Source organism: Tiliqua scincoides, chromosome 2, assembly GCF_035046505.1.
Source record: "Tiliqua scincoides isolate rTilSci1 chromosome 2, rTilSci1.hap2, whole genome shotgun sequence".
Taxonomy (NCBI): domain Eukaryota; kingdom Metazoa; phylum Chordata; class Lepidosauria; order Squamata; family Scincidae; genus Tiliqua; species Tiliqua scincoides.
Genome location: NC_089822.1, coordinates 134,751,836 through 134,823,725, shown reverse-complemented (window position 1 = coordinate 134,823,725; position 71,890 = coordinate 134,751,836). Strand labels below are relative to the sequence as shown.

The window sequence follows — 71,890 nt, the reverse complement described above, 5'->3', positions numbered from 1 at the left end:
GTATGACAAAACTAACTAAAAGCTACAAGAGGGGGCTACATTATAAAAATGGGACCTATAAGAGCATAAAGGTGAAAAAAAAAAATTATATATGCAGTATTATCTTCATTTTAGATGTCAAAAGGGTTTTGTGGCTCCTGAGGTTTTTTTTCCTCCGGAAAACGGGTCCAAATGGCTCTTTGAGTGTTTAAGGTTGCCCCTGCCCTAGTGTATTGTCCTTCAGGCTGGCTTTCCAACATTAGAAAGCTGATGGGTGAGTGTGGAACCTCAATGGGTAAATCAGTGTTTTTAATGGAAAGATATCCAGAATAAGAATACAGTAGTTTGGAGTTGACTGTGTGAATGAACTAGATGGGAACTGCTGGAGATCTTTCTGAAGTAATTTGCATAAGAACCGTAAAGCCATATACCATACATTTGCGATTAAATGAATGCAATATCACCGATCATAAAAACAATTCCAGGTTCTGTTTCAGCTCTTTGATTTACTCAGGCTGATCTGTAAACAAACAAAGCCACTTTCTGTACAATAGCCTTGTATAGAACATAAGAAGAGCCCTGCTGGATCAGGCCCAGAGTTCATCTAGTCCAACTTCCCACTGCAGCCCACCAGATGCCTCAAGGAGTACGCAAGACCACAACATACTTGCATCTCGCTGCCATTCCCCTGCATCTGGCATTCTATTTACCCTCACTACACCTCACTGTTTACTCTCACTGTTAGTTAGCAGTGAACAGTTTGGTGCTGTTTTAGTGAACAATTTGCTGCTGTTTTGGTGAACTATTTTGGTGAACTGACGAGTGAACCTTTCATAAAAGTAAACTGTCACATACTGTTGGAAATCAGAAATTCAGTTTTTGGGGACAGAGTCTTTCTTCCCTGCTCTCTCCACTCCTCCACATGGTTACAACATGAATTGGTTATGTATCCCGATAGGACCGTCAAGCAAAAAGCATACTCAGAAGGCAACGTTGTCCTGCTTACTATTTCATCACCATGCTGTTTTCTTCCCTATCTAGCTTCTCCCAGCACAGCTCGCAGAAGGGATGGGGGCGTGCAGCACACGGATGCGGGAAATATCGGCTCTGTACACACTGTCCTAGTTTGTCTTCAGCGTCTGGTGGGGAAGGAGATGGGGGAAGCTGAGGATGGGAACTACTGAGGAAATTCTAGAAATCCTTGTTGTAGAACCAAACAAAACATGATGGTGGCAGACACACATTTCTTTCCATGCACAGGGATGGTAACTCAAGTCAGGTGATTCGAGTGGAGTCACAAAGGCCCAAATCCTAACCAACTTTCCAGCTCAGGCATAGTTCTGCCAATGGGGTGTGTGCTGCACCCTGAAGTTGGGGGGCAGTCATGGAGGCCTCCTGAAGATAAGGGAATGTTTGTTGCATTCAGTTGCATTGCCCTTAGGTCAGTGCTGGAAAGTTGGTTAGGATTGCGCCCAAAAACACATGTTTTTTGTTGTACACCCAAGTCAGTTTATTTATTTATTTATTTTATTATATTTGTATTCCACCTTTCTCCCCGAAGGGCACCCAAGGTGGCTAACAATCAAGTTAAAATACAAGGAAGCAAGGAAATAGATACATTAAAAATACAAAACACTTAAAAACAATTAAAACAAGATAAAATACATAGCAGCAGATTAAAAGCACGCAGTAAAAGACAAAATTTAAAAATTTATAAAAACAGCCCTTATAGTGCCTCGAAGACTTTCCTGAATAAAAAAGTCTTCAGGCCCCACTGGAACGTTAATAATGAGGAAGCTGCTCTCAATTCAAAAGGAAGGGAATTCCATAGTGCAGGTGCCACCACTGAAAAGGCCCTGTTTCTGACTGCCATTCCCTTCACCACTCTCAATGACGGCACAACCAACAGGACCCCTTCTGATGACCTTAGAGAATGGACCAGATTATATGGAAGACGGTCTCCCAAATACGCTGGTCCCAAGCTGTTTAGGGCTTTAAAGGTCATAACCAGCACCTTGAATTCAGCCCAGAAACGAATGGACAGCCAGTGCAGCTGCTGGAGTAGCGGCGTGACAGAGTCAAACCACCGACCCCCAGCAACTACCCGAGCCGCCGCATTCTGCACTAGTTGTAGCTTCCGGGCCGTCTTCAGGGGCAGCCCCACGCAGAGCGTGTTACAATAATCTAATCTTGATGTCACTATGGCATGGACCACCGTGGCCAGATCAGCCCGAGACAGGTATGGCCACAGCTGGCGTACCAGCCGAAGCTGGGCAAAGGCACCGCTGGCCACAGTCGACACCTGGGCATCCAGGAGGAGCTGCGAGTCCAGGAGAACCCCCAAACTGCGAACCTGCTCTTTCAGGGGGAGTGCAACCCCATTCAGAGCAGGGCAATAGTCCAGCACCTGCATCGTGGATTACTGCACCAGGAGGACCTCTGCCTTGTCCGGATTTAATCTCAGCTTGTTCGCCCTCATCCAGATCCCAACTGCCTCCAGGCAACGCTCCAGGACAGAGACAGCCACCCTGAAGTCAGGTGGAAAGGCGAGATAGAGCTGAGTGTCATCAGCATACTGATGGCACCCAACTCCAAATACCTGGATGACCTCTCCCAGCAGTTTCATGGATGTTAAACATGGGGGAAAATATAGAACCCTGTGGCACCCCATACTTCAAGGGCCAGAGTGCCGAACAGGAGTCCCCCAATACCACCATCTGGGACCTGTTGGCCAAGAAGGACCGGAACCACTGCAAAACAGTGCCCCCGATCCCCACCTCAGCCAACCGTCCCAGAAGGACACCATGGTCAATGGTGTCAAAAGCTGCTGAGAGGTCCAAAAGGACTAGCAAGGATGCACGCCCTCCATCCGGCCCTCAGCGTAGGTCATCCACCAAGGTGACCAAGTCCATCTCCGTCCCGAAGCCAGGCCTGAAGCCAGATTGAAAGGGATCCAGATAATCTGCTTCATCCAGGATCCTCTGGAGCTGAGACGCCACCACCCACTTGATCACTTTGCCCAGAAATGGGAGGTTTGAGACTGGCCGATAATTATCCAACATAGAGGGGTCAAGAGAGGGCTTTTTCAGGAGGGGGTGAACCACTGCTTGCTTTAATACCAGAGGCATCACCCCCTCCCTCAAAGATGAATTTACTACCCTCTCTGTCCACCCGGCCAGTGTGGACACAATAGTGGCAGAGAAGAAGAAGCGCTTCGCTGCCATTATCGCCACAGAGTAGGCCCTGTAGTGGGCCCTAGCCTGTGTCCAGTCGGATCTGTCACGAGTCTTCCTCCACCGTCGCTCAAGATGCCTACCCTGCTGCTTCATCATTCGAAGCTCCTCGGTAAACCAAGGAGCCACTTTGACTCTGCTGGCTGGGAGGCGCCGCTCAGGAGCAATCTCATCCACAGCCCTGGCCATCTCTGTGTTCCAGAGATCAACCAGAACCTCAGATGAGTCACTGGCCTTAGCAGCAGGAAAATCCCCCAGAGCCCTCAGGAAACCATTTGGATCCATCAGTCTACGGGGGTGAACCATACAATAAGGTCCTCCGCCTCTGTGGAGACAGGAGGCCGCAACAAGTCTAAACCTTACCAGGAAGTGATCTGTCCATGACAATGGAGTGATGTTGATCTCCTCCACATCCAGATCACCATCCCTTTGCCCAGACAAAAACACCAGGTCTAGCATGCGTCCAGTCTCATGGGTTGGGGTAGAGATCTTTTGTGACAGGCCCATGGTTGCCATGGCGGCCATGAAATCCTGAGCTGCGCCTACCTCGGGCCTCGGCGTGCACATTTAAGTCCCCCAACACCAATAAGCGGGGGGCCTCCAATGCAACGTCCAAGATCAACTCAGTCAGCTCAGGCAGGAAGGCTGTTGGGCAGCAAGACGACAGTACACCAACAGAATCCCAATCCTGTCCCACCCTTCCAATGAGACATATAGACACTCCAAGACACTGACACACTGACAGTTGTGTCAGTGGACTCCGGCACCTACTCAAGTCTGGGGCCACTGATTAGAAAACAAGTCCCCACGTGTGCAGACTCAAATCCATCTGTGTCTGGGTAAGCTGGCTTACTTTTTCACAGCATGAAAGACCTCATGGGGCCATAATTCAGACTGGGAGAGCAGCAGGGAAGTTCCAGCCAGGAGGCACAGAAGGGATAATGTTTTGGTTTTGCATCCAGCAGTGGGAGGAGGCAGGAGCAGACTTTCTTGTCCATCTCTGAAGGAACCGATGATCATTGGATGAAGGCTTTTTCCCTGAATAAGTGGGAGAGAAGGAGGGGGAAGGCAGTTCCTAGCCATCAAAGAGAAACTCATGGCTCCAGCAAGCTCACTGAATAACTGGCTGAAATGGGACTACTTCTGAGTACAACTGCAAAGGATTGGGTCATGCTGGTAAGCTTCCCAGCTGCTGCGTGCAACCCTCCTCCCGCTTGCCACTTCTGACCCCGCTCTCACACAGTCTGTCCCACCCCTTTCCACCTTGCCAAGCTCAGGTGCCTCCCAGTCTCTGCTACTCCATGCCCCTGCATGCCTGCCATGCCTTCTGAGAGCATGATGTGAATGGGGGGGGGGAGGTGTTTCATGGCTGGGGTTCATCAGGAACCAAACAGTGCTTTCTGCACTTTGTTTACAGGTGGGATGGGGACATCAGGGGAGTGTTAAACGAGAACTCCGACACACACACAACCTGCCAGGAGCTCGGTTTTTTCCGTGGAGCCACACCTGAAATGTGTATCAAAAAGTCTCTGATTCAAGTCAAACTGAGTCCTGAAAAGGCTCTGGATGAGTCCCCATGGCCACCAATTATTACTCGTGCATGAGTTGAGTCAAAGGGGTGGGGACTCGGGACTTGACTCAAGACTAGCTGAGGTGGATTTGCACATCCCTGTCCATGTGTCTGCCCTATTCACATATGAAGGAGAACCAAAGACTCTCACAGCCCAACCCAACCAGGCTGCCGGAGCCATGGAACAGTGGTGCCCAAACAGCTGCTGCCGTACCCTGTGGGGCCCAGGAGACATCTGGAGGTCTCCTCAGGATAAGAGAACATCAGCCTCTATGGAAATAGTTGGATGTGCACCAGCTCCAGAGCTGGTGCAGATTTGAGTAGCCCATGGAGGGCTTTCAAGCACAGGAGAGAGGACTGGATTCGGTGGCAGCTTCTGCTGCTGTCCCTGCCCCCTCCCAAGGCTGAACTGCCCCTGGGCCAACCTCTCCCCAACCAGTTTCACCCCCTCCCCACCTTTGCCCCGCCCTCACCCTGCCCAAGAATGCCTCCCCACCACTTGGCAGGGAACTTACCATTGGCAGATGCCACTGGCTACCTTGTTGGTGTGGACGTCCAGTGTCAACTGACAGTGGCCTTTCCACCAGTGCCTTTTGACTCCCAGCCAGGAAATGCACTTTTGTGATGGCCATTGCCTGGACAAGAGAGAGTGGTGCTGTCCAAGCATAGGATTGGACTCTGAAGAGGCATGAAACAGAGGAATACTGAGGCTGCAATCCTAACCACACTTTCCTGAGAGTAAGCCCCATTGAACAAAATAGGACTTACTTCTGAGTAGACCTAGTTAGGATTGTGCTTGAAATCTTCTGCCTCAGATTGGCTTGAGGGGGAGGGGTTCCAGCACCCTTGTCCTCCTCCCTAGCAGAGCTCCAAACCTGGCTTAGGAGCTGTTCACCTCACAGCTCCCTCCTTCACACTGACCACCTCTCATCCCTGGCTTCCCTGTTTTATGGAGCTAGCCCACCCACCCACCCCCTTTGGCCCCTCCCCTTCCCCCAGGTGGGGCAGAAAAGGCTTTTCCTATTCCTGGCTTGTTTCCTTCAGTGTTACCTGTTTGCCTTGCCAGCCTCCCCTGCCTGGTTGGCATGAGCCAACCTTCTTTGCCCTCCTCAAGGGCAGGGAAGCCTCCCCACCCTGGACATTGGGTCCCTGCTCCCAGGTAAGTTGGGGGTCAGAGCATCTGGGGGGGGCCGACATCCTCCTTGACCGTCCTTTTTTGATGTGGAGCAATTCACCATTTATAGGCTGTTCTACTTCCCTGAAGTCCTTCCATTAAACCAAACCATGCTGTCTCCTTTTGTCTTTTTAATCCCTGTTCCTAAGACCAGAAACTACTTGCAGGGTGCAATCCTAACCCACTTTCCAACACTGGCATAGCTGTGCCAGTGGGGCATGTGCTGCATCCCGCAGTTGGGGGGCGGTCACGGGGGCCTCCTCAAGGTAAGGCAATGTTTGTTACCTTAACCCAGAGATGCATTGCCCTTACCTTGGTGCTGGAAAGTGGGTTAGGATTGCACCCTAAAGGCCCAACCATATCCAATTTTCCAACACCAATGCAATGACAATGCAGCCCTGAATTAAAGGAACAAATACTCCCTTACCTTGAGAGGCCTCTGTGACTGTCCTCCACCACCTAAGGATGCAGTGCACACCCCTTTGACACAGCTGCGTTGGGGCTGGAAAGTGGGGTAGGATTGGGCCCTTTGTTCCTAAGAGTAACAGCTTCCTTCTAGAGTCTCTTGGGAATGCTGAATCAGTAGCTAAGTTGTTCCTTGATTGTGGAAGGTTTGCTGTGCCAAAACTTCACTATTCCACCCCAAACAAGACGAGGGGGCTATAGTTTGGATCACAGCAGGCTAGATGTCAAACATTTGGATTCAAAAATCTGTCTGACATCCAAATATTAGCCCTTCAGAAAATGTCAGATAATTCCCTCCCCCTCTTCCTTGAAATCCTTTTGTAATGTCTGACTGACATTGTGTTTCTCCTCAAGAGCTTGCGTGTAGGAGTTGGTTCGGCTGCAGCATTTTGGCTGCTGAACGAGAAATGCTTGAATCTGGCATGAATAATCCCCAATTGGCACTGCACTTTTCTCACTGTCTTCACAAGTAGGGTAGCCAAGGCCAGATGGGGCCTTTGTTTCTTCCAGTGTGGCCTAGAAGAGATATCACCACCAACTGCGACTTTACATAGGAGGCTGCCTTATACTGAGTTTGCCGTTTGGTCTGTCTAGGACAGGGGTGCTCAATAGGTGGATCGCGATCTACCGGTAGATCGCGAGGCAAAATGAGTAGATTGCGGAGTGCCGACCCCCCCCTTAAGGTGCCTCTGGGAGGAAACGCTGGGAGTAAGGCCCATTGTACTCAATGGGGCTTACTCCCAGGTAAGTGTGGCTAGGATTGCAGCCTCACAGCCTAATCCTAGGCATGTCTACTCAGGAGTAAGTCCTGTTATACTCAGTGGGGCTCAAGGTACACCATTGTACACATAAATGTTATATGTTATGATGGCATGAACATTATAAAAAAAAACTCTGGTAGATCTCCGGGCCTTGCTGGGTTTCAAAGTAGCTCTCGAGCCAAAAAAGTGTGAGCACCCCTGGTCTAGGACAATATCACCAACTCTGACAGTCAGCAGCAGTTCCAGAGCCTCAGTCAGCAGACACCATTCCTGTTACCTGTTACTTAATCCTTTTAACTGGAAGTACCAGGGATCTAATCCAAGACCTTCCTTATTCAAAGCATGTGCTCTGAGCTGTCCCTTCCCCTGTCACTGAAGTCCTGCAATGGGACGCATCATGCAGAGACACTCTCACTTCTAACTTTCAAGGCACTGGAGTTCACTCTGGAGCTGCCCTTGGCCGCTAAACCTGTGCTGCAGCAGACCACCTCTTCAGAAGGCAATGCACACTTGAGAGTTGTTTCAAACATTTCACCTATTAAGTGTACACCCAAGGTTTTTCAAGTATACACCCAATATGCAAGATGTGAATGCAGAAAATGCATGTTTGTAAACCTGTACCTTAATGTCATAGTATTGAAGTTGAACACACACGCAAGTATTTGGTTTGTGAAACTCTTTGCCACAAGAAGTAGTTATGGCATCTTGCCTGGATGCCTCTAAGAGAGGATTGGACAAATTTCTGGAGAAGTTCATTACAGGTTACTAGTCATAGTAGGTATGTGCAAGCTCTTGGTTTTAGAGGCAGGCTGCCTCTGATTGCCAGATGCAGGGGAGGGCACCAGGATGCAGGTTGTGTCTTGTTGTCTTGTGTGCTCCCTGGGGCACTTGGTGGGCCACTGTGAGATGCAGGAAGCTGGACTAGATGGGCTTTGGCCTGATCCAGCGGGGCTCTTCTTATGTTCTTAAGTATGCATGCATATATTTGCATCAAGCACAGCTTTTTACTATCACAGATAGTGTATGTATTGACTGGAGAAAGTAGCAGCTCCTGCTGTTTTCTATTCTCTGCTATCATTTGGACAGAGAAAAAACAACATGCTTCAAAATCCTGCCCTAAGAGTGTTGGACCAGAAACAATAGTAGAACAGTTACTCTGTCTCACCACCTCAAAGACACAGGAAGGGCCTAGAGTCAGCGGCGTCGCTAGAGTGGTGTGGGGAGGGTGGGCCACATAGGGTGACGCGCACAGGGTAACACCACTAGTGGCCAAAATTTTTTAAATCTTGGTGTTTTTGAATAATACCATCATGGTAAATATCATCCTATGCGTAATTTCATGCACAATGCAAGGAAACAAACTGCATTGAAATATCTCTGTTCTATCACAAGTTACAGCCAAAAAACCAGTGGGGCAGGGCAATGGTGTATCAGCATGCCCACTGCCCGGGGCACTGCCTCGCCCACTGCATGCGAGGAGGTTCATCATGGGACATGCTGGCCTCCCACACCGGGTGACACAAACCCTTGTGACACCACTGCCTAGTGGCAACACCAACTGGTCAAATACTTTAGAAAAACTAAAGCCAAAATCACACAAACCCCTAAGGGCTCTGAATGTGAGGGAACTAAATGGTCCAATGAACTGTTCCCATATGCTTTGAGAAGGCTTTGAGAAGGCTGCAGGACTAGCAAGTATTCGTATTTAACCAAAGATCTATTACCTTTATTAATTATTAGTTCCTCGTCATGATTTCCCATATGTGTGCTCCACCTTGTATTCTGCCTGCCCCACCCAGGCAGAATCTTCAAGACATCTAAATACTAATTACCCCTGCTAATTGGGTAAGAGGCACTTTTTCAAGTGGGTGCTCCTTTTTTTTTTTTTTTAGCAGGGGGAGAGTAACTGGCCCACCTCACCCCAGCACTGTCTGTTCTAGTGGCTGTCTGCTGGTATTCATTTGCATATTTTTAGATTGTGAGCCCTTTTGGGACAGGGAGCCATTTAGTTATTTGATTTTTCTCTGTAAACCGCTTTGTGAACTTTTAGTTGAAAAGCGGTATATAAATACTGTTAATAAATAAATAATAATACTAACTGTCTTTAGAGGCCGTTTTCTGGCAGTGCTCCCATACCTTAAACAGCCACATGATAGGTATAAATGTAAAGTTTTTCACTTACTGAACCGAAATGCTTCTCCCAAAATTCCCGTTTCCTGTGATGATTTCCTGCCTGTTGTGTTCCTAACGCAGGCACAGGGATGGGGGGAAATGGTGCCAATCCTGTTTGTTGGGTGAATTTGGAGCTCTGTGGGTTGCAGCTGAGTTACACAAAAAAAGGAAAAAGAACGTCATCCTGCACAATACATGACTCTCGACCAGTGCCCAAAGAAAAACTACGGATGTCACGAGTTCTCACTGAAAAACACACTTCCACTGTCAAATGAGGCAGTGATGACAGATCAGCTTAGAAATAGATGGGGGCAACTGACTCCATGATGGGTGAGTGGACAGCAGAGATTTCTAAGGAGGAAGAAAGATGGCTAATGTGATTAGAGAGAAAGGTATTCCAAGTCACATTTCCTGCAAGGAGGAGACTTCCTTTTCCCGCCTGCATGGCAACAGACCTGCTTTTATCAGATCAAAATTGTTTATTTCCAATCTGAGCGATGCAGACTCAACAAAAGTTCTTTTCTTTCCCATCCAAGGCTCTGAAATCATCCATTGGCTAAGATGACAAGCGGCCCAGATGATATGTAATGACCCACAGATCTGGGAAAGTAAGACAGCTCAGACAGCAACGGAGTCTGAAATAACTTGGCAATGACTGGAAATAGGCTGGCTCCACATCTTTTCACAGCAGGATGTATCAGAGGAGAAATTTCATTTTGGAAACTATTTTCTTCCACCCACCCACATGATATCATTGACAGTTTGAGTATATCAAGTATTTCTCCTTCTTGCTGCCGTGAATCAAAATGTGGTATGTGTGTCCCTTAGGACACCTCCTTTTTAAGTGTCAAGTTGCACTGATTCAATATAAAGATCACATCTTTTGAAATAACTTCTAACAGCCCAATCCTACTGCCAGGCAGTGCTGGTCTCCCACATGCTGTCCTGGCAACGGCCGTTGCAAACATGCCATAAGGCACATTGTGGTGACCGGGAGAGGAAAGGTGCTAGTGGCAAGGCCAACGCTAGTTGACACTGGACCTCCTCACTGGTTGGACGATTGCGGGGGCCTGTGAATGGTAAGTTCTCTGTCAAGTGGTAGAGAGGTGTTCTGGGGCGTGGGGATGGTGGCAGAGTGGCAGGGAGAAGATGTTTCTGGGCAGGAGGTGGACCAGGGATGGTTCAGGTCTGGGAGGAGGACAGGGACAGCAACTGAGGCTTCTGCCACATCCTCCCAGGCCTTTGAGTTCTACGTGGGTCTACTTGGTTCTGCGCCAGCTAAACAGCTTACACAGGTCCAAGTAGACACATAAGGGCCGCCAGGGCCTGACACGGGGTAAGGGAACTAATGTTCCCTCACCTCAGGGAGACCTCTGGTTGCCTCCCAGGCTGTATGGGATACATTGGCAGCTGTTTTGGTGCCACTATACTGCAGGGCAGCAGCCAGCATAGGACTGGGCTGAAAAATTTGATTGCATGAACAAGCCTTTTGGGTACCCTGTGGTTATGTTTAGGCAGAACATTGAGAGAGTCGTTGTGAGGAACTGACTAGCATGTCCTGAGGAACTAACAGGAGGAAAACAGCGATTCACAGGATGCTACAGCAAAGGTTTTTGGCCGGGCTACTGTAAAATGGGTAGAAGTGCTTCCTCTTCATGCTGGGGAAAAGCCAAACCTTGTGACTTCAAGTTCAGATCTGGCTTTTTCCAGCACTGTAAGGAAGTTAAGGGGGGGGGGGGTTGTGATGTGATTTATGGCAGGGGTGTCACTCATTTCATATTGTGGGTTGAAGTTAGCAATCATTGTGCCTGCTGAAGGGATGTCATTAAGTAGGAAGTGATGTCATTAAGCAGGAAATGACCAGAAATAAGCACTTTCTTCTCACCTAGGTATTCATTAGCTGCAAATGACAGAAGCAAAAACAAGTAAATCATATTTTCATATTTTCCCTGATCATATTTTCAAGATATGGGAGAGTCCAATTTTCATACAGGTTACCCTTTCAGCAACAAAGGTTCTGCTGAGTTCCTTCTAATATTTTCCCTGCCGTGTGGAGCAGTTAATGACCAGAGCAGTACATAATCACTGTCATCTTAAAATGGGCAATGGCCAATCTGCTCTAGTCTAGGCAACAATGAAGTACAGGTTGAGCCTACTTATCCACAAATTTTGGATCTGCTGATTTGGCTCAATGGGGGTCCCCCAGACTCCCACTGATTTGGCCAAACCTGAAGCCTCTGGAGGCAACCGAAGCTATGCTCTAGTTGCCTCCGCAAGCTCTTCTGAGGCCATGGAGGCTGCACACAGCCTCCATGAGCCTCAGAATGACCTATGGAAGTCCTAGAAGGGCACCCCCAGTTTTCAGTCAAAAACCATAAGTGCCCTTCTAAGACTTCCGGAGACTTTTCTGACCCCCCTGGAGGCTGCACGAGGCCTCCACGGGCCTCGGAAAGACCCTCTGAAAGCATCCAAAGGCCCCTGAAAGCACTGGAAGGCGAAACTGGGCCAGAAGACACTTCTTTTTACATTCATCTTCTGGGTTTAGGGCTTTTAATATGGGGATTTTATGCTATTTAGTGGGCTGCTTTTTTCATCATTTTATCATTTGCTGTTGGTTTTTAATCCTATTCTAGGTTTTTATGTGTGTGTGTTTTTTTGATAATTTTTTGAGTGTCCACTTTGAGTGCCCAGCAGGGAGAGAAAGAGGGATAAAAATCTTGTAAGTAAGTAAACAAACAAGTAAATAAATAAAATGATAACAGACCCTCTAAAAAAACACAGATTTACATCACAAGCCTATGCATGTCTACTCAAAAGTAAGTCCCATTGTGTTTCATGAAACACGCACCTATAAAATTGTGTATTGGATTGCAGCTGTAGACTCTAAATCAGGGTCTGATGCCAGAAATTTCTGCTGTACCTCGGTATGCCAAGAATTGAAGTTTTTAAACTTCCTTAAGATGCTGTCTCTTTTTGGGTGGAACTAGAAAAGCTATTACGATATATTGTGACTTTTTGAAGTTCTCTTTTTCTGCTTCCCAATCCAAACCATGTCCAATTTCATACACCTTCTCCCTGCCCCCTTTACCCCAAGCTAAAAAGCCACTGTTCATTTTGGTAGCCCTCCTTTGCACCTCTGTACAAGGTTCTTTGTACTTTTTCTCACAATATTCTTTGGAGACGGGGCAAACAGAAGAACACTTCTAGCTGCATAGCACACAGGCCAGCATCACTCCTATCAGTGATCTGCACTCAGGTCTGGCTACCAAACATCACTTCTATCAGCGATCTGTACACATCGCCTGGCTTAGAGAACAATAGAAAGGGATAAGAGCAGATAAGAATTTGTATTACAGCTTTGCAGCTCATCAGCTGAGAGCAGATAATGACCCAATAATTGAGAAAGCCCAATTATCACACCCACAGGCAGGATAAGGAGCTAATGTGGGCCTGATCAGACCTTCGGGCCCTGATTTATGGCATTTCTGCTTGTAACAAGAACCCAAAACTGGCAGTCTCAACTCAAGTTTGAGAATTCTGGTTGTACTACTGCTTTTTGTACTCTGTATTTGGACTATACTTGGTCCTTGGTCTATTGATCTATTTTCAGATACAGGTGGGACAGATCCGTTCCCAAACCCGCTGCAGATACTGAAAATCACGGATAATCAATTCTTCTATTTTCTTCCCACCTGGGCTCTGAATTTGACCAGAACCTTGCTCCAGTTGTGTCCGGAGCCCTTCTGAGTCTCGGAGAGGACACGCTCCACCTTGCATGACCTCTCCAAGGTTCAGAATGCTGACCGGAGCCTTTAGAATGCGACTTCTGGTTTTTGCTGAAAACCAGAAATTGCTTTCTAAAGGCTCTGGGCAGCATTCTGAGTCTTGGAGAGGCCATGCACCGTGGTGTGCAGCCTCTCCAAGGTTCAGAAAATCTCCCAGATGTGGCCAGAAGGAGGTTCCGGTTGAGTCTGGGAGATCTACAAGGGGGCTATCGGGGAGGGGAGTCCAAATACTAGATCTGCAGATAAATAGGCCCCACCTGTCTTCTGGAAAACAGAATGTTAAGGCAGTGGTAACAAGTGAGAAATGCTTCCCCATGGCACGGAACTACATTCCTGTCTCTTTCCAAATGTCACATCTGCTTTTAAAATGAATGAGCAGAAATTTTGCCTGAGCACACAATTTACTAGAGATTATGAATGAAATCTACATAGCAAAGCAAAGGGCCTAAGAGATGAATATAACCAATAGGTTGTTATACATTAATTGCAAATATTTAGAAGATACTTTCCCAATTTCAATAAAGACTTAAAGGAAAAATAATTAACAGCCCAATCCTATTCTCTGCTGCTGCCCCCACTGATGTAGCAACACCAAAATCGCTACCACTGTGTCCTATGGGGAGGACAGATGCAGAGGTCATTGAGGACCCAATCCTATCCAACTTTCCAGCCTCGGTGCAGCTGCAGTGCAGCCCCTAGGCGAGGAAACAAATGGTCTCTCACCTTGTAGAGGCCTCTATAACTATCTTCTCACCATAGGATGCAGCACAAACCCCATTGGCATGGCTACACCAGGGCTGGAATTTGGATAGGATTTGGCCCTCATTCTCAAAGCCTGTGCAGCGCAGAAAGGTCTACTTGAACCTGTGCTAGCGTGGACCCACACTGCGGGATTGAGTCCAAGAAGGAGGCTAGGATTTGGTGGCCATTGCTGCTGCCAAACCTGTCCCCTTCCAGACCTGACCCCCCCAGCTCTCTGTTCTGCTCTCCCCCTGCCCCTTTTGCCACCTCATTCAGCCCTTTCTTGTCCCTGTTCCATCCCCCCTTCCCTGTCCCATCTCCCCCGCCAACTTATCTACCCTGGCAGGTCCAGGGGAGTCAACCAGCACGTATGGGAAGGTTCCAGCCTCCACACAGTGCCAAAGTGACATTTTCACCTGCCATTCTGTCAGCACGGCAGCGCTGCCCATAACTCTTTGCATTTCTAATTTCATTGACATGCAATGTGATCCTAAACATCCGTACATTAAAAAAATATATATGCTGAGTACAATGGGAACTCTGTGAGTTCCGAACCAGCACTGTAGTCTTGAAAATGAGTGATGAGAGATCACCATTAAATAATTCAGATGAGTTCAAAACATATCTCAGCAGTTGCAATATGTGTCGTAGCAAGCTGTGCATGACATGGTGTGCCTTAGTGCTCGTGCGTATGCTCTGGGGACAAGAGAGTTCACAAATTCCAGTACAGGGATCAGTGAGGAGGGCTGAGTGAATGACAGTCCTAAATATTCACATTAACTAGATTTGAATGAGGCACCCCTAAAAGGCAAAAATAAAAATGATATAGGGTTCGTGATTTATCAGGGACCAGAAAATAGGAACTTGGCCCTAATAAATAGGATTGGTTGGACGCATGAATCTAGTATAATGGCAATAGGGGTTGTTTAGCTGTTTCTGTGTTACAAGGAACAGGAGATCACAAAGAACAATTGCGCAGGGCCCCACTGTGTTTTGGAGGAAGACAGCTTGTGTGTGCATGTGTAGATCTGTGCTCCGCAATAGGAAATGCTTTATTAGCTGGGAGTGGTGGAGAAAAGCCAGGCAGGAAGAGGCAGTAATAAGAAACATTTTTAACTTCTCCCACATCCAGAGCCTGCCAAACCACTGCTTTCGAGTGAGAGGGAAGAGTGGGGGGGCAGCTAGAAAGAGGATCCTGTGTGTCCCTTTGCCTTCAACACACTGGCTGCCCTAAATAGGATGAAGCTCAGCTCTAGCGAAACCTGAATCAGGGACGCTGTTCCCTTTCAGTTGGAAAATCCAGGAAGACTTGTACCGTCGTCAGGAAGACCTATGAATCCATCGCAGGCCAGACTTCTGAATACAGTGAGGAGCTGCCCAGGGTAATCTCAGGAACATCTCTCTCCCAAAAATATTTCAGACTTCGGTCCTGAAGGAAATCTTACATCTGGGGAGGTGTGAGCCCAGGCCTGCTGAAAGCAGGAAGGCAGCAGGATACGGGACTGGGCCAAGCTGGACTCCATTCCACATACAAAGACACTGGGTAGGTTTTTTCTTTCCTTTGACATTTCAAATTTTTACTTGCATGAAATAAAGGGGGGGGAAGCTCCCAGGCAAAGCAGGAAAAATATTTCATTTTCCTAGGATGAAATCTTCAGGCACAAGGCCCTTCACAGGATGAAGATGATGTTTAAATCTCCGAGCATCAAATTCTTATCAGAACAGGCAACCTAGGATTTTTCCAGTCAGGCTCTCCAGTAATCAATAGGAGATTACCCCAGATGGTTGCTTTATGCTGAGCCAGAACATCTGGGTTAGGGCTGTCTGTAGTGATGTGACAAGCAGTGGCTGTCTAAGGTTTAAGAACCAAATCCTATCAATTTTTCCAGCATCAGTGCAGCTGCCATGCAGCCCCAAGGTAAGGGAACAAACGTTTGTTCCCTTACATTAAGGAGGCCTCTGTGACTGCCACCCCCCACCTCAGGATACAGCACACACCCCACTGGCACAGCTGCATCAGTGCTGGAAAGTTGGATAGGATTGGGCCCCTAAGAATTATTAACCCTACCTGGGATGCCAGGCATGTTCTGGCACAGGAGTGTTCTATTGTAGCCATACTTCACTATAATGATTTGGATGAAAGGTCCTATATATTTGACAAACTCAGAGAAACTTCTTTTGAATCCTTTGCTGAATTAAGTCATTTCTTTAACTCTTCTTAGTTCAGCTGAGGTGGGAAGCTTCATGAGATACTGGCACAAAGCTTTCCATGATTGATTGTAGATGGCAGAACCTGTTATCCAAGAAAAATATGGAGTTTCCACCATGAGAAGTTCTAACAGATAACCTCCAGAGATGGTTTAAGATTCTCCCGTGGGATGTAAAACCACCAGCCATGAAAGATGAACTTCTTACAGCTCAAAGAGGCCTGGTGGAGATTGCGTCACTCTGTGTGACTGGGATTGAGAGCCACGATCAGAACAAATCCTACTCTTCATCTTCACTGAACAGCTGCAAAGTAGCAATGCAGAAGACATGATTTGCATCAGAGAAGTGGCAGGTGGTGGGGAGTACTCAGACTTTCCCCCATCTGCCACTTTCTCCATGGAAGGAAAAGCATCTGATGGGGAGGAGGTTGTATGGGAAAAGCTGTGGGTGGGGAAAAGGTTAGGCTCTTTCTGCTTCCCTGCTCCAGATCATGTCCTCCCCCAGATGCTCTGCAGCTCTAGTTCCCAGGCCCAAGCATCTCCTGGAATGTCCAGTGCAAGTCTTAGTATGATCTGGCAACCTCAGCTTTGTTTGATTCACTGCACCTCAGTAGTGGAAGAAGAATTAGACTGTTGGTTTTCAAACTCCATGGCTCTAAAGAACCTTTTTTACATTGACTTGCCTGTAAGGTGTATCCTTTTTTGGTCTTAATAACACAAGCACTGTTGTATGTTAATTAATGACAAACACTTTACTATAATGATTTGGATAAAAAGGCTCTATATATCTGAGAAACAGCACATCCTCCCACAACAGTTTCTGTATCAGTTAAACTGAGATCAGGGCAAAATATCCCCGGCCCTTCATTTGCATTTTTCAGTGCCTGAACTGCCCTTCATGCCATTTTTCTTCTCAAATGCCCTTTGGCGTGCTGCTTTGGGGAACCCCAAGTCTTTTCCTGTTCAGAAAAGATGCCCTCCATTCCTCTCAGAAGTGGTTCTGTGGTGCTGGCACATGATAACCAGGCCAGCCAGCTGTAATAGCAGTGATTACTTTCTGCGAAGTCAGATCACATGCTGAGGCTTCCGCTGCCATCTGACTCCACATTGCATCTGAGACTGGATACAATTTCCTAATCCAATTATCTCCATTTCTAGCTCTACCCTGTTATCTGTTCCATCTTTTGGTCTATCGCTGAGGTTCTTAACCTGTGGGGCTAGCACCCCTAGGGTTGTGTGAAGGGGGTCCAGGAGGAGTGAGGCACTAACAGAATTGAGAAAAAAAATGCCTTGAAACACAGGTATCAAGTCTATTTCTCATACCCAGACTAGATGAGAAAAAGCCATAATATTTTTTCTTATTGGCCATAATGTTTATTGTTTTCAGCCTTCTCATTGATCCCTGCCAACCCCCTGGCAACACTTTTCATGAGTTTTTCTGATGTCTTCAAATTCAGTGAACACATTTTTTTTTCTATGAATGAAATTTAACATTGTTTTTTGAAGTTCCACTTTTTGCCAATGTACACTTGATGCAATTTCAGGAAAACAGCAAAAAATACTGAAAGAAATAAAGTAGATGTATAAATACAGCCCAAATCCTAACCAACTTTCCACTACTGGCATAGCAGTGCCAATGGGATGCGTACTGCATCCTGCAGTTGGGTGGCACTCACAGAGGCCTCCTCAAAGTAAAGGAATGTTTGTTCCCTTACCTTGGAGCTGCATTGCCCTTATGTCAGTGCTGGAAAGTGGGTTAGGATTGTGCCCTACATATTTTAGTGGGGTGCATGAGCAGTTTGAAATTCTCCTGGGGGTCCATAAGGCATGGAAGGTTAAGAACCTCTGCTCTAGATAGCTGCAGCTAGGTCTTTGTCAAATGAGTACTGCAGGCTAAGATCATACATCTGTAACTGACAGAAAAGCCTTTGCAACCTGTGAGCTGTTGTCAGATAGCGCCTTCCTTGCAATCAAGCTTGTGGTCTGTTTCTGCCTCAAGTGCCCTGCATAAATAAAAGTACAAAACTTCTTGCGATCAAACACCATGGCAAATGTCTCTTTCTATCTGCATATAATTACATTCTGCCTGAGTCAGAGCCCTAAATGCCCGACCTAGTGACTCCATTGCGCACCAAGTTTTAGCATTAGAGTTGCCCCAATACCCTCTTTACACGCATCTGGAGACACTTTGGTCTGATGTGTGCTATCAAATAACAAAGCACTGGGGCCTTTTGTATTAATGCTTTTTGCTTCTCAGACTCTGTCTGATGTTAGCTTTCCCATGACTGTGGTGCATATTTCAGCGGCAGTGATCTTAAATGGGTAGTACAGTCAGCTAGCATGAGGATAAAGCTTCCCACAAAATCAATCATTCCCAGAAATGTTTGAACCCCCTCCTTGATAGCATGTTTCCAATAGCATGTATTCATGAGGGATCTGCTTGAACTCCCTGAGCTTGACAACCTTTCCTCTAAGCACATTGTGTCTAACTGTTGGAATGTGCATTTCTGACTGTTTCCGAAATCCACAGGAGGCATCGAGAAGAGTGAAATATTCTGACCCTGAATTGGAAAATGTTCCCCCTGAATTATTTGGGGTCTGGATCTAGATAGACACATGGCCTTTTTCTGCAATCACCAAAGATGAAGGGCTCGGTCCTATCCAACTTTCCAGCACCAGTGCAGCTGCAGTGCAGCCCAGAGGCAAGGGAATAAATGTTTCCTTACCTTATGGAGGTCTCCATAACTACCATCCCACCCCAAGATGCAATGCACATCCCATTGGCACACCAGGGATGCACAGCCCTGGCTACACCAGGGCTGGAAAGTTGGATAAGATTTGGCACTAAACCCTCCCAGTAGATGCGTTAACCTTTTCTATAATTTTAAATCAACCAATTCATCCTATTTCTTTTCTTTTCTTTCATAATGCAAGAGAAACATTTCTGGGAGCAAGAGTAGTTGGTCTCTTTGGTGTAGTCAATTCTATATCATATTCTATGCATAATTACCCATTCCCTCAAAAACATCCGTAAAATGACCCTCTGCATTACTGCCTTTGCTCCTTAAGAGCATCATTTTTTTGGATCAGACCCAGCACTTCACATGTTTTAAGCCCCTATGCAGATGGCTCACCACCACCATTAACAATTACAAAGCATTTTGAACATTGCCTTTCCAGTTAACTTTCAGTTCACAGGTAACAACAACTGGTATAACTCTTCCCACTAATGCTCACTGTTTCACATTTCTTTTGGTGAGCTTCCTCTGTAGCCCACCAACCACATTTTCAGAAATTGCTTTAGTTTGCACTCAGTTTAAAATTTCCTGCACTGCTATTAGTCTCAAATGTAATATTCTAGTCCTTTGGTGACTCTGCCTCTTCTAGAGGCAGAACTGTCTTCCTCCTCTAACGCTGTGTGCATATTCTGCAATGTTCATTGCCCTTCCCTGCTTCATTGCTCTGCTGTTAGCTGCAAACTCTGGCAAAATGGCCCATCTTCAGGGGTGTCACTGGGTTTGGTGTCACTCAGTGCATGCAGCAGCCCATCCCACCCCTTCTGGCTGCATTGGTGTGCCACTTCTGACCCGTTCTCACAAAGGCCCCTGAGCTGCTCACTCGACTCTGCGTCACCTTCTGCAACACCCGACATCAGCAGTCACGGCCGGCTGCTTTGCTGGGTAGTGCCCCAGCATGCCTTGTGCAATGCCAGGCAGCTTCTTTGGCTGGTTAGTGCTCCAACTGGCATAGCACAAGGCATGTGGGTCTCTTCAGACCTACAGCAGATATATAGCTGGTGCAAGTCCAAGGAGAGCCAGGGGGCAGGGTGGGCTTAAAAATGGGGGATATGATCTGGCACGTGCAGCTGAAGCCAGATCCATCCCCTTCCTCTCCGACACACACCCCAGTTTCTCCCCAAGCATCCACATTACTCCTTCCTGCCCACTGACCACTCCTGCCACTAACATACTTCCTCCAGCAGTGTCTGGGTGCTCTGGTGGTGTACACAGGTTGCACACGGTTGCCAGCCATTCAAACTGGTGGCTGCTTTGCACACGTCAATGCTGCATCTGCAGCGCCAATCAAATAGGGTCTTCCACCAATGGAATGTTAATTCCATTAGCAAAAGTGGCCATAGGATCAGGGCCTAAGCCTTGTAGCTGCAGTAACATGAGAACTTTATCACACATTGATCAAGGCTTAGACTACATACTTAAGTTGCATATAAGGTATTAACTGCCAAAGGAACATCTTTGCCCACCATTAGGGCTGCCTAATAAATAGGTAAAGGCCAGTAATGGGCTGGTATAGCAGGATGCCTAATAGGGCACTGTGCAAGGGTGCAGCAGCACCCTTGTGCAAAAATGTTATGGCAACACTTTTAGAGAGTGCAAATTGTGGCAAGTTCTGCAGAAATGGCCTGTGCCCTCTACTTTGATTCCTTTAGCAGTATTTGTATGTTTGCCTGAACGGCTGCATGCAGGTTGTGTCCAATTAGTTTTTCTAATTGGGTGCCAAAATGTGCTAATCAGTCTTTCTCATGTATGCGTGGTTGCCATCAAGGAGTACAACCAAAGATTTTCCTAGAGATGCCAATACCCTCATTCATCCCAGCCTTTATTATGGTCCATAGCGACAAGCACGGTTAGAGCTTAAACTTCTTTCTCACCCTATTCCACAGAGTCAACTACATACCATATTTTATATGCACACTACAACTCTGTGATGTAGCTTAGCTTAATAGACCAGGGGTGCCCAAACCCCGGCCCTGGGGCCACTTGCAGCCCTCGAGGCCTCTCAGTGCGGCCCTCAGGGAGCCCCCAGTCTCCAATGAGCCTCTGGCCCTCCAGAGATTTGTTGGAGCCCACACTGGCCCCACGCAACTGCTCTCAGCATGAGGGCAACTGTTTGACCTCTCGTGTGAGCTGTGGGATGAGGGCTCCCTCCACTGCTTGCTGTTTCATATCACTGATGCAGTAGCAGCAGCAAAGGAAAGGCCAGCCTTGCTTAGTGCAAGGCCTTTTATTGGCCTTGAGCTATTTCAAGACCTTCATTCATTCGTATAAGTTCATCTTTAATATATTCATTTATGTAAACGTATGTAAATTTATTCAAATTCTAAATGTAAATTAATTCTTTTTTCCCCTGGTCCCCAACACAGTGTCAGAGAGATGATGTGGCCCTCCTGCCAAAAACTCTGGACACCCCTGTAATAGACTATGGATTGCTAAAAGCTATTTTTAGTGAGCTCCATGGCTTGGTGGGTGCCTCCTACAACAGCCTAGGCACCACACACTGGCACATTAATGTGCTGGCACACTAATATTTCATGTTGCATAGACTGACTGCTTTTAGGTGTGACAGTTAGCAGCAGACCTGAGTTGCCAGATAGGAACTATGGGGTTTTTCTTTATACACTCAGAGCCCAATCCTATCCAACTTTCCAGTGCTGATGCAGCCACAGTGCAGACCCAAGGTAAGAGAACAAATATTCCCTTACCTTAAGGAGGTCTTCGTGACTGTTCCCCTCCACCACTGCAGGATGCAGTGCACATTCAGTGAATTATTTCAGAGGCTATTGGTTTGAGCCTCACTCCTGCAGATACAGGCCACTGCATGCCAGGTGTGTTGGAGTCAGACTGTAATGGTCAGTGTCTGGAGAAAAGTTGGTAGCAATATAAACCCTGGGCAGAGGGTTATATAAATACAACTATTGATGTGTTTTCAGCAAATGCACCTGCACTGAAAGGAACCAGGGACCCATAGAGGTCACTGTGAATTTCAAGATGGCAGAATAACATCTGTGGATACTTTGGCCTTTGAAGTAGTCAAAGGGGCTAGTTCTCATATGCCCTTTTCACACATGCAGGCCAACACCCCAGTTGCTTTCTCGGGGGACGGGGGGATGGAGACAAAGTGCTAAGTTTTTTAGGCGCCTGATCGCCCATATAAAGTGGCCCCTCCCACTTGCTTTCAGAGCATTCGTGGTTTCATAGGCGGTGTCTCCTCTACTTTGCTCTCGCAGCCATTAATGGCTCTGGAGATGAGAGGGAGGGCCACTTTTCAAGGGCATTCAGGCACCTTAAAAACCTATCATTTTGCCTTCCCTATGGGAATGCCACTGCAACACCCATATACAAGGAAACATGCATTTGGTCTATTGCTGGTGTAGAAAAGTGACTCAAAAGACTGTGATGTGAGTCAGGACGTCCTTGCTTCGAATCTTGCCTCTGCCATGAACTCACTAGGTGGCCTTAGGCAAGCCACTTTGCTTCAGCTCCCCAACTGAAAATATAGGGAAAATCAGGGCACAATCCTAACCAGGTCTACTCAGAAGTAAGTCCTATTTTGTTCAATGGGGCTTACTCTCAGGAAAGTGTGGTTAGGATTGCAGCCTTCCTAACCTTATATCTGCGGTTTTCAAACTCTCCAGGAGTTTGAAAAACACAGTACGTCCTTGCAGGGGAGAGGAGGGAGGCAGCGGCGGTGAGGGGGAAGGCAGCAATGCAATCTCCAGGATCACGTCGCTCAGGGGGGGCTGCAGGGACTGCAGGATGCACTCACCAGTCCCTGTAGCAGCATCCTGGGGGGTGTGGGGAGCTCTGCAGGAGCATCTGCAGGGCTCTGCAGCCTGCAGGAAGTGAAAACGGAGCGATTGCACTCTGCCTCCACAAAACCGGAAGTGGAGCGCGATCACTGGAGATTGCACACTGCCTTCTCCCTGCCTCCTTGCTGCCCCCGCCCCTTAAGGGGGCAGAAGCCAGGACCTTCAGGCTGGTGCGTCACGACGCCCCAATTTGAAAACTACTGCCTTATAGTGTTATTGTAAGGACATTATCAAGATAGTACATGTGAAGTGCTTTGCACACTCAGAAAGCACTCTGCAAATGCTTAAGTGCTGTTATTGGTGAAATGGGAGTGCCCATGTACAAGTTCCATGCTGCTTCACGCATCAGAAAACAGGCCGGGTCAGCAATGTACTGATGCATGTGTTGGCAGGAAAATAAGACCTCAGCATTGTCACTCCCCTGTTGTAAAAAATGCATCCTTGAACACAAACATGGAACTGCATATGTGAAAAAATAACCTGGGAATGGAATTTCTCCTAGATGTGCAGCTAAGAGTGATCTTAGTTAACAGGCCACAAGATCCAGTTCCCACCAAGGATTTCCCAGTGAGCCAGGTATGGGGAAAGGGACAAAATAGTGGGGAAGCGTAAAGGAGCAGCTTGAAGCTCTTGCACATATGAATTGTACATGCTGACAAATTTGCAGACTAGAGATATAGGAATATAAGTTGTGACCATCTGCAGTGAAAAAGCCTTTGCCATGAACTCCCCATTTTGTTGAGACTGTTCTGATTCTTGACTGGGCTGGGGACCCAATTAGGCACACTTTGCTCTGCCACAGGTCCTGACCTTAAACCCTGATAACTGGCCGGAGGAGTGCTGCCATGGGAAAATCTTATGTTGAAGCATATGTTGAAACAAGGGCAAAAGTCTAAGTCACAAGAATGGGATTTTTTTAAAAGGAACCAAGTCATGAGCGTAGGCATCAAAAAGCAGAACCAGCAATGAGTTAGTGGTTTTGAGAATAATCACAAAATAATCACCACAGAATAATCTGTAGCATTTACAGAGCCCTCTTCTAAGGCTTCAAAGTGCACCACATACATCATCTCAGTAATCATTGCAACAACCCTTCAAGGTAGACTTGCATTATTTTACTCAAGTCATATTACAGGATAAGTTGGGGGGGATGGAGGCTGAGAAAGCAGCCAGCTTGCCAAAGGACATTCTGTGTCCAAGCTGAGATATGAACACAACATGTCATGTTCGGACTCTCAAATGCTATGCTAAGAGCTACACCAGTTCTAAAATATAGGAAGCATAACAAATATAACCAGCAACATAGGTTGATGGGGTAGTGGGTGTTCAGTGTAAGAAGAGAGCCAAGAAGTTTAAAAAAAAAAGATTGAAAGTAGTCTAAATCAAACAACAAAAACCTAGGCCTGTCTACTGAGAAGTAAGTCCCAATGAATTTGGTGGAACTTGCTCCCAGGTAGATTGCAGCAACGGAATCCCAAGGCGCTAAGGGAAGATCCCAAGAATTGAGAACTGGGACAAATTCTGATAACTAAACTGGCATGTTGAAACTGTGGCTTGAGCAGATTCAGATCCCAACAGAAGTAGATGTGTGCGACTGCTTCACTACACAGTCAGTTCACAACCTCCAAACCACATTCTGGTTGCGACCACATCAATGCGGTACAGGTAGCTCATGACTTTAATGCAGTGGTTCCCAAACTGTGAGTTTCCTGGCTTCCCAGGGAACCAGACAGGGAAGCTGTGGAATTCTCACAAAAAACTTACCACCTTATACAATGCATAGGGTTGCAGCCCTATGGGCAGCCATGGCCAATGGCCCAGTAGGTCAAAGGAGCTGCCAATCGAAAACGTTTGCGAACCACTCCATTAGTGTGTTCCGACGGAAGCCATCAAATGACCACATCAGCATGTGCCAGTTGTTGCAGTATCTATTCTGCCCAGCACTGAAAGCAAGTTCTAGTTTCAGATACGAGTTTCACTTCCTGCTTAATTCATGTCATTTAAGGGTAGAAATTGTAAAAAAAAAAAAAAAAATGACAAAAAACATACACAGGAATGCAAGTTCTATTAGCATACACTAGATGGAGAGGGCCATCCGTTAAGGTATTTTATTTTATAATATATTTGGACCCCGCCCTATTAATAGAACTTTTTTCAAGAATGCATAGAATCAAAAGATATTCAGGAGGAGGTGGATCTGGCGACTGTCACGCATGCTTCAGCTACATCTAGATTAGTTCCTGCAACATGGTCTGTGTGTGGTTGCCTTTGAAGAATGTTCAGTGCTGGCCCAGAATGCCAGTGCTAGGCTGCTAGCAGGCAATGGCGTCACTAGGGGGTTGTGCGCCACACTAGGTGACATGCGCGGAGGGCGACACCACTATTGGCCACATTTTAAAATCTTGGTATTTTTGAATAATACCATCATCATTATAATAATACCATATTATATACCAATAATACCATCATTATATATCATGTGTAATTTCATACAGAATGCAGTGCAACAAACCATTTTTAAATATCTCTGCTCTATCAAACGTTATAGCCAAAAAAAACTAGCGGAGGTGGGGCAATAGTACTTCATCAGGCCCATAGCCTGGGGCGTTGCCCCACCCACTTCATGGGAAGAGGTTCATCAAGAGGGTGACGTGCTAGCCTCCTGCGCCATGTGATGCAAACCCTAGTGACACCACTACTAGCAGGGCCCAATATTTGGAGCATAGTATGCCAATACTGCTTAGCTTGCATTGGTTCCTGGTTTGTTTCCAAGCACGGTTCGAAGTGCTGGTTATAACCTTTATACAGTTTGGATCCAGGATAGCTATAGGATCGCTTCCTCCTGCAAGATTCTCCTTCCACATAGAAATCATCTGGGGAGACTCACATCCCACCTCCATCCAAGGTTAAATTGGTGGATATACCAGAATAGTTCCTTCCTGGCAATAGTAAAGATTCTGAAACTCCCTTCCCCAAGAGGCCCATACCTCCTCCCACTGCTTTCCTTTCTCCTCCTCAGCATCTGGGCTGTGGTGGCTCCACTGTTTCCCAATTTGCTGGAGTAGAGACATAGAATGATCTGATTTTCCAATCCCTGGATCTCCTCTGAAGAGGATGTAGAAAGAAGCAGACATGAGGCATCTCTTTGGTGTGTCCTACAGAGACTAGGATGTCTCAGAATTGGAGTTCAGGCAGTTGTGAAATGAATGAGATGGTCACTGGGTTTATTTACGGACAGAGGAGCCTGGGAAGCAGCTGGAACACAGGGAATGCTGAAGTGTTGTCTCCACTGGGCAGCCTAAGAGGATGGAAGAGCAGAGCAGCAACTAGACAACCGAGTGTGAGGAAGAACAAAAGACAGAAAGAGGATTTTTTTGTGCTTTAGGGAGTCTCCAAAGACTGTTGCTTTGCTTTACATTCTGAAGTGCCAGATTAGAACTTGCGGGCAAATGTAGCCTAATGCAACTCCAGCCATCACACTGGCCGTGTCTGTTTATAAAACGTCTCAATCAACTACCAAGAACAAAACACAATACCATACACCTTTCCCTCTTATACATACCTAATCTATTCCTGGAAACAACCCTTACAATGAAAATTTGGATATCAAGTGCAATCATTACATTCATTTCATTGGGGAAAATTCTAACTCAGGGGTGCTCAATAGGTGGATCGCGATCTACTGGTAGATCACGAGGCAAAATGAGTAGATCGCGGAGTGCCGACCCCCCCCCTTCAGGTGCCTCTGGGAGGAAACGCCGGGAGTAAGGCCCATTGTACTCAATGGGGCTTACTCCCAGGTAAGTGTGGCTAGGATTGCAGCCTCACAGCCTAATCTTAGGCATGTCTACTCAGGAGTAAGTCCTGTTATACTCAGTGGGGCTCAAGGTACACCAACATACATAGTACACATAAATGTTATATGTTATGATGGCGCGAACATTGTAAAAAAAACTCTGGTAGATCTCCGGGCCTTGCTGGGTTTCAAAGTAGCTCTCAAGCCAAAAAAGTGTGAGCACCCCTGTTCTAACTCATTCCAAAACCATTCCAATTTCACCCCAAAATCAACCTAAATGCCTAATAGCATAGGCATTGCATGTCACAAGAAAAATGTTGCGTGTCACCATAAAATAGAATAAATAGCAACTATAAATGTAGTGACAACAATATACAACATCAAGAAAGTAATAAAATCAACAATGAAAATGCTTTAGATATTCTAGCATCACATTTTGAGGCTTAGTACTTCAAGTTTTAGTTTCAAACTATGAGCATCTCTCTTAGATTTCACCTTTCTCCACTTTTCCCATGACTTGTTCATCTTCTATTCTTTAGGACCCATATTCAAAGTAATTTATAGGTAGAACACAAAAATAGAAGCACGGTAAAAGGGAGTGCATAATACACTTGCCTTGAAAGCATGGGGATGTGCTAACTTTCAGGCAGTGCATGTTACACTGAGCGTGCCTCTTCCTAGCCATGATCGGTCCTCCTAGGGTCCCCTAAACTAAAAACTGCAGGAGCACACCCAGAAAAGGGGGTGCTTCTTGATATCTCTCCTACAAGGGGAGAAATCCAAAACTTGATCCAACCTCCTGGAACTGCTTCTCAGGCACTTGAAAGCAAATTTGTCCCCTTCTTTGTCTCCAAAATGCAAAGGAGAACGGAGGCATACCTACTGGATAAAATAGGAGGTAGACCTTGTCTCCATGACAGACTTGGTCGTTTTGATTCCCCCAGCATTCCTGAACTTTATATCAAAAATCTTGGTATGGATAAAGAACAATGGTCAATATTTGCAGTATGGATAAGTGAAAAGCTGTATGACAAAAGTACTTAGATGTTGGCCCTTGGTATCTGTGGGGGATCCATTTCTGAACCCACCACAGATAACAAAACCTGCAGATAATGGTATCTATGGTCTCAAGGATGTCCCAAACATGACTGAAGCGCCTTCCAGTGGCGTCTGGGAGGTGTTTTGAGGCCCAGGGAGGCAATACACAACCTCCTCGATCCTAGAGGCCTCAGAAATGCACTTCCAAAGATGCACTTTTGGAGGCCTCTAGGAGGCCTTCTGAGGCCTTAGGTGGCTGCTTCAGAACTCCTCCAAGATGTGACTGGAAAACTCTTCCAGTCGCATCCGGGAGGTACAATGAGGCCCTCCTGACATGGGTTGGAACCTGTGTTGAGTCAAATCTGTGGGCCCCAAACCCGTAGATAACAAGGGTAAACCTGCATAAAGAAGGAAGAGTGTACAATAAAATACAATTTAAGCAACACATTGAAACAGCAGATTGAAAGATGACATTATGCAACAAGTTTGGGGTGAGGAATGCTGGCTGGTCATTCCTTTGTTAGGTAAATTAGCATTAATGGTTTAAGATGCTTCCAGATTTCTCTAGGTGGTAGATGATGGGAAAGCCCTCAGAATCCGGTATGATGACAGAGACCCACCTGCTCCTGATGGGTTTACCTGAGTGTACCTGAGCTTAAAAGTAAGAACAAAAAGAGGCAGCTTGAGACAGGCTCAGGGGAGACAGAAAGAATGAGAACTGGGAACTAGCCGCCCTTTCTAAGGAGCAGGACTGTCTCTCTGGGGGAACTGACATGTTCCCCAAAGTGCTCTGCTCCCCTTAAGCCTCTCCTCCAACAGAGGTCAGAATCCAAGTGGCACTTCTGAAACTTTCCACTTCTCATCATGCTCCTGTACTGCTATTCTCAGAAAAAGTCTGATCTTATGCCTTCAGATAGGATGATTTAAATGCAGGGAACATAGAGGTGAGGAACAGAGTGGTGACCACATATGTACACCCTCTCCCATAAAGAAGTGAGTCAGTCACAGAGTAGACACCTCAGTAGTCAGAGAATAAGAAGTGAATAATAGACCAATAATCTGACATTAGCAGAGAAAAATCTGTTGGGCTATTCGGCAGAGAGTTTGCACCAGACTGGTTGCGGCTCGGGACAATATATTTGCCATGGCAAATATATAATGTGGTTCTTTGGGGTTTTTTGGGGGGGAAGGGTTGTTGTTGTTGCTGTTGTTGTTAATAGTGTTAATAGTATACTGGGAGGGGTGAAGGCAAAATAGGATAAAACTGTGGCAAGTAGTAGGAGTAGGCAAGTTTTTACCCCTGCTGTAAATCTTATCTGATCATGAGCCCCACACACAGTATTCTGATTCAAGAAAGCCCCCTTCAATTGAGTGTCAATAGAAGTGGTCCTCCCCCCCAGTCAAATAGTGGTCATGGAGGCCATGATCAGGTTTGGACCACAGCATGGACAGCTAAAGCTCCCCTCCCTCCGTCCCTTTCAAGGCCCCTCTGGTGTGTTGTTTACAAGAAATAAGCCCCAAAACACAGGGTCTTATTGTACTTTTTCATAATATGTAGTTTGGCCCTCAGCTGTAATGCTGGTTCTCTGCAAACAGGGATTTTCACATCAGAAGCCAGCCATGGCTCCCACAACACTTCAGTATGAATCTGCCCTCCCCTCCACACTTGCCAGGCATAACCATGGTTTAGTTTTTATACATGCTACCAGATTCCCTCTCAACCAGAGCTTGCAAACCCACTTTGCTTCCTAGTTTCAAATGCTATTTAAGAGGGGAACTCTGTCAGGGTTAGAAAATAACCCACGATAGATTTGCAGGCCTGAATAAGGTAGGGCCTAATGTATGCTGAGTCACCAGGACTCAGGTGTAGAGTGAGCCAGCTGATAAGGCATCCATCATGAGACAGGGTGTGGCAGGAGGAGGAGACACCACCCATCCTGATTCGTGCACAGAGCTTTATAAGAGACTGTGACAGCCATCATGTGGTGGTCATGTGTGTTGTATGTTTTGCTATGCTGCTGCTATTATTGTAAATTTGTAAATACAGACTGAAATGGTGATGGATTTCCTCGTGTCTGTGTACTCTCTACGTTGTGGGCTGTGTCCTTGAAGTTGCATTCCGCTGGACAACCAGATAAGAAGCTACTCCCTCCTTGACAAACTCTGATTTGCCTTAGTCATATTAGTGTTAGGGCGCAATCCTAACCTTGAGTTCAGCCAGCCCAAGTTCCTTGGGCCGACCTGGGAGGGTTGCAAACATGCCTAAAGCACATTTGCGCCTCCTCAAGGGGAAGCCAGGCCGGCACTCCAAGAAGCGCCAGCCTGCTGAGGCTGACAGAAGCCTCTGTGCTGGCTTCTGCTCCACCACTTGTGTTGGTCCACCTGCGCTGACACAAGTGGAAAAGGGAAGGGTGGGGAGGAGCAGGGAGGGAGGCGTTCCTGAGTGGGGGGGCGTACAGGGAGTCGGAGGCGGGGCTTCAAGCTGCTCCGCTCTCCTTAAACTTGTACTACCTCAGGAGGTGGTGTGAGTCTGAGGAGACCCATTGGGGCCAGCAGCCCTTACCCAGGGGTAAGGGGAAGAATTTCCCCTTGCCTCTGGCTAAGCCGCTGCTGGCCACAATCCTGCGCTGGATACAGCGCAAGCCTCCTGGCTTGCCTGTTCCAGTGCAAGTTGGGATTGTGCCCTTAGTCATATTAGTCATGTTATCAGTGCAGATATGACACTAAGCTGTAGTTAAAGCCAAGAAAGGAAGAGGGAGGGATTGCACTGGATAAGGGAGGAGGGAGTGCCTGCTCCTGGTTCTGGTGCCTGACTTGGAGGGAGCCAACCATCCTTCTGCACTGAACCATAATATGAGTGTTCTGTCCTGACCTTACTGTTTACAAGCCAGTCTTGTCTGAAGTCTAGCCTGTATGAGCAGCAACAAAGAAAACTGTTTCCGGGGAGTTCAAGACCCTCGAGGCGGCTTCACGACTGGAGCCTTGCTGCTTCCGTCTTGCTCCGACCGTTCTTCTCAGGCTTTGGGCTCACTGTGTTTGCATATCTTCATTTCCTCCCATCAAGGGCAAAATCTAAACAATCTTGATTCCTGCCTTGCCTGCAACGCCCTGGCTACATGCTGGAATTCGTCAATAGCAGGAAGTGGCTCAAGAAGTGGCTTGTTTGTGCTTGGTTGTGCTGGGAATCTGTGGACAATGCCGAACAAAACAGCCGAGACTGCCAAGGCCCCAAAGTTGTGCCTTTAGTAAGGGGACAGTTGCGGGAGTTGGAAGGGAAAAGGGTGAGGTCAAGACTCCATTTGGTTTAACTTGGCAAGAGTTTCTGTTTCACAAGGAGACGAACAAACAAGCAACCCACACACACACACACACAAACCCCAGCCCTGTCTCCTTGGTTTGGAGCAGCTGGAACATTTTTGGATTCCTGCAAAGAGTATTTTTATATCATTGATAAGCCTGCTCCAAAACCCCTGAGTCTCTGAAATGAACAGCTGGCCGCAGCTCATGGAGATAGACGGGGAAGATTGAAGCAGAGCCAAGCATGAGAGAGCATTACATTTGCCACAGTAACCGTGCTGCGCAGGGCAAACTTGACTCCCTTTGAGGACAGATTGTGCCAAGAACTAAGACTGGAAACTCATCTTTCCTTAAAAGAAAAAATTTTTAAAAACCCAAAAGTTTGACACCCCAAAACTAAAACTACATCCGCAAACAAGCCCAAAACACTTCCAACTGCAGCATCACCATCCACCAGGTTTACTAAGCTCATTGACATCCCTGAATAGAGTTCAGTGCATGAAGTGAAAGGAAGCCAGCCGCTGTCTGAAAGCCTCGCTTCTCTTTGCAGGCACACCTAGGGGACAACTTCCTGGTACCTGAGAAGAGCTGCTAAGGGGCCATAGCCAAAAGAAAAAAAGGTTGAGACTGGCGTATTTACACCTAACTAAACCATAGATTTGCACATGGGTATTATAATATTAGCTGTTTGAGTTGAATATCTTTCCTAATTATCCCTGTTATTTTTCATTTTTTTTCACTTTTCAGTGTTTTCATTGAGCTCTGTGCCATAACTTCAAGATCTCTTTCCTGGTTAGTCACCAATCTCTCTAGCCCCATCAGTATGAAATGGGGATTAGAAATTAGAACCAAATGTTTCATGCCTTACACTGAATCAGAGCACTGATCCAACTTTGTCAATATATTTCCAGGTTTAGAGACAGGGTCCCACCCAATACTATTTGGAGATTCCAAATACTGAACCCAGGATCTTTTGCATGTGTTCTACCACTGAGTTTTACCCTTCTATCGCGCTCACAGAACAATCCGTCTCCTAAATTAGAAAAATGAGAGCAGAACAAAAGGAAAAGAGCCAATCATACCAGAGGGTTGTGATCATTTGCAAAAAGTTGTAATTTAGTGAGAAACACTCAGGTGCCTCCAGAAACAGGGTCTTGGCTAGCTAAGACAGTCTGGGTTTTTTGGCAGATCTCCAACCTATCCCTTTTGCGCATATTTTCCTTTCTTTTTAATCATGGAATGCTGTACTCTGCAGACTTCTCTTGGGGTCAAACGAATGAGAGTGCAATCCCAATCATGACTGGGACATGTGAGAAGGAACTATTTACTCTCCTCCCCTTTAAATTTTATAGCTTTACTTTTTAAGCAAAACATCCCCCCCCCCCAAGCAGTGATTTGTCTGTGAAGCAGCTATTTTCTCACATCACCACTTCACAGGCAAATTGTTGCTTCAGAGGAGCAACTTTCAACTTTGGTGGGGTCTGGGGGGGAGAGTGAACCTCTGTCTCATCAAACATTCCAGACTTGACCGGATTCCTCCCACATTGACATTATTTTTACAAAAAAAACAGGAGCTTCCAGTTGCAAGGACTCTCATCAACTTCTACTTTTAGGTATGTAGAGTGTATACAGTATAAGAAGATTTGCTGAGACAAATGCTATTACAGGTCCAGCCTATTTATACATGGATTTGACTCAACACGAATGGCCCCTGCAAATGAGAAGGAATGTGCAGATCCCTGGAGAAGGGGGAAAATGCATCCCTTTAAAATCAGTTTTAAAAACTGAACAGTCCTTTAACAATAGCCTCCTTAATGAGAGAGAGAGAGAGAGAGAGAGAGGGCAGCTGGCTGACAATCCATCAATCCTTCTCTCTCCAGTGGACCCCTCCTTCCCCCTGAGCATGTGAAAGTAAGGTAATCACTTTGCATTGGTGAAGGGAGGGGCTGAGTGAAACGTCTTTGTAAGAGCTTGGAGGAGGACATTGATGGATTGTCTTCTTAATGACTCTTATCTTACATCACAAAGGTCATCAAGGCTGTTTTTAAATCACCTGAGCAAAGGAACTTTGTTTTTTAAATTGATTTGCTTTAGTGCATTAATGTGAGTGCTTGGAACAGAACCCACACAAATAATGAGGCTCAACCTGTATAGTGTGAGTTTAAAAAACACTTGTTAGGATCCACCTTATTAACTAATACTACCTTTTTCCACAGAGAAAATGTTTCAAGCTGCCATCCTGGGCCTTTCTTTGGCCATCCTGAGTCTTTCAAGAAACGTCATAGCGGGTAAGAAAAATTGGGGGCAACCTGGAGAAAGGAGTGGCTCATGGGTGTCTCTAAAATAAAGCTGTTTGGAGTTGCATTAATAAAGCACCCAGGCATGGGAAATGATAATGGTGTCGCTCCAGAGAATTTGTGGCCCACACTCCCCACAGCTGGGGGATAAGGCAGGTCAGACTGGGGAAAAGGCTGAGTCAAGAATCCCTTGGGGGCACACCATGATGCCCCTTCTCTGGAAACTCCTGTCAAGGAACTGGACTCAGCATCCCCTTCCCAACCAAACCCTGCCCCTTCAGAATCAAAGTACCCCTTTGGTAAGGCTTTATGGGAGAGAGGGAGACCGCATTCTTCTTTCCTACATCCTCTTCTTCCAGCAGCTCACAGGTGACTCTGCAGGATGGAGGCAGGTTTTTAGCCCCAATTGCCTTACCTCTGCTACAGTCTCTGAGGAGCTGTTCTTTCTCACCACCTAGTTGGGGCAAAGAGTAGCCCAGTGGAGCTACAGGGACTGGTTCCTTGTGATGGCCTCAGCTGGAAGTGAAAGCCATTTGGCAACTCTTGGTGTGCATGCACTGGACATTCAGTAGAACCAAGAAACAGAAGCTCCAGATGGCCTTTTGTGTGTGCATGTGTATCCATGTATTCCATTCAAGCAAGCATGTATCAGGTTTCCAGGTGGTCTCCCTGACCAGAAACCGATCAGACAAGACCCACTTAGCTCAAGCAAAGCTATATCAGAAGCTGCCTTCAGCTGAGTCAGACCTTTTGGCCATCTGTCTGACTGAGTGATGACAGTGGTTTTGCAGGATTCCAGACTTGGGTCTTTTGCAGCCCTACCTGGAAATGCCCGTGTTTGGGGCCATCTGCATTCCAAGCAGGTGCTATGCCATGAGGCTGCTGTACCAGGTGCTTGGGCCCCGTGGCGTCGCTAGGGGGGTGCGGGCCGCACCAGGTGACGTGCACTGGGGTGACGCACACTAAAATTGTGGTTTGAGGAGCAACCCCATCATGCCATATACCGTTGGATGTGGAATTCCCAGCTGAATGCAATTCAAAAAAACCAAATAGCTCCTTTTCTTCAAAAGTTATGACCAAAAAAACGAAAATGGAGTCCTATGGAAAGTGAAACTGAGCCATATCGCACATTTACTTGTGTGTAGGCGTACTTGCCTTAGTATGTCGGAAAGGGCAGGCTGAGAGGAATCCAACAACACCAGAGTGGTCCTGATCCAATGAATGTAGCCCCCAAAAAACACCCAAGAAGGAGGTTCCCTCCCTCCCAGCTGCAAGTGTATTGAGCCCTATGGAAAGCGAAACTAAGTCACGTGGATGCCTTTACTCACGTGGAGTAGGCAGACGTGCCTTGGCTTGTGATCAGGCCAAGCAAAGGGGAATGTGAGGACACCAGAATGGTCCCGATCCAATGGAACTAGAGTGCAACAAAAGCTCCAGAAGGCAGCCTCTGCCCCCACTAAAAAGGACCAAAAAAGAGGCTTCAACTGGTAAGGGGAGGTTTTCTATTTTGCACTTGTAAAGCCAGGTGGCTTATACTGGGCACTGGGGAGGGCTGAAAATCTCACTGATTCTTGGGGGGGGGGGTGTTATTGCAGGCAGACTACATTCACTTGGTGGAACAGGACTGGCTTCCCCTTATTTAATTATTTATTTTAATTTAATTTATCATTATTTATTTTAATTTGCTTGATGATGTCTCTTTTGGCCATGACATCACTTCCAATGGGTCCTGGAAAGATTGTCATTCTAAAAAGTGGGTCCTGGTGCTTAAAGATTGAGAACCGCTGCAATAAGGTATTAGTAAGTTGACACGGGAGGTGTGTGTGTGTGGCTCTACAAGTTTTCAAAATCACTAAAATCAGAGTTTTGAGGAATAATACCATCATGTTATATATCAATCAATGTGTAATTTCATGCAGAATGCAATGAAACAAACCACATTGAAATATCTGTGTTCTATCAAAAGGTACAGCCAAAAAACCAGTGGGGGCAGGGCGATGGTACATCACTATGCCTACCACCTGGGGTGTTACCCCACCCACTGCATGAGGTGATGCGCAGGCCTCCCACGCCAGGTGATGCAAATCCAAGTGACGCCACTACTTGGCCCCACTATATATGGCTTTTTTGTTGTCAGAAGCTTCTTTCAACTACAGAATAGTTTTTACCATCTAACCTCACATTCAAATACCAGATACTGCAAATATCATGGTTCTTGTGTTGTTTGTTTGGGTTTGGAGACTGGGAATAAACAGTTAAAGATCAGTGAAAGATGCCTTTATTCTTTGTATTTATCCTCGCAGATGAGCTGGCCTGTGTTTGTGAGCCGGCCTGTGAAAGCGCCACTTGCTCAGGGAGAGTCTGTTTTGTAAGCAAACATCTGGAGGAAGGAAAACCTCACAACAAGAAAGGGTGCATGCGGGATCCCACGAGCGAGTACTGTAAGGGCTCCATCACAGAAGTCTATGGCATGAAATGCTGCTTCTCCAACATGTGTAATGAGAATCTCAACATTGAGTTGAAAGGTAGGGCTGAGCCTTCTGTTGCAGGGTTTGTGCCCAACTTGAGAGAAAAGAGTTGAGGCCTCTCATAGTGATGGATGTCTGATCTCTAAGTATCATAGCCTCAGTACAGGCAACAATAGCATCCATGACAGCCAACCTACTTGAAAACCTCCAGTGAGGAAGAGCAGCAACGTACCTGGGGGGGCAAGGAGTGCAAATACCCTGAGTGCCATGCTTGCGGGGGCAGCACCACCAGCTTTGCCCCCCCCCACCACCCATTTATTTTTTTAAAGACAAAGAAGCCAGCAGCTCCACTGGATCCTTTCCTTAAAAAAAAAAAAAACACAAACAAAAATCCTTCTCCTAATGAAGGAGGGGATAGAGCGGAATCATGTCTGGAGTGGCTATGAGTTGTGGCCACTCCAACTGCGATTCTGTGCCATTCTAGACCACCACCTCCTCTCCTCCTTTATTGAAGGAAAGACGTGGCCTTGAGTGGCAGCATGCCAGGAGTTGTGACTCCCAATGTGCTCCTCCTATAAAGGAGGAGAGGGGGGGCAGCTCAGAACAGTGCAGAATCACAGCTGGAGTCGCCACAACTCACAGTCACTCTGGGGCTATTCTGGGGTGCGTCTTTTGTCTCCTTGCAGGAGACTAAAGACATGGCCCTGAGCAGCATCGCATCCAGAGTGGCAGCCACTCTGGGCATGATTCCACACCACTCTGGGACCTGGGCAGCATCTTTCATCTCCTCCAAGGAAATGAAAGATGCGCACCAGAGTGGCAACACACCAGGAAACTACTGACACGATTTCACATCGCTCTGGGCTCTGCTTTTCCCTCCTTGGAACAGAATCACACTGGGAGAGGCTTCAACTCCCGGCACAATTCCAGAAGCAATTGCAGTGATATGATGTCACCGCAATTACTTCCGGGTCAGGGGGTGGGGGCGGCAAACAAAGGGCTGGCCCCTGGTGGAGAAAAGCCCAGAACCGCCACTGAAGGAGAGCCTTTGAGAAAATGGGATACCGTTCTTTTTGTTAATGAGACTACTAACAAGGGCTTATCTTCGGATTCAGTTTCTTGGTCCCCCTCTTCTTTTGCTGATCGCTTTTCTTACCAAGTTGCAGTGAAAATAAATTGGAAATGTTGTTAGCCTGAGGCTATGTCTTTAGGGCCCAACCCTATCCAGCTTTCCAGCGCCAATGTAGCTACAATGCAGTTCAGAGGAGGCCTCCGTGACTTTCCCCTCACTGTAGGATGCAGCAAACACCCCGTTGGCATGGCTGCATCAGCACTGGAAAGTTGGATAGGACTGGGCCCTCAATATGCAGACTGACTACTGGCTCCAATGGGTGGGGGAGACAATCCCCTTTGCAGGTCTATAGCTGTTTGTTTGGAGCGAATGGGATAATGTATGGCTAGCCTGTGGCCCTCATCACCATAAAAATGGCAAAAGGAAATCACATGAAAACCGCAGTCTTCTGGCATCTTAAAGACTTATTTCTTATAGTTATTTCAGCATAACCAAATGGTTTTCATTTTCTTCCAATCAGATAATATAGAACCTAATGAGGACCCATCTCATAAGAAACTTCTCCTGATTATCCTGGTGCCACTATTTGGTATTTTGCTCCTTTCTGTGCTGGTGGGGCTCCTCGTGTGGAAGTTGGTCCAGAATCGATGGAGACAGATGCACTATGTGTCGGATGAACTAGGGGACATGGACATCATGCTGAAGGCAGCTATGGTTGGCGACAGTACCTTAGACGTACGTAAGCAGCAGGAATATGTCCTCTGTCCCACCACCACCTTGGGACCATATGACCTTCCTTGCTTTCTCAGTTCCAGACTCCCAGCAGCCTCTGTAAAAGGAGGCAGGAAGAGGCTGCTGCTGGCTGGCTAGTCAAAGGCTCCACTTTGGTTGTCCCTCAGACCTGTCCATGCTTGGGTTGGTTGGATGTCATTGTCTTTCTTAATCCTGTATCTCTTCCTGAAGATGCCTGGTCAGTTTGCTTGTACCTTGCCTCCTGTTTAACCTTAATTTCCTGCTATTCTACCCACATCATGGCCTGCCCCCAATAGAAGGACAAACACATTTGCCTGTAGTGTTTCCTGTCATGGTCATCTTTAGTGCGTCTGCCTTTTCTACTAGAAAGGACCCCTGTTTGAGATGCAACAACAAGCCAAACTAGACAGATGTGCAAATGGGTGCAGTGGAAAATGTTTATTCATTGCTCAAAACAGCTACATGGGGGAGCACCCCCTGTTCAGAGTCATGATTTTCAGAGGGAGCGGGGAGGTTCACTCTTGCTCTGCGTGCTCTTTCCAGAGGGAAAATCATCCCCCAAAGGCAGTGATTTGCTTCTGAAATTTGAGCAGTTTGAGAGTAGCCTAGTTTCAGCAGCAAACAGCCACTTTAAGGGGAGCAATTTTCAGTTTGAAAACAGCATGCAGGTAATAGAGTGAACCTCCCCCCCCCCTACATCTCCCAGTCATGACCTAAGCTGCATCTCCCACTCCACCTAAGCTGCTGTGTTTAGCAAATGAGAGCTGCTTTCAGTTGCATGCATGCCTCTCTAGCACCTGAGAGGCATGCCTTCTGGCCCCAATGAGCTCCTGTTTAAATTAGTGCATCCAGGTGGACTTTGTCTGGGATGGAAAGGCAGCCGAGCGGGCTGTATCCAAGTTCTTCCCATCAAGAGGCAATAGTATGAGTTAATGCTGGAGTTTGCCATCTTTTAAAGTACATCTTCACCTGCTTCTCATTTGTTTCCATTTGCCTCCAGGATTTGCTGAGTGATGACTGCACCACTGGGAGTGGCTCTGGGCTGCCCTTTCTTGTCCAAAGAACTGTGGCTCGACAGATCACCCTTGTTGAATGTGTTGGTAAGCAAAATCAGTTGGAAAAAAGAGCTATGAATATAAATTTATTAGAGTCATATGATGGAAGATCTTTTTTCCAGTTTCTTCCTAACTATCCCTTCTAGTTGCTGCAAACAGTAAAGTACCAGTCCTAGAGTTTGAAACAGGGAATCTTAGAGCTATTCCCTTCACATGGGTGTGCATGAGCTCCAGGCATGGTGGACTCCATGTGACTTGCCAGAGCTTATGGAGGGAGCTCCTGCACAGTGGCAGTCCTGGCCCCTGCACAGCCCAGGGCCACAACCACAAGCTGCCCCCTCCCCCACTGGCTGAGTTGCCATTTCCCTCATTGGCCAGGCTGTCACCCCCTGTCTCCTTTCTAGAGGCATAGGGAGGCTGTGTGCAGGCTTGTAAAGCCCTTGGAGGACCAAAAAACATCACTTGTAGTTTCATGGAGGAAACTGAAAGTGACGTTTTCATGCCCTTAGAAGGCCTTCTGAGGACTGGGGAAGTCTCCCCAGTCCTCAAAAGGCCTTCTAAGGGATTGAGAATGTCACTTCTGGTTTCCTCTGTGAACCTGGAAGTGATGTTTTTCAGCCCTCCAAGGGCTTTACAAGGCCTTAGGAGGGTTGGGGAAGCAACACTCTGCTTCCCTGTTCCTCAGAACGCCTATGGGCAAAAGGTCCTCAGGGGACAGCCTTCAGATTGGCACACTGGCCAACTGAGTGCTGTGGGGGTGGATGGCGGTGCAGCATTTGTCCCCCTTGCCCCCCCCCCCAGATACACCACAGCTCCTGCAAGTTGGAAGACCAGGAGAGGATGGGAGGAAGAAAGGAAGGGACACACCTCTACAGGTCACAAAGGACAAAAGTAAAGGTCTGAGACAGGTAGCCTATGAGTCACCTGCCTCCTGGGAATTACACTGCCCCCTCCAGTATCCTACAGATGGTGCTGTACCTACTTTTCCACATATTGTTGTCAGCCATTGGCGCCTTCATCTAACAGCACAGAAAGAAGAACATAAATCCCAGCTCTCTGATAAATTTCAGGATCTTCAACCCTTAGACCAGCATCATCTAGAACTGGATGAACCTACTGAGAGCTGAGATGCATGATAAGCAGACTTGTGTGATGTGCCTGTTTCTGGACCATGTAGACTGCCCTTATGTGCAAAGAAATAGTTGATGTGTGGGAGCTTTCAGACTTTTAAAAAATGTATAAACATCATTTGAGTACAACAAATCTGGCTTCAACCAAGACAAGAAATCACACATTACTTGTTCAAGATTTGAATTTCCCACCCACAATCCGAAGTAGCTCAGTCCAGCAACAGATACATCATGTAAACATCCTGTAAGCAAAAACTCCAAGATTACCTTTTATACTCTGGGTTTAAGAAATCACAGAAATGGGTTGCATGAACTGGCCTGGCCCTGAGGGGCTTTGAGCCCTATCCTCCAAAAAAAGAATTCTTACGTGGAGATTTAAGAGAGAAATGGATGTGTAGTATCTACCACTGCGAAAGTTGGGTTATTGTCGAGGTTTTCAAAGAGACATGATTCCACTTTATTAGCCCTGCCTGTTTAAGCATACTAGAAGGAGAGTGATCCTCAGCCCAAATTTGGCCACAGAGTTTTTCTGTCTCAAGGCAGGACTTTTCAAACTGGGGCATTGTGATGCCCTAGCATGTGGGCCCTGGCCACTTTCACCTTAAGGCAGTGTTATTCAAACTGTGAGGCGTGGCTCTTTAGGGAGGCGCCAGGAACTCAAAGAGGAGGCACGAGATGTCCTCTCGCAGTGATACAGTCACCACCCTGGGCAGAATACGAGCCCGTCTTCTGCGCTTTTTTTTAAAGCAGAAGAAACAGGAGTTGCTCAGCTGCTCCCTCCAGAATGACTGTGAGAGTGGCTGTTGCCGCCCCTCCCTCCACTCCGAGGCTGCCGCCTTCTGTGTTCGCAGCATGTTGTTTCCAAAGCTCTTCGACTCCAACCCCCATTTGGCAAGTACCGAGCATGCTCAGCTTGCAGTCCTTAACCCTCCCTGATCCTTGTCTGGTTGGTTCCTAGTTCCTAGCCTGGGATCGCTTCTCATCAAAGTGAAATCTCTCTTTTCAACCCCCTCCCTCTTCCACTCCCCCCTTTTGATCTCCAAACCTTCCCACTTTCCTCCCCCTCCCCAAATAAAACACTTCCTATTTTACCAGTCACCAGGGGCCTTAAAGTTGTTTCCATGCAGCTGGCAAAGGGGGGGGGGGGAGAGAGAGAGAGAGAAGCACACACTTTACTTGGCCAGGAGCAGAAAAAGGGGACTGTTTTTAAAGTGATTTATTAATCTTGTTGTTTGACTGAAGAGGAGAGGCTGTATTTTTAAAGTGATGAAACTTGCTGTTTGAAGGGAATACTTATCAGCCATTGATGAAGTGATTGCCAGCCCAATCCTATCCACACTTTCCTGGGAGTAAGCGCCATTGACTCTAATGGGATTTACTTCTGAGTAGACATGCATAGGCTTGAGCTGTGCATCTCCTAGTATACGGGACAAATCAGCTTCCTAACCAAACCCTTATCAGCTCTGATATATTTTCATGGTCTATTTTTGTTTTTCCCACCAGCTGCTGGAAAAATTTAATTTCATTAAATTAATAAAGGGTTATTATTATTATTAACAGTATTTATATACCGCTTTTCAACTAAAAGTTCACAAAGCGGTTTACAGAGAAAAATCAAATAACTACCGTAATGGCTCCCTGTCCCCAAAGGGCTCACAATCTAAAAAGATGCAAATGAATACCAGCAGACAGCCACTAGAACAGACAGTGCTGGGGTGAGGTGGGCCAGTTACTCTCCCCCTACTAAAAAAAAAGGAGCACGCACTTGAAAAAGTGCCTCTTACCCAGGGTTCAATCCTATCCAAGGAGAATGGGAGAAATGACTAGTTGGATTGGGGTCCACAGGGGTGTGTGTGTGTTGGTCAGACTGGTTGTTCACAAAGTTCATTTGATAAAACAATTCTATTGGTATGCTTACAAAGTTAAAAAAATGAGTCTTCCTGGACCAGACAAAATCTACCTACTCCAGCATCCTGTCTCCAACAGTGATCAGCAGCTGATCATTTATAAAGCATGTATAGTGCTGTGTATTAATAATATATTTTTAAGATCTGCATTTAATTAATGATATGATTAATATAATTAATATTAATAAAGTTAATATATTTAATATTTAATATTATAATAAATATAATATTATAATATCATATTTGATATATTTAATATAGTTAATATTTCTGGCCACTTCCTGTTTAATGTCATCACTTCCAGCCCTCAGGAACATGATGGGGAGTCATGGCCAACAGCCACGGGGGTGTGGGGAGCCACTGGCTGGAAAAGTTTGAGTACCACTGCCTAAAGGGGTGGGGGCAGCCTGGAGGCAGGGAGGAGGCGATCCTGGGGATCACACCGCTCAGGGGGCTGCAGGGGCTTGGTTGCACGTACCTGAGCCTTCTGCAGCCTCTTGGGGGTGCAGGGAGCCCTGCGCGACTTTCTGCAGGGCTTCCCACAGCTTTGAAAGCGAAAGTGGAGCAATCGTGCCCTGCCTCTGCTAAAGCGGAAGTGGAGCGCAATTGCTCCACTTTCACTTCTGAAGCTGCAGGGAGTCCTGCAGAAGGTCATGCAGGGCTCCCCACACCCCCGGGAGGCTGCAGGTACGTGCAGCCAAGCCCCTGCAGCTCCCCTGAGCGGCGCGATCCTAGGGATCCTAGGGATCGCGCCGCTGTCTTCCCCCCACCCCCACTGCCTCCCCCTGCCCCGACAAGAACTTAGAGCGGCTCAAACTTTCCAAGAGAGTTTGAAAACCACTGTCCTATGGAATGACGCCATTAAAATATTGCTTAAGATAATGAATTGCCTGAATCTTTGGATAGGTTCACATTTAGAAGCAAACACCTGGGTTTCCTGGATTGTGATTGCCTTGTAGCATGAGTATTGCAGGGTCGCATCAGTGGTCAGCATCATCAGGTATCTGCTGAGATCCACACCTCGGGAGAAGACCCACTGCTGACAACCAGGATCCCCTGGTCAGAGGGACTGTCTTCTTGCCATTGCTGTTCACTTGTCTACTATCTCCCTCTGGTTCAGGGTGAGAGCGAGAGCAATAGGAGCAAGAAGGAGGAGCAGCTGTCACTTGTCCACCCCTCTGGTGGTAGGGATTGGGTCTAGAGGCAGATCAAGTGGATGATGTTGGGGAGGAAGGAAGCATGCATGTGTGTGTAGAGGTATGTTGCTGACATCATGTGTGCTAGCCATTTAGCACCTTCCACAACTCACACTCGTCTATTTTGGAAATCTGCAGAATCATTTTTTTAGGGCCTGCGCCAAGACAGAAGAGGTTATATTTGTATCAAGTAAGGACGCTTTGACCATCAATCTGCCTTCAGTCTCAGTTATATAGTAATTGACGCCTTCCAGATTTCAGGCCATACCATATCTTGCTTCATGCACAGAACCAGTTGGAGTTATTTACATGACCACAGCTTTTGATGGAGGGTGTTTTGTTTCCTTTTGGTCATCTTGTGGGACATCTGTGCTCATAGCAAGTGCATTGTCTGACTAATTTAGCACAAGGAAAAGCTGTCGGTTTTGCATTCTGCCACAAACCATTCCAATCTGGGAGACCTTCATTAAGGTAGCAATGGACCCAGTCAGCTTAATATTCCATGCATGTGGCATAGTTTGTTGGCATACATAGATGTATGTTTGTGAACCACACCCCAGCTCAGGGTAGTGGGGAGAGAACACTGTAGATGTAGTCAGTCCCAACCTGGTGTGTACATTGTCATTGCAATAGGCAAAGGTCGCTATGGGGAGGTGTGGCGTGCTACCTGGCATGGCGAGAACGTGGCTGTGAAGATCTTCTCTTCCCGCGATGAACAGTCATGGTTCCGTGAGACAGAGATCTACAACACAGTGCTGCTGAGGCATGACAACATTTTAGGTGAGTGGAAATGATGACACCTCTCCAGAAATGTCAGCACTGGGCCAAACTACACAACGTGTCTATTGTGTGACTGAGGCACGCATGCTTGATTTTTCCAATGTTTATAGAATACATGGGGAAAGGAATTCAGATTGGGGCCATGCTGGTGGGACTTGAACCTTTCAGCCCAACTTCAGTCTCAATTTGGCTCAGGCCCCCCCTATAGTTGCTATTTGCCCCAAGAGAAAAGCTTCTGTTGGCTCCAACAACTATAATAACAACTGTGGCAGGAGGTTTGTCCAGATTGGGACCATGGGATAATGGGCTGAAGTCTCCCATTCTGCTGCAGTCTTGATTCAGATGGCACTCTCAGATCAAACTTCCCTATATTTGAAAAATCAGGCACTCACGCCCTAGTCATACAATGGGCATATCACACTGGGCATATCATAATGCATGTCACAGTCATATAGTGGGCATATATAGGCCACAGACGACCAATGCTCTGATTGTCCCAAGTGGCCCCTGACAGGCAAACTGCCCCTACGTATTGCCAGCCACACACCCGCCTGTTTGGATCCTCTCTTGAACTTTGCTCAATTTCCCCACCCACAGGATTCATTGCCTCCGATATGACATCCAGGAACTCCAGTACGCAGCTGTGGCTGATCACCCACTACCACGAACATGGCTCCCTCTATGACTACTTGCAGTCCACCGTGTTGGATGGGGAGACTTGCCTGCGCTTGGCCAACTCCATCATCTGCGGCCTTGTTCACCTACACGTGGAGATCTTTGGCACCCAGGGCAAGCCAGCCATTGCCCACCGGGACCTGAAAAGCAGGAACATTTTGGTCAAGAACAATATGCAGTGCTGCATTGCTGATCTGGGTAAATGGACTTCAATTGTTGGCCAAGTCCTTCTGGCAAACAAGAAGCACCCATGTCCACTTCTGTATAAGGAAGCTTCTTCTAGAAGTGGGAATCAGAGATTATTCACAGCCTCTAGCCCTCAGGTCTCCCAGGTCATTAGCCTAACATATCTGTCACCCAAGGTTCTGCTTAACCATAAAGGGTATACCTAAGCAATGGGCCTATAAGAGACCAGGTGCATTGGCAGAGGTGCTTCTGGGGCAACAGCTTTGGATCACTGAGCCTTAGCATAGGGTTAAAATGCTTCTGTTCTCTCAAGTTTTTTTAATATCTGAGGGCCCAATTCTATCCAACTTTCCAGCCCCAGTGTAGCTGCTATGCAGCCCCAAGGTATGGAAACAAATGTTCCTATACCCTAAAGCCTTCCCGCCACAGGATTCAGTGCATGCACCATTGGCACCGTTGCAGTGGCACTGGAAAATTGGATGGGATTGGGCCCTGAATGTTTGCAAGGTTTTTATCCTCTAGAATATTTTCAGCTACTATTGAACAAGTTTAGTGTGTGAAATGCTGGTCTTTAAGTCTGAATTTCTGCTGTCTGAGCTTACTGAAGTTTTTCTGCTATTTTGAAATGTATGGTATTTTATTATGCAGTTTTTTAGCACTTTGTACACTTGTTTTGATAAAGGGTAGAACAGAAATCTGTTACATAAACAAAAAGCGCTACAAGCAAGCCAGGCTGTAGGGAAAGGTAAAATAATGTCCATAATCTAACCCATCTCACTCAAGGATATCATATCCTTTTCTGACCTTAGATATGGTCATCGATCGGGACCTGAAAATGCAAGTCAATTCACACAATCCTGGACACGATACCTACTCAGAAGTAAGTTCCATTGAAGACAATGGAGCTTACTCCCGGGTAATAGGATTGCAGCCTCTTTTACTATTGAGGCATCCCAGAGTGCTCTATCCCAATCTCTAGATTGATATGTATAAAGCAGGAAGTTTAGGAAGTGGAAATGCAGGCACTTGGAAGAACAGGTGCCTGTCAAACATGTTAATCTTGCTGGTGTCTCAGGGCCCAATCCTATCTAAATTTCCAGCACTGGGGCAGCTGTAATGCAGCCCCGAGGTAAGGGAACAAATGTTCCCACACCTTGAGGAGGCCTTCAAGACTGCCTCCCCAACACAGGAAGCAGTGCATACCCTATAGGCACAGCAGCACCAGCACTGGAAAATTGGATAGGACTGGGCCCTCAATCGGCAGCACAAGTGCCCAAGTGCAGCTGAGGAACAAGCATGGTTGAAGTTGTGGCCATGTGGAACATGTACATTGGGTACACATTCAGATCCTTTCAAATCTGCCATGAAGATGTGGATGCCATCTTTATCAAATGCACATCAAGCCATACATACCCCAGTCATAACAGCAACACCTCAAAAGTCATGCCATTCTCCTACATTCTCACTTTTCCTATATGCTTTCTCTCCAATAATCCCAGTCCTGATATTTAGACCTGTGATGTAGAGTTGTACTAGTGTCCTTAAGTCACAGAGAAAAGGAGGCCCAGAGACATTATGTGCATTGCCTTGGATCTCACAAGGCTTGGCAGGATGTTGAAGCTGGCTCTCATCGAAGAACCACTGAACTGATGGCCACCTTCCTAGACAAGCTTTCTTCTAACTATTGGCACCATTGTTTCTTTTCAGGTCTGGCGGTCATACATTCGCAGAGCAGTGACTATCTGGACATTGGGAACAACCCACGGGTAGGCACCAAACGCTACATGGCACCCGAGGTCTTAGATGAACAGATTCGAATGGACTGCTTTGAATCCTTCAAGAGAACCGACATCTGGGCATATGGCCTTGTCCTCTGGGAGATAGCCCGGAGAACAGCTGTGAATGGTGAGTGAATGGTAAAACACAAAATGTAAGGTGAAATACATTAATTTTGGGTGCCTGGATTTGCAAGGATTTGCAGGGATTTGCATCCCTGGCTTTGCGAGCAGCCCCCTTTTAAAGAAACAGCAGAAGAGGCCACTTGGTGCAGCCAGCAGGCTGTGTCTGCAGTACACATTGCTCAGTTGTGTCATGTCACATATCATCACCCTGACCTATCAAATTAGGCCAGGTTGATGCAGGGGGTAGGGCTTGAGGAAGGACCAGAGTGGGAAGCTCTCCATTTTGGTCCATGCCTGGCCTATAAGTTTGGGATATGGATCTCCTATGGCAGAGTCTAAGGGCAAAGCATCTTTGAGTTACCCAGCAGGGTTACTAAAAGCAGGGTATAAATACTTAGTATAAAAAAATAAATAATATCCCAGCCCTTTTGCCAGAATAAGGAACATAACCGATTTATTGGATCTCACCAAAAGTTTGTCTAGTCCAGGACTGTGTTTTCAGCAGCAGCCAGCCAGTTGGCCTTGGGAAGCTCATAAAGGGCATGAAGGCAACACGCAACACACACACACACACACACACACACACACACCACTTGTTTGCTTGACCTCAACAATTGGTATCCAGAGATCCTCTGAGTTCCATTTAGCTATTTTGATGTGCCACATGCCTACCACAGTTTTGCCACAGATGTGAGGCCAATTCCCACAACCATCTGAATGTCAAGTTGCTGCAAGACGAGTATAGGTGGAAGTATCTATTGTGGTTCCATTCCAGAACCCTCAGTGGATACCAAAATCAGTGGATACAGGGGTCCACCTTGCCTTGTAACAAGATATAGACACTATACTGTATTCAGCCACTAGATAGGATGAATAATTCCATTAGATTCCATTATTCACCCCATCTAGTGGCTAAATGCGGTATAGCGTCTACACCAATGCTTTCTGGGGCTACAATGGAGAAGTAAGAAACCTGGAAATGGGTCTTTAAAGCTATCTTTAACCTAGAAAAGCATGAAAGCGGTGCAGTTCAACACCATGAAGACAGGAAATGGGATTTTGGCACTTTTTTCCCTTTTACAAGGAAAGGTGAACCCTGGTATCAGTGGTGAGTCGTATCAGTGGTTTTTCAAAAAGTGGATTCCAAATCAGTGGGTATTGAGGTCCCACCTGTTGTACGTATGCATTTGCTGCCATGCATGGGCTTAAGTTTTGTCATAATTTCACAAACATTCTGAAGTGACAATGGCACACTAAGAACTGAATTCTGCATATGGTGGCACTCGCAACCAGCAAGAAGTTGGGAGGCAGACTTCTAATGTGATTTTTCTTCAGCTACTATGCATTCAAGGGTCAGGGGAATAGACCTAGATGTCACATCTGGAAGCAGCCCTAGAACCACAAGTTCCTTCAAGGGAAGTCCAGCAGCTGCCTCAGTCTTCTGTTTCGGATTTACAGCTACAGCCAGAGAATGGAACGGGAGGGAGGCCTGGTCTATCCACCAACGTCTCCCTCGCATTTGGCTTCCTGTGCAGAAATAATCACTGAGCAGGCCTGCTAATGTGAAGGTTTTCAACTGCTGTGGTTTGGACGAGGCTTTTTTGTTTTTTCTTTTCTACACGAATGATTAGCTGTAAATTATAAACACTGTAATCTAGTGTCAGCGCCTGGCTCACTGATTAAAGGGACCATTAGACTCAATCAGCACTTTGTTTGTTCATCACTGATTAGGAAACAAGCCGCATCACAGCTCAGGCTGGCAACTGGCCACCTCCGTGGAGCTTCCGGAATCCTCCGGCCAACCCAAGAGGGAAAGTCAGCCAGGCCTGCTCCTATCTTCATAAAGATGCAGAGGCCTCAGATGCCCATTTCTTATTTAATGTTTCTTTACCCATGTGCTCTTAATACACATTTAGAGAAGAGGCCAGGAAATGATCACAGCTATAGAGCTTTGGAAAATGCAGACTGCAATATGCAAGTGTGAAGTGCAAGTAGATGGAGGTTGGCTGCACGGCAGAGCACAGGCTTAGCAACTTAGTACCTGTGCAACAACCTCAGAGGAAAATTGTAAGGATGCACCTGCATAATTTAACAGTGTACTACCTGATCCTTGCAAACCACATGGCACTCATGCTAAAGCAACCCTGATCTCTCATCTGTACAGAAGGAATTGCAAGCTCAGGCTGATTCGATTCCCTAGCTGCACCATACCGTTACATTGAAATTGAAATGGGCTAAAGAACTCACCATCTTGGTCCTCAGTTCTCATTGTCGAAAGGCAGGTTTTCAACCCTTCACGCTGTAAAAATAGACCTGGAAAAAGCATGCGTAATTTTAATAGCCAGTCTATTGTGGAAGCAAACGGATCACATTTTGGCCAGATGCATCGTTTTCTCTCTCCTGCCCTGTACCAAGTGCAGGAAAACACATTCTTTCTGCTTGAAGCAGGGAAGCCCAATCCTGCCTAACTCCCCTGGCACTGATGCAGCTGTGCTAACAGGGCACACACACTGTGTCTTGCGGAGGAGTTTCAGGTCCAGGAGGACTCCTCGAGGTATGGGATTGTCCACTGCCCCAGAGGGTCTGCTCAGCTGTACACCAGGTTCTTTGCTGGTGCAAGTTTGAGTGAACTCAAGTAGATAGGTCAAGGCCAGGAAAGGGGGATTTGATATTGGGGGCACTGCCACTGACAATATCCTCCCTTCTCAACCTTGACAACAGCCCCCCCCCCACCCTGGTGTCTACCCCATTCCTTCCCCTCCCCTTTCCTTCAACCATTCCGTTCCTGCCCATTGTCCACCCCCCCATGCCAGCTTACCACTGCTGGGGTTCCTGTGGTGTCCACCGTCACACTGGCAGGGCTGCTTGCAGCAATGGCCAGGCTGCACTATATGATGCTTTGCATTTTGCATCACCTGTAATAACAACAACAACAACAACAACAACAGTATTTATATACTGCTTTTCAACAAAAAGTTCACAAAGCAGTTTACAGAGAAAATCAAATATCTAATGGCTCCCTGTCCCAAAAGGGCTCACAATCTAAAAAGATGCAACACCAGCAGACAGCCACTAGAAAAGACACTGCTGGGGTGAGGTGGACCAGTTACTCTCCCCCTGCTAAATAAAAGAGGAGCACCCACTTGAAAAAGCGCCTCTTAACCAGTTAGCAGGGGTTAGCTGTAAAGTGAGCTGAGTCACTGGAATGCATCTTGTGGTGAAGCAGCAGACCAAAACGATTGGGCCAGAAGACGCTTCCCCAAAGCAGGTTCTCAACATTTTAACAGTACGTTTAATTAAATGTACCTGCTACACTTTACAATTTTTTTTTTCTCAGAAGGATGGACAACCCATCTGAAGTAGAGATGGAGGAGGAAGGCAGGCTGCTGCATCAGCATTTGATTTGTTGACTTGTACGTTTGCCAAATATATTGCATAGAGAGGGAGAGGCCAGGCTCAAAGAAACTAGCAGATGCTGATTTGTATATTCTCAATATTATTACAGTATTTGTTTTTTAAAGCAGCAATCTCAGTCTGAGCTAAGTCTCTTTTCCAGAAGACCCCTCCCACTTAAAAAAGTCCAAACTGAAAGTTCTTCGAGAGGACAGGGACTCTCACTTGAAAGGTGTTTGCATTTGTTTTTCAGCTCTGGATTGTTTACCTACAAGCCCCTTCTTTAACCTGAGCTCAGTGATGGCACACTGAATCAGTGGCTAAAATCAAGATCTCAGATTCAGGGCCAGTTTTCAGCTTTGCTCAGTGGCGTCACCAGGGTTTGTATCACTTGGTGCGGGAGACCAGAGCTTCGCCCCTATGATGGACCTCCTCCCATGCAGTGGGTGGGGCAGCGTCCAGGCAGTGGGCTTGGTGATGTACCATCACCCTGCTCCCTATGGGGTTTTTTGCTATAACTTTTGATACAATAGAGATATTTCAACGCGGTTTGTTTCATTACATTCTGCATGAAATTATACATCAATTGATATGTAACATGATGGTATTACTCAAAAATACCAAGATTTAAAAATTTTTGGCAAGTAGTGGTATCATCCCCTCTGTGCGCGTCACCCAGTGCGGCCTGCATCCCCTAGGGATGTCACTGGCTTTGCTCCTGCCTTTCATTGTGATAACAAGTTGTTGGGCTCCTGTCATTTGAATCTTTCTCAGTCACCAATTTATTGTGATGCCAGTCATGTTTCATTTTGGCCTATCCTTTGGGTATAGTTAGTGTTAGGGGCGGAGAGGAGGACCCCTTTCCTTATGTATTTCCCACCCTCCATATGATAGCAATGAGACACTTCAAGGAAAACAGTCATTAACTGAAAAGCAGAAGAATCAAGAACAGCTTGGCCAGGCTAATCCTATTGCTGTTTCAGATTAAACACTGGCAATTACCAAGCCTATTATATTCTCAGTTCATGACCTTTAATTGGATGGCTGCTAACTCTTAAGTGCCTAAAAGCCCCCATCCCACTTTACCCTCATTCTCTGTTCAGTGCACTGTAGAATCCTATATGTACAAACAACATAAACAGAAAAACAGTTGCCTCCCTTCTTCCCGAAGAGCCAGATGGGATGTCCGCTTGGATGAGGTTGTTTAGTTCTCATTTTAGTTAGAGCAAGGCACAGATGGGCATTTCCTTGGGCTTCAGAAGAAAATACATTCCAAAAACATGTTACTACCAACTCTAAAGAGGTTAAAATCTTCAGTGCTGCTAACAGATGGAGAGGTTGAAAAGGCCAGCTTCTGGAAGTTCCAGACGAGCAGAGATTTTGGCCACCAGGTGGCACCAGACGCACAGGTTGCTAGGAATAATGCACTGGGCATTGTATTTTTTGCCAATTTCAGACACTGCAGGGTCAGAATAATTTGCTGATGTCGAGGACTAGTTGGGAGGGTGAGTGCACGCTGGACAGCCTCACAAGACCGTTGCTCAAGGATAAAATTCCTGCTGAGTCCTTCTAGAACTAGAATCTTTCTAATAGAGGCTCAATCAGACTCATCCTTTAAAAGTCCAGTGATATAGGAGACCACGTACCCACCCTCATCCACCCACCTTTTTGAATGCTTCCTTATTAAAATGAAGTGTGTGTGTGTGTGTGTGTGTGTGTGTGTGTGTGTGTGTGTGTTCAAAAATAGTGCCTAAGGGAGATAATTAAGCATTTTTCCCATGTTCTAGCTTGCTACATGCAGGGCATCCTCTGTTGGATGCCACATCCTTGGGCATAATGAGTTGCGAGCAAATCTTGCATGAGTGAAAGAAAGCTTGTGTGAAGGAACCTCCCCACACCCTGAAAAAGTCCCTCCGAATGATCAGGAGAGCTTCTGGAAGGACTGGGGTAGGGATTACAGGAGGAGGAGGAAATCTACCAATATCAAAAGGATGCACTTTTCTTGAGTGGAGCACATGGGGGGGGGGGAATTGCTGGAGGCTTTTGTATATAGAATAGTAAGGGGTGTGGCATGGAATTTCAAGGTAATTGCAAACTTCAGGAATGATATCACACTTCTCCATCTATACTCAGTTGTATTGATTATAAACTCAATTACAATAATTATTATATCAACTCCATTTTATATTAATGTATAATGAACTATTATACAAGCTCATATGTTGTCTCTTCATAGTCACTACTACTCACTACTGTGTTTATAAGTCCTTTTTCCATTATAGTTTAGCAAAATACTTTCCATCCCCTAGCATGTGCCCTTTATAGTCCATGGTTCATCTGATTTTCCAAGTACAAGAGAGCAAATTCAGCATAGTTTCTGGTGCATAACTCATACCAGTTGTATCTGGAGCTGGAATTCTTCATTCATGCTTTTCCACCCCACCCCCTGCCACCTCCCTGACAGGAAGATCAGGAACATCAGGGCCATTAAGATCCTTCCAAGTCAGGCACTATAAACGTACCTCCAGCAGGTGATGGCATGCAGCATTTTTTGATGGAGGCAAACATGTAATGTTGCATTTATTCCTTGCCCTGAACATTTTCTTCATGTAAATATAATACTGCAACATCTTTGGATCCCCCCCCCCCCCACAAAGATACCAGTAGTTTGCAGCCACTACTTATTAGGTCTACAGTGCTGACATTTTCTAGTGATCAAAAGAGATGTCCCAGTGCATCGCATTTCAGTCTTGCAGACATATTGAATCCTGCTGATTTGCCAAAGAAACCACAAGTAGTGTAAAATCCAGTTCAAGTGCATGCAAAGATGGCACTCTTGCATCTTGTTTGGCACACTGAGCTTTACATGATATTATGGTCCAATCCTATTCCACTCTCCTACCGGAGTAACTAGTGTTGCACTGGTGGAGGCTGCTTTGTGGTGGTTGTAAAACAGCCTTCGCTGTTGAGTGCAGCAGGCCTGGCAGTGAGAAAGCCACAGTGCCCGCCCACACCTTGGCAGGCCAATGTAAACCCAATAGAGCAGCTAAACCTGTGCAGGGATGTGGGTGGGGAGTGCGTCGAATGGGGCAAAGTGAGTAGAATGGGAGAGGTGTTGGATGTAATGGGGTAGTGTTGGGGGCAAGGAGAGCAGATAAGACCTGGAAGGGGAAGTGGCACTGGCAGCAACACATACCAAATCCTGAGCCCCTTTCCGGGTCCGATTCACCTGCACAGAGCAATGCAGACAAATATCTCCTTACCCCAAGGAAATCTCCAGCAGCCGAAAATCCCCTGCGGGATGCAGTGGAAGCTGCGCCAATGCTACTACATCACTGCGTGGGGATTTAGGTAGGATTGGACTGTAAACCTTACCATTTTCACTGCGTATGACAGATTGCATCAAGAAATTTGATCTCGCATGACGCAAAAACAGCATTAAGGTATCAGTCCCATCAGCAACCACAGAGATGTGTTTGTGTACTGCCAAGTTTAAAGCAACTTTCAAAAGGAGAAACCACAATGGCTGTCTCTTAAACTTCTGTGTGACCTTGGCTTGGCAAATAGTTCCCAAGCTTGGTTGCCAAAAGGAAGAGGTGCTTGCTGATGAGAACAAGAATTTTCCCGAAATGATCCTATCACAGATTACTGTTTTATGTACCACTAACATTCCATATCTTTCCACTGGACATTTCACAGCCATCAGACTGCACTGTGACTGCTCCGTAATGCATTTGCAACATACAGTCCACATGTCCTTAAGATATCAGTAAAGGTGCTTGATTTGGACCATGGCAGTCTGTGAAATAGTGCACCTCTATCAAGTGCAACACTTGTATGACCCTATTGCCTGCAGTCACAGCCTGTCTCCTCTCAGCTGAATTCCAGATTGCAGCCCATTTAGAAACTGTGGGCTAGATTCTGAGCCCATTTAGCCCCCTCTAGAAATTGAAAGAAATCCACTGAAAATTAACCCTGCTCTATCTGCATTAAACCCCCCCTTCTGCATATCCCTACCTTTGACACCATAGTGTGAGAGAATATTTGGACTTGTGATCATGGATAGACAGAAAAATGGACATTGCACACAGCAAATGAGTTCTTAGACCAAAGTTAGGTAGTTCCTTTGATTTTTAGTAGAATCTCAATGTCTACCAACTGGAACCAGGAGGAAAAAAAGTGACTTGTAGGATTACCAGGGATATCAGTGCCATCACATTAGCACAGAATTAAGAACTGGGTACTTCTATTCCCTAGCATGTATTCACTGCTGAAACAGAGACGCCTGCGTTGGCTTGGTCATGTCGTGAGAATGGATGATGGCCGGATCCCAAAGGATCTCCTCTATGGAGAACTTGTGCAAGGAAAGCGCCCTACAGGTAGACCACAGCTGCGATACAAGGACATCTGCAAGAGGGATCTGAAGGCCTTAGGGATGGACCTCAACAAGTGGGAAACCCTGGCCTCTGAGCGGCCCGCTTGGAGGCAGGCTGTGCAGCATGGCCTTTCCCAGTTTGAAGAGACACTTTGCCAACAGTCTGAGGCTAAGAGGCAAAGAAGGAAGGCCCATAGCCAGGGAGACAGACCAGGGACAGACTGCACTTGCTCCCGGTGTGGAAGGGATTGTCACTCCCGGATTGGCCTTTTCAGCCACACTAGACGCTGTGCCAGAACCACCTTTCAGAGCGCGATACCATAGTCTTTCGAGACTGAAGGTTGCCAATACTTCTATTCATATGTTTGACCCAGATTTTTTTTTTCCAATATTAGAACTGAGCTTATATCCTTTTGCACAAAAATCTACTTCTAGTCCCTCCCCCCCAAGTTTTCCTTGTTTCATCAAGGACATTTAGAGAACTTTAAAACAACATTTTTTTGTTGTTGCTTTTTGTAAGCAGCTAGTATGAGAAACTCTTGTAGATCTACACTACCGTCTGCATCATAACTCTGGTGCTCAAGAGTATGGCCTGCCTGTCCTTTACACAGGCACTTAAACTTCTCCCTGCTCTTGTCTTCTTTTCATCCTGCAGGGATTGTAGAAGATTACAAGCCTCCCTTCTTTGACGCAGTGCCAATTGACCCCAGCTTTGAAGATATGAAGAAAGTGGTTTGTGTGGATCAGCAGACACCCACGGTCCCAAATCGGCTGTACTCAGACCCGGTGAGTGACACAGTGCTAGAAAGAACAGCCAGGCCACACTCTCCAGTGTGCCACACTCACAGTTCCACATGTGCCGTCTGGATCGGGCACCAAGTCTTACACATCATAGTTGGATACAAAACAAGTCAAATCCATCTTAATTCACCTGAGGAAGGAATCCCCCCCCCACTCCACCTCCTCCCAACTCATAGGGGTTGAGGAAGGAGGCTGGGAACATAAGGCCTCAGAGGAGACATCCTGTCTGCTCAAGAAGTAAGGTAGTTTACTTTGGCATCTAGTTTTACAAGACAAAGGGGCCTGTCAAGGTCCAACAGTTCATCTTCCTTGGATGTTCCACCATTAGCCCTTCACCTGGCCTCAGTTAGAAGGAAGCCCTCCTGCTCATCTTCTAATCTGCCACTTGTTTCAACCTCTTCTGCCCCCAAGGGGTTAGCATGACTCCTTCCTTGTCCTCTATTTTTGTCCTCTATCCTTGTCACTCCCTCCTTGTCCTCTATTTCATCCTGCTCATTGCCCTGCTATTAGTCATTTCTCACCTATTCCCTCCTTGTCTCTCACCTCACCCCATCTTACTTCTGGGGTGGCTCCCCATTCAGCTTCCTGACCCCTTCTAATGGTGGTTGTCCCTTGGCTCCTCCTTCAAATCTCCCCAGTACCTCTCCATCCCTTTTACCATCTGTGTCTGTTCTGTCCTCTTTCTGTTGTGTCTCTCTCCACTTCCTCTTACTTTTTTCTCTGCTTCTCCACTTGATCTGTGCCCTTTTTCCACTTCTTCCACTGCCTCTCTGCACTGTCTCACTCTGTGCCCTCCCTTGCATCTCCCTCTTTCTCTCTCTCGCTCTGCCCCCTCCATTCCATCCCTTCCTCTGTCATACACCTCCATGCCCACTCCTCCCAGCTGGGAGTGCTCAGGGCTGCTGAGCTGCTGGACCTCCAGTTTCCGGGGGTTACTCATCATCAAGTGCAGGTTCATGGAGCTGTGGCCCTGGCTGGATTGCAAGGGCAGCAGTCAGGCTGGATGGCCACACACCTTCTGTGCCCAGAGACCAAATATTCAGGGCAGCTTGGTTGCAATCCAAAGATTGGCCTGATAACTTCAAAATGACCAGTAGTCAATGGGCAGCTTCGCCCACCTGTTTCATCCCTGGTCTTCATGTCTCCCCCCCCCCCTGCACCTGCTGTAACAAGTGGGACTTCATGAGAACAGACTGGAGACAGGGGTGGATGAAAGGCCTGGGGAAGGAACAAACTAGAGGCCTTGCAGCTGCTGCATCTTCCACTTTATTCAGTCACTTTCAATGGATAGAGCAAATCTCCAGGTTGACTCTTGGCAAACCAGCTGGATGTTGACCCAACTCTGGAGTCCCTACTATAATGAGCCAGGCAGAACCAGGTATCATTTATGCTTCTGCAGTCACACTATTCAAGTTTAAACATGCAGTGGGACATGAGCATCTCAGTATTTGTTTTAAAACACAACAAGGGAAGGAAATTCCTGACAGGGACACCTGGGAAGATCTTTTGGATACATCTGGGCAACGTATGGAGAAACCAGAGGAAGGACAGCCCAGACTTCAGGTGGGCAGGGTTCCGATGTGTTGTTCTCACTCCTTTGGATGGCGAACAGGGTGATCAAATACATGTGCCAAATAAGCAACAGACAAGGATTTACCTGCTTAGCGGAAATTAGTCAGGTTATAGAATTTGGCTTTTCTTTGTGCAGATGACAGACAGTGGCATGATTAAACTAACAACGTTTCCTCCCTCCCAGGCGGGTGTGCAAAGGAAGGAGGGACAGGGAGTGGGGAGACACAAATGCTCAGCTTCCAAGCTCATTACAGTACAGTCCTTGTTACCACAAGAGGTGGCAAGGGAAATTATCAATGCCTTTCTCTCTTTAAGGTGGGGGCGGGTAACATGGGATCAGGAGTGCCAGGAGTAACACAGGATCAGTCATTTTGTGGGGGGGGGGGGAATCCCTTTACTGTAGCATGGAGAGAGAGAGTTTGAAGCACACAGCTTTGTTGGAACAAAAGATCTTAAGACTGGATAAGCAAATCAGTGTAATGCAGAGAATCCCCTTCCCTCAAAGAAGAGACTGGGAGCCCAATCCTACTCAGTGGGCTTTACTCCCAGGTAAGTATACATAGGCTTGTGTGAATTTCTATGCTGGGCTTCAGTATTGCTACTTCCAGGGGAGGGAACAATTCAACATAACAGTTAAGACTAATAAAAACAAAAACTATCAATTAAAACAAAATCAAGTAAAAACATCAGAGCAAAAAATAGGCACCAGGCAGGCCTCTCTAATGAGGGCATCCAAAGGGTGAGAAAGCCCTCTGTCTTGTCATCACTCATCTGACCTCAAAGGCAGGGCACAGCCAGTGGCCAATGAGGCGTGGTGAGGTGACCATCGCAGGCAGCAAATTGACACAAGTGGTGCGCACATCACCTCTACTATTGCCCCATTAGCCAGCTGGCTCTCCCCTACCTTCCCTTAACCAGCAGTAGCAGCATTGCCGCTCTTCTTCCTCCTCCAGGTCTGTGTTTTCAAAAAACAGAAGATGAGGAAGGAAGTATGGAGGAGTAGAGTATGGTTGGCTAGAATGGAGGCTCAAAAATGCCACCACATGTGAAATTTTGAGGTAGATTTGGAGCTGGGGAAAGATGCCAGAGTAATTCTGAAGAAAGAAGCCAGTTTCAACATGAGTTGTGAATTTCTCGGGGAAGTTCCACAGCTCCTTAATCGATGCAATACGTATACAGGACTCTAGTTGTGTAGAATAATACCAGCTGAAAATGTAGTCTAGGAAATTGCAGTTGTTTCTACATTACAGTAATTCTCTCTCTCTCTCTCTCTCTCTCTCTCTCTTTCCAGACTTTGTCTGCCCTGGCGAAGATCATGAAGGAATGCTGGTACCAGAGCCCCTCGGCCAGACTCACAGCTTTGAGGATTAAAAAGACACTGAAAAAGCTCAGCAACTCCTTTGACAAACCCAAACAACTCTCCTAACTGTGGGGACCAGCTCTGGGACCAGAGATCAGATTTCTGACTCATTGGCTCAGTAAGAAGTTCAAGGTCACCCCCTTCCACTTCCAGTGCTGGTCCTGGCTTCTGTCACTGACTACAGCAAACCTAGATTGAAGTCTGGCCAAGAGGATTTTCAGCTGGGGCCCCGGGGCCAGGACTGAGCCTTCACAGGAACATTTCATGGAAAAGAAGACAGCCGTGTATTTTGCTTCAGGCATCTTTAATCTGTTTTCTCTAACTGCAGAGAAAGGGAAAACACACCCACCTTCCAGAACATACATTAATATAAATACCCCCTGGATCTGTAACCTGACGCCAGCCCGTCTCGCCACCAACGCCTGCAAAGTGGGAGGAATCCTACTTGGAAAAGAGCAGAGCGCTCTGCCCAAAGGGGGTGCTGCCTTGGAAACACCAATTAAGGGCCATACATAAGCCAGTGTTCAGACTGCGCCCGTAGCATCTGTGTGTGTCTGTACACATCTACAGGGTATGTAAGTGTGCAAGACAGGGAGGGAGACTACAGATGCAAAGACACATACTTGCACAGGCAGGATTGGATTTACATGCACACATGTTGCAAATGTCGTGTGCTAGAGACATTTAGGATTGGTATACATGTACTACAGCTATTTGCACATAAATGAACACGGTAGGGTGTCTGAGTGGACAGAAGAGTGCATCTGTGTGGGAAAGGTATGTGCTTGCAAAACTGCGTGGAGGGATATACCTGTTTATTCATAAGAATAACCCTGCCCCCCTCCCACCTCACAAACTGACGTATTCAAGGAAGGTAATTTGACAGTGTCTACTGGTGCATGTGAGCAAATGAGACTTTACTTGGGTTCTTTACAGCCTAGGAAAATGTCTCCCCCTCTTTGCTAGAGCAGGCATTAGCACCCATGCCCAGAGGATCTCCCAATAAGAGCTACTACAACAGGCAAGAAGGGTCTAATAAGCAAGGGCATCCCCCTTTCTGGCTAGCCTGCTAGGGATTCCCCAGTGCAGCTTTGACAGTACATCTCTCTGCTGTGTGCTTTCGAGCACACATTTCGGTGAATGTTTAAGTGGGTCAGCTGCTGGAATTCATTTTGAACTCTTTCAAACTGTTTCAGTGCCATCTATCCAAAGATGAACTGGGTCAATGTAACATGGCCACCTTCTGTGTTCTTGAGGGCCTCTCTTTTTGCCAGGCAGTGGAGAAATGCCTTCATGAACTAGGCCCAAGCAACACACTAGTCTCATGCAGACAGAACACTTTTAATTATGGCTTATCAATGACTGAACAGCATGTCTTAATAATGACTGAACAACAGTTAAGGATTGGCTGTAAATCAAGATGTGAAATCATACCATAAAGTGGGTTTGCAAATCATGATTTGCAAGGGTTGCATCTGGGCTAGCAAAACATAGTTAATAGCATTCCCCTACCTCTTCAGCCTCTCTGCTTTCACAGCAACAACCCAGTCTTGCTGGTGCTTCTCTATATAGGCAGTTCTCAAATTTACACTGGGGATCTGTTCTGGAAAATTGCACATATATCAAAAATAAGACATCAAAAATATCTTTAAAATTCTGTTTCCATTGAGAACAATGGAATTGGTCTGAGTTAGGAGGAAAGTCATTTAGCACCCTGATGATTGGTGAGTTCTGCTTGCCCAAGGAGGTGTAGGGAGAGGATTGAGGAGGGAGGCTACTGGGAGTGAATGTGGTTACTGATGTCAACAGCTGATAAAGCAAAGAGTGAAAACAAAGATGCTGGGAAGGAAACCGACAGCCCAATACTATACAAATTCACCCGCACCAATGCAGAAGCACCAGCATGGCTGGTGCTGCACCCTGCAGGGGAATTTTGCATGCTGGAGGTCTCCTCAAGGTCAGGAGTTATTTGTTCCCTTGGCTCAAGGAAAACCCCAGCAGTTGCAATGGGGCAACTCAAACTTGCTCCTGCTGAATTACTGATGCAAGTCATTGCCTAGTGTTGGCGGATCAGGCCAGGAAGGGGAAGAGGATACAACATGCCTCATGTTGGTGGATCAGGTCCAGGAAGGGGGAGATGTGCTGAACATGCATGACTCCTGGCACTCTCACCTCTCCTAGGTCTGATCTGCTCCCCCCCCCCCCCGGCATCTGTTGCCACCCTTCCTCACCCTGTTGTTCTGCTGGGAATTCTAGACTGGCTAGCTGACTGAGAGGGAAGGGCTTCACATGGTAGGAGGGTATGAAAGGGAACAGGACAAGGCTAGTGAGAAGAATGGGAGACTACTGAGGAGAGTGCGAGGCAACCATAGCAGGCAGTACAAGGGGAAAGAAGAGAAGGGAAGAAAGGTACCAGGAGCAGAAGGACCCTGGAGTAAAAGAGAGAAGAGCCAGAGAAGATGGGCATCAGAGAGACGACTCAGGGAAGGTCAGGATTACCTGAAGGTGGGGCACTGCTATGAAGGAGTGCACCAAGGGGGTCTGCCCAAGGAGTGTGAGAGAGGGCTGGGCAGGAGCACACATAGGTTTGATCTGATGAGACAAACCTCCCCCCGCCCACCATGAAGATTAGCTTGAGATGGTGGTTGGGCAACAGGAGAGGTGGGGGACCCTCTGGACTGTGATGTGTATCGGCCCCTCCTTTTCGTGTGCACTGGTGACAAGAGACAGGAGTGGAGCAGTCATCTTCTGGGAGGGATACCTTTGCAAGGATGTCTAGCCCCACCACCAGGGACTTTCCCACCTGGGACGAGACAGGAGGGGTAGGGATGTCCCAAAGGACTACAGTGTCCCAGAGGATCTGAGCCTATCCAAGGATGGTAAATGCTCAGCACTGAACTTCTGTTCTGTTCTGTTATTGCACAGTCCCTTATGAACTAGATTTTATGGGGGGGGGGGGGAGTGCTGAGTGGTGAACAATACCACTAAAGAGAACAATACCAGCCATAATTGAGTGGAAGCCTGCCCTTTGGCAAATATGCCTGGGGAAAACTGCAATCCAAATAAGAGGAGATTTAAATATAATCCCTCTCAAGAGTGTTGGTACGCACATGGGATACAGCATTTGCAAATTGCACATCATGCACCTTTTCCCCAACTGCATAAAGAGATGCATTGCCCGGTGCTGCCCATCCCTCCGTGTGACTGGGAAGATGCTTGTTTCAGCAGCTTGCAGATGTTAAGCATGGAATACTACCATCTGTGAATACATGGGGTGGGTGGGGTGGAGGGATTGCAACATTTTAATAAATCCTGAGGTATAATTTTGGAATATTAAGAAGGTCCCAACTGCATAAACACAGAGATGTGCAGGTCCTGCAGTTATGTGTTCAGCAGAAACTGCAGTGTCACTTCCAGGTTATGAATCCTTACATACTTCAGAAACATTGGTATCTGCACACAATATACCTGTGACAGGAGCCACTGAGTAAAACTGAGTAAAAGACTGATACTCAAGTTTCACATAGCAGACTTAAAGTTGCATGAGACATGACACTGTTTTGCACGCAAAAGATGGGATCTTGATTACATTTGCACCCAAACAAGCTCTTGCTGGGTTGAAAAAACATTGTTATTTTTGCATGAGCAACACTGTGCTTGCGCAAATGAGATCCAAGGGAAAAAAACAAATAAGGTGCAGGAAAATGACAGTATTTGCAGCCCTTCACCATTTAAGTTACAGGCTTTTGTCGGAGGAGAAAACTACAGACTGGAGCTAACTAGAGTTGCTCAAAGAAAGGCAAAACATCGACAAGGCTGAGAATCTTGTAAAAACTTGAAGCAAAGCAAAACAAACAAACAAACAAAACCTGCAGCTCTACACAGAGTTTTTGGTTGGCAACCTTCAGAGTTAGGTCACTTAAATTCCACTGAAGCATAACTGCAGGCTTGTAAAAATGCTTATGCCCTTTTGCCTATGGCGAGGAATAACTACCTCCAGACAACCAGGCAAAGAAATTTTACAAAAGTCTATTCCTCATTTTGTTTTTAGGTCACAAGCAACTAAAAGCAATGCTTAGTCAGGCAAGCAACCAAAAGTAAATGAATTCTGCACTAGTACATTTTGCTGATACATCTGTCAAAGACAGGGACATGCCCAAACTAAGCCTACAACTAAGCTAAAATTTGAATTTGACAGAGATAGCCTTCACTATACATTAAGGTATGCATGCGTTCACACACACACACACACACACACACACACACTGCACCATTGACTTGTTTTCTCCATAGGAATAGAACTGACTTGTGCATAAAACTTTCATGCGTGTGTGTGGGGAGAATATTTGGGACTGGACTGGGCTGTTGGGCTATCAAAAGCTACACGAAAATGTCAGCCTCTGAACAAAGTACTTGGTGAAAAGTGAGCATGGGAGTGCAAACCGTTTTGGAATGGGATTTCCATTGTGAAAAGAGAACACCTTGTTCTGTTCGTTCTACCTGGACTGAGAAAATTCAAAGCACAGGGAATCAAGGAAAGCCCTTGTTTGCTGTCACCAGAGCAGGAGGACAAGAGCTCAACAGCTGCCCCGTTGTACAGCCAGTTGTTCGCAATTGGCAAGCAGTTGGTTATCGCAGGATATACATGTGCCCAAAATATTATGGCTGGATTCGTGTTTTATTTTTATTAGCCTAGGAAACTCCAAGATTCATGTGGCTCTGGCTGGGTGTTTTATCAGGCTGTGGATGAACAAATATTTGCGCATTAAGGACCCAATCTCTTTTCCAGCTCCAAACATGGATGTTGGACTGCACCACAAAGATAACACTCTGACAAGCCGAAGAAACTTTTGCAGTATTTCAAAAGGCCTGTTTCCCTCGAAACATTCACCCCACTGCATTTGCTAACAGAGCTGTGCCCCCAAACACTCTCATCATCACAGATATGAGGGGTCATAAGTTTTTCAATCAGCAATTAGAAGATGTACGTTGATAAAATGTGTCTAATAACTTTTGTGTATCCAAAGCAAGTCTGATTAGGAGACAGTAAATAGCAATTATCCCACATGCCAGAAAGGAGCCTTTCTATGCAGACTGTAGACACAGGGCCAAGTATCAAGCTAAATATGAAGTGGATTTGCCAAAAAGTCACCTATGCATTTCATATATAGTAAATAATAATAATAATACAGGTATTTATATACCGCCTTTCTTGGTCGTTAGATTTCTCCTCAGACTTTATTCAAGGCGGTTTACATGGGCAGACTGTAAAATCCCGTAGGGATTTTTACAATTGAAGAAAGGTTTTATCTTTCAAGAACCAAAACATTTCCAATGGATCTTTCTGATCTGGTATCACATTCTGGCCTCCAGTTTCCTCCCACGCAAGCTGACAAGCAGCTCCTTCATCTCTCACATGGAGGGCAGCCAAGACGCTTCTTCGCTCACACCAAAGAGCAGGTGGAATAACTCAGCTCAGCTTGTCAGCTGCTTCAAGGTCTCGTCGTTCACGGTGCCGGTGGCCTCGAACTGGCGACCTGCGGATGTTATCTTCAGGCAAACGGAGGCTCTACCCTCTAGACCAGACCTCCTGCCCATACATTTTACAAATCCTTAGGCTGCTGAACCTAATATAAGTAGACAGTGGTGGAGCTGTCATTAACTAAAAGGTGCAAATGCCACAGGCACAGAGACTCACATGCCGCTAGAACCGCGCAGAAGCCTCTCTGAGGCTCCAGACATGGTCAGAAACTGTGCTTCTGGTTTGCCGGAAGCACAGTTTAAGACGTTGGAGAAGCCTCAGTAGGCTTCTCCGACATGTCTCGGAGTTGCACGAGGCTCTGCAACGTGTTGGTGAGTGGGGGGGCAGATTTTCAGGCAGAGAGGTGGTGGCAACCCACGGTGGGTGCCATCGCTGACCTTTGCACCAGGGTGCGGGGCTGGGGAGGTCTGCCACTGCAAGCAGAAATGTACTACGCTCCAGAAATTTAGATTAAATATGAAGAAAGCTCATATTTAAGGGTAGCTACATATGTTCATCTCACATTTAACACAGAAGATCCACCTGCCACAAAAGTATCAGAATGCAAGTCTAACTCACATAGGAAACGTCTGCATTTCCCTGCACGCACATATGATCACCTGCATTGCATTTAAGCCTTTTCTTCAGCTCTAGACCTACAATCATTTATGGACATACTGTTTTGGTGATCCAAATCTCCTTTGCCACTTTTGGCCAGCATGAAACTTAGATGAAACAGCTCCGACGTTTTAAGAGTCCTGATGAGCCAATGGCCAAAGTAAGGGTGGAGAAGTTCACACTTGATACTTTTCAAGGTGAGGCACCAAAAAGGAAAAGGAATCTGTCACTCTGGTGTCATTTAAAACTTCTGATTTATTGGTACTACTGGGGGGGGGGAATATTTAAGAGCCTGCATGAAAGTCTTTCTCAGCATTGATTTCTACTATCTTGCAGTTCTTTTCTGAACCATCGTCAGCTTTTTTCCCCAATGTACTTTGTATGAGAGCTGGAAGCAGTTGTCAAAAAGTACCATTCACAGAGCTGAAATCACTTCTCTCCTTTTATTCCTTTCCTCTTATGTGTACAACCAGAGTTCTGTGTATTTTGCATGTATTCATACCACACAATAATGGAATTTGGTAACTGATGCAGATTCCATCGTCCTGCCAAGGTCGGCATTCATTTAGAACAGTAGAAGCAGCCAGTGTTCCGTTTTTATAGCTGTTCCAATAACCAAATTACACAGGCCTGTAAATACATGTGATGGAGGCACGCTTCCAAGTGGAAATGCCTCCTTTTTTTCTTTCAGACAACCGTGTGGGGTGGCAGTCCTTGTCAGAACCAATGTGCAAGCGTTGGGGGATGATCAGTCTCCTTTTGGGCACTGTTTTCCTCCCAACAGTTGCCCTATTGAAGTGGGGATCTACCTCTGAAGTGGCAATTTCACTCTGGGATAAAATCCCCACTTCAGTGGGGCAATTTCCAAAATAAAACAGCACATGGGGTGGGAAAAGAACCCCCCCCCCATTCATACCCTGATTCTAATCAGGATTGCCACCCAATGAGGCTGTTTTAAAGGGAAAAAAAGACACACTTCCACTTGAAAACATACCTCTGGATGCATGAATTTGCATGCTCACGTAGTTTGGCCCTCAGTTCAGAAATGCGTTAAGTTTAAAAATGCGTTGTGACACTTTGAGCCCAAACCAATGCATGTCTACTCAGAGGTAAGTCCCAATATAGTCAATAGGGCTTCCTCCTAGGTAAGTGTGGACAGGACTGCAGTCTTAGTGAAATCTTAGAGGTGAACCAAACAAGTTTTCTAATCATTACAGGACTGGGCTTCAATATTTAGCACAGCCTCCATCCCTGAGCATGGCTGGCAGAACAAATCATGCAGAATCAGCAAATGTCAATCATTTGTATAATGCATGCAAGTTGCAGGATGTAGCTTTTCTGATGCAGAAAGTGGATGCAGTTCCCCACCCCCAAGTGGAGTTGATACACAGCCTTGTATATAGGTTTGATTATTAAATGCTTTTGGTGATTATTGAAATGTGGTTTTAAAATTCTCAAGTAAATGTTAATAAATAGCAAGTCACACTTGCAGCCACTGGAAATGACTGTTAAGGCAATGCTTTTTTAAGCAGGACACCATGGACTTAGTTAACCTGCATCACATCAGCCCTTCTCAGCCAATCCACTTAATCTTGAATGTGGGAGTTTCCTGTTGATAACAGCAGCTAATAGGGTCAAAAGGGGAGGGGAGCAGACAAACAAAAAGGGAACCTGGCCCAAAGATTTGGTGGAAATGACTCTTTTCTGTTATCTGATAAAAAGGCTCTAGATTGTGCAATGACATTTCCTGGAATGTGTGATTTCCCCTCCCCCACTCCTAATTCCAGTAAAGTTGCAAAACATGGTGAAATACACACAAATGGATTGATCTCCAAGGGAAACACAAAACTCTCCAACGCTCTGCCATGTCACACATGAGATGCTGCCTGCCCTGTTTGTTTTTGGTCTAATGGGCAATTGACCGGCCTTCCTAGTGATAAAATTGCCAAGAATCTCATCTTTCATTTTAGAGAACAGTTGTGATTGGGAAACATTGGAAAGCTGTCTGAAAGTCCAGAATGGCAAAATGGGAGCTTTGAAATAAATTAACATTAATTAATTCACTGCTTTGGAAAGAAAACTTTTCTTCAGAGGAGAAAAAAATGGAAAATATGACTTATTTACCTATTCATTAAACTTGTATCATGCTGTCAGTCTAAATCAGGGGTGTCCAAAGTTTTCGGCAGGAGGGCCACATCATCTCTCTGACACTGTGTCAGGGGCCGGGGGGGGGATGAATTTACATTTAAAATTTGAATAAATTTACATAAGTTTACATAAATGAATATATTAAAGATGAACTTATATGAATGAATGAAGGTGTTGCAATAGCTCAAGGCCTATAAAAGGCTGGCCTTTCCTTTGCTGCTGCTCCTGCATCACAGATGTGAAAAAGCAAGCAGTGGAGGGAGCCCTCACCCCACAGCTCACGCGAGAGGTCAAACAGTCACCCTCATTCTGAGAGCAGTTGCGTCGGGCCAGTGCGGGCTCCAACAAATCTCCAGAGGGCCAGAGGCTCATTGGAGACTGGGGGCTCCCTGAGGGCCGCATTGAGAGGCCTCGAGGGCCGCAAGTGGCCCCCGGGCCGGGGTTTGGGCACCCCTGGTCTAAATGTAGGCCTCCTACGTAGGTTGCAAAACCCAAACGTCAAGCAAAAGCATGTAAAGAGTTCCACTACATAGAAGTTTTTAAACATTTTGGGGGCAAAAATATGTATGTCGGCCACCATTCTACAAAGAGACATGCTCTAGAAAGTGTGGCTGTTCCTTTAAGAAACAGTACAGACCAGAAAGCTTGGCCGGATCGCAAAACAACTTATAAAGCGGAATTTCTTATAACCTATAAAGGGGAACTTACTTCCATAAGAAATCATGTTTATAAGGGTAAATGGGGACCATACTCTTCATCATGCTCTTTATGTGTTCACCCATGCTCTTCACCCATGCTCTTCATCAGAAGGAACTTATCTCCTAAGTAAAGATGTGTAGAAATGGTAAATGCAAAATAATACTATGTAACACAGCATTCACATCCAAAAACCTGTAAAATTATTTTGACTAATAAAACAAAATAACCCCAATTTTACCCTCTCAGTGCTGCTGCAAGGTCCTGTTTTCTTTTCAAATGAGTTGCAGAGGCCTCTCCAGGGCCTCTGAAGGCCAGAAAGAACCATAAGAAACAATGGAATAAGGTAGATATAGAAGCTGTCGGGAGTAGCATGCAGTCCTGAACACACATAAAGCAGTATGCCCCCTGAATCCATGATGCAAGTTGAGAACTTTGTGTCCGGAAGCAAACTGGAAGAGGTGGTGAGTTGGTGGGGCCCATCCACTGTGTCCTCCAGTCTGCCGCCTCCATGGAGTCCAGACCAGCTCCATCTTGGTGCTGGAGTGTGCAAGAGGAGGTTGGGGGAAAGCCTGGCTCTCTCCCTTGGCATCCGGCACCACCAACTCATCCTTTTGTGGCTAGCAGAGTGAATGTGTTGAGCCCAGCCTATTACGGCTAGTGGCAGTGCTGGATACCAGGAGGAAGAGGGGGCAGCGGTGGTGCCAGACTCCAAGAGGAGGATGAAGAGGGCTTATCTCTCTCTCTTAGCATCCAGTGTTACCGCCTCCTCCTCTAATAGTCAGAATGGGAATGCTTTTCTTCCTTCTTCTTACAAAGCGATGGAACAAATTGGGTTTGCAGTGTTGGAAACTAAAGAAAAGAGAGGCCCACATACTGCTGCCCCAGTCCAAATGATCCCAAGTTGGGGTTAATAGATGCCTGCCACCAAACATTCTCCTACATCTTCATGCTTTGGCTGCATCCACAGCTGTCTTCCACTGTTCCTGCTGCCTCATCATTTCTGGCTTTTCATCCCATTTGTTTCAGTGCCCTTGTGGTTGTCTACCAAGTCCCTGGAGGCTATAACTAGATTAGGAATTCTATGCGAAGAAAGAGGATTGGATGAAAGTGTAGAAGAATCTTCCATTCCCTTGAATTCTACTAAAGTGCCTAGAGCCAGTATATATGATGAGCAAGACTGGGAATTCTTCTATAAAGTTATTCCCATCGCACAGGGAAAAATATTTCCACATATCACTTATCGGAAGGGTTTTTTGCTTGTTTGTTTTCTTTCAGCACTGATAGATGCACAGAATATTTTACTCAAATGCAAAAGCATGACTGGGCATTTCCCATGCAAACAACATTTTCCATTGTCCATACATGTAAAATGAAAGTTGATAAATGTCTGCCTGTTTGCTTTGGTAGCTGTCTAGCTACTGTTTCCATTGAATTCTCGGCGTTCAAGTTCTCAGCGTTATAGTTAGGGCTTGTCATTAATATGTACATGTTAGGCCTAGGTTGGCACTAGAAGCCTGAACCAAACTAAGTCAGTAACGGAGAAGTGGCTAGCAGTTCCTAGCTGCAAGAATGTGAGTAAACAAACACAAAGATTGTTGTCTCTCCTTTGCTGGCCAGAAAGGACAGACAACAAGAATTACAACCCATTGGAATGTTTAACACCTTAGTAGACGGAGAGGCGCCTGATCAAGCGTGATGGAGTGCAGCTATGGATCTCCAGTTGGGAGGGGTAAGAACTAGGAGGGCTAGCAACCAAGTCAACTTTGGGAAGGTTCTATCCTCAAAAGTTTCTGATTGGACAGCCTAAATAAGGATGCAGTCACTTCAGTGCTATTAGCATGAGAAGTATAATAATGAGTGCCCAAGGGGTGTGTCCAGTTCTTTCTTGGATAGTTTTGGGTGCAACATCCTGCACGCTTGGAGCTCCATAGTCCAACATGGGCACGTGGCCTCATAGGTAGCCTGGAGCTAAAAGATCTACAAGAGAAGCTGACCCAAGTGCGAGATAGGGATTAATAGAGATAGCCAGCTAGCTTTATTATTTTATTGCTGATATATTTCCTAGATGTTTATACCTCTAGCATTTGCTGCCTTATGTAACCTTATGTACTTAATAAACTAAAATATCTTTTACTAAGCTGTTTCATTGTCTGTTGGGGACAAGGGTTCAGAATCCTGCCTAGCCATTCAGCAAGCTACCAAGTGCTCATTGAGGTCTAGTAACTTGAGGACTGAAGCTTTAATTGGAGAAAATGCTCAGTGCCTGCAAGGGATAGAATTAAGCCTAGAGGGTCTCAGTGGCCCTGGACCGAGGAACTGGCACATACAGGGTGGTGGCAGTACTACTAAGCAGAGGAGCCTTGAGGGCTTTAGGGTTCGAGAACCAAGAACTCTGAGCACCCCAAACCCCCCTAAGTTTGCGACAGGGCGCAATTCAGAGGCACCCTTGGGCCGACGCAAGACCCTTGCACCAGCCCAGGAGTGTCGCAAACGTAAGGTATGTTTGCACCTCCTTGAGAGGAAGCTGGGCCGGCGCTCCGAGATGCTTGGAGGCTGATGCAAGCCTCCGTGCTGGCTTCCTCTCTCGGACTTGCGTTGGCCCAGCTGGGCCAATGCAAGAAGAAAAGGTAGGCGGGGGAGAGGCAGGGGGAGCAGGAGATGGGGCTGGGATCCAGCAGCTATGCTGGATCCCAACCCCCATTCCCGTGGAGAACTGAGCAGCTTCAAGACACTCCGCTCTCCTCAGACTTGCACCACCTCAGGAGATGGTGCACATCTGAGAAGACCCATAGGGGCCAGCAGCCTTAGCCAGGGGTAAGGGGAAAAGTTTCCCCTTGCCTCTGGCTGAGCTGCTTCTGGCCCCTATCCTGTGCTGGATACAGCACAAGTCTCTTGGCTTGCCTGTTCCAATGCAGGATAGGATTGTGCCCTCAGTTTGCTAAAGACAAAAACAAACCTCACTACTATCTTCTCTACCACTGGCATACAGCCCGTATGTCCCTTGGGATAGGGAAATGACTTTTTGCTTATGCAATACTCTTAACATGCCACGTTGTTGATGGAACTGTAGAAATAATAATAAAAAGAATAATGAAGATGGAACACTGTTTCAGCACAATTCTATGCATGTCTATTCTAGTGGCTGTCTGCTGGTATTCCTTGGCATCTTTTTAGATTGTGAGCCCTTTTGGGACAGGGAGCCATTTAGTTATTTGATTTTTCTCTGTAAACCGCTTTGTGAACTTTCAGTTGAAAAGCGGTATATAAATACTGTTAATAATAATAATAATAATAATAATAATAATAATAATATTCAGAAGAAAGTCCCATAGAGTTCAGTTGTACTTACACCCAGGTAGGTGTATATATGATTGCAGCCTTTGTCTGGCTTCACTATCCTCAGTCTAGAAGAGCAACCCTCTTTGGGAGGTGTCACAAACGCTGGCCTCCTCCAACAACCATCCATGTTTCTTTTAGGAAGTCCACCTGACACTTTGAGAACCACAGATTTAGTTTGTCTCCTCATTAACACTGTTCTTTGATCTTCTACTGATACAGCAGTTTTGTGTGTACGGAGAAAAGATTTGTTTATAATGTCAGTTTTGGGAAGAACAAAGAGCAAATTAATTTAAACATTGAAAATCTCATCCCAGAACTTCTCTACTTTGTTCTTAAAGAGAATTCTTAGTTTACAGTAATCTCTTATTTGCAGGCCCCTTGGTTTGGTCAGTAGCGCTGGCCCTGCGCTCTGCCTTACGCTTTGGAGGCATGGGGTAACTGTCCAAGAACACGCATACAAGCAGACTAGAAATTCCACAATGAATCATGAGCTGAGCCTCCAGAAAGAATTTAAGATGGTATGTTCTTTAAGTCTGGAATGCAACCACTCCAACAGCACACATACTACCCAAGGGTCCAGTAGTGCAATGCATGGTTGAAAAGAAAAATGGACCCCTGGTTTTGTTGCAACCAGATGCATATTAATTGGAACCCCACAATGTTCACTGATGCATCTCTATGGAGCCGCTAGCATGGTTTGAAAAAGGCCCAAACAAGGGCCATCAGCCTCACATTACTCTGCATTTAGCACAATTCCATGTTTGAATGCTGGGGTCTGAAAATAGCTCTTCAGACTTAGGGGTATCCAGTGTCATTGTGTCTGCATTTCATATGGAGCCAGCAGCACATATAGCTCAATAACCAAAACATTGACTTTTTATCCATGCAAGTGGCTGGCAACCACTGAATGCTCACATAGACTGAAATACAACCCTCTACGGATTAGCACAATTTGATGATAGCACCATATCTACAACAATCTAAGATATTATCAGTGCAGGTAATGTAATTAAGATGCGCACTATAAGTGTGTGCCTCAGATTAACTGTGAGACGTGGTGTGGTAAACTATCTCCTTGTGCAGAAGTCATGCCCTTATTGCACCCTCTGTGCTTTGCCCACGTGCTGCACATTGCTTCCATAAGCAAAGTTCATTTTCTTCCTCCCCACCCTACATGCAGCCACATGGCAAAACAGTTTAATACCATCCAGCTGGTGAATTATATTCTAATCATCATATGTGAACTACTCACACATTGCAATTCTGGCCATTGCTTTCTAACCAGAAAGGTTAGTTCACACACGTATGTTACCTCACTTAATCAGGACCAGTAAATAAAAAATGCTTGTTTTTTTTCATCCTTTCCCTGCTTTTATTCTTTTAAATAAACTCTTATTTTTAAACAAGATGCTTGTCCAGTCTTTCTGCCAAGAGCTAACAGGTGCCTCCCCTCATCCTGCACAGTGCATTTCCCCAGGGAAAGTGTGGGGGCGGGGGGGGGGTTGGGGTTAGCCTGGTCACTTGGTGTCTTAGATTGCTCCTATAGCATCTAGCTTCTGTGCTGAGAGAACTCTTGATATTTCAGGATTACTTTAGATGGGAGGTACAGTGAGGAAGGAAGCTGCCCCTTGATCTGGGGTTACAAATTGTCCCTCCTGCTGGCAGTGATTATCCACTCTTTGTTTCAAACAGTGAACTAACACATCTTCAATTGAGTTGGTTTGCAAATCAATGACCAGTCATCAAGGCCTGGTTCACACATGCAAGTACTTGATTTCTTTTAACATGAACACTATTCAGATGTTTATTTAAATATGGT

The 71,890-nt window shown here is 46.3% G+C and overlaps 1 protein-coding gene across 2 annotated transcripts; it reads left to right on the top strand.

Moving 5' to 3' along the window:
- The first annotated feature begins 15,023 nt into the window (after positions 1–15,023).
- Positions 15,024–61,064, top strand: ACVRL1 (activin A receptor like type 1). 2 transcript variants are annotated; one of them, XM_066613650.1, is made up of 10 exons: positions 15,024–15,423; positions 33,042–33,113; positions 35,426–35,647; positions 37,183–37,397; positions 38,416–38,515; positions 43,337–43,483; positions 44,081–44,356; positions 46,052–46,249; positions 54,669–54,799; positions 57,678–61,064. In XM_066613650.1, the coding sequence occupies exons 2-10, from the start codon at positions 33,047–33,049 to the stop codon at positions 57,810–57,812; spliced, it is 1,491 nt and encodes a 496-aa protein (XP_066469747.1). In that variant the 5' UTR covers positions 15,024–15,423; positions 33,042–33,046; the 3' UTR covers positions 57,813–61,064. The 2 variants fall into 2 exon arrangements, with proteins under 2 accessions (XP_066469747.1, XP_066469748.1); XM_066613651.1 differs by lacking the exon at positions 15,024–15,423 and adding an exon at positions 31,387–31,445.
- Positions 61,065–71,890: the final 10,826 nt, after the last annotated feature.

What these genes read in the sequence shown, in the direction of transcription:
- ACVRL1 (XM_066613650.1), top strand. Translation starts at nt 33,047, where the DNA reads ATGTTTCAAGCTGCCATCCTGGGCCTTTCTTTGGCCATCCTGAGTCTT. An exon ending in TCTCAACATTGAGTTGAAAG is followed by an intron (nt 35,648 to 37,182) that starts GTAGGGCTGAGC and finishes TCTTCCAATCAG; the next exon opens with ATAATATAGAACCTAATGAG. An exon ending in TTGGCGACAGTACCTTAGAC is followed by an intron (nt 37,398 to 38,415) that starts GTACGTAAGCAG and finishes ATTTGCCTCCAG; the next exon opens with GATTTGCTGAGTGATGACTG.